At 33.6% G+C, this 71,434-nt stretch overlaps 6 protein-coding genes and 2 long non-coding RNA genes across 17 annotated transcripts; 4 read left to right on the top strand and 4 right to left on the bottom strand.

Moving 5' to 3' along the window:
- Positions 1 to 27,383: 27,383 nt before the first annotated feature.
- On the top strand, positions 27,384 to 30,689 carry LOC130981963 (nucleolar protein 56-like). 2 transcript variants are annotated; one of them, XM_057905745.1, is made up of 9 exons: positions 27,384 to 27,690; positions 27,987 to 28,046; positions 28,131 to 28,201; positions 28,333 to 28,490; positions 28,619 to 28,806; positions 28,884 to 29,136; positions 29,553 to 29,701; positions 29,791 to 29,925; positions 30,094 to 30,689. In XM_057905745.1, exons 1-9 carry the CDS (start codon positions 27,486 to 27,488, stop codon positions 30,411 to 30,413), a joined length of 1,539 nt encoding a protein of 512 aa, XP_057761728.1. In that variant the 5' UTR covers positions 27,384 to 27,485; the 3' UTR covers positions 30,414 to 30,689. The 2 variants fall into 2 exon arrangements, with proteins under 2 accessions (XP_057761728.1, XP_057761727.1); XM_057905744.1 differs by having other exon boundaries at positions 27,987 to 28,201.
- Positions 30,690 to 30,889: 200 nt separating this feature from the next.
- Positions 30,890 to 33,313, bottom strand: LOC130981964 (protein C2-DOMAIN ABA-RELATED 4-like). Its single transcript, XM_057905746.1, has 3 exons — positions 32,820 to 33,313; positions 32,164 to 32,259; positions 30,890 to 31,442 (listed from the first exon to the last, which is right to left on the bottom strand). The coding sequence occupies exons 1-3, from the start codon at positions 33,066 to 33,068 to the stop codon at positions 31,152 to 31,154; spliced, it is 636 nt and encodes a 211-aa protein (XP_057761729.1). The 5' UTR covers positions 33,069 to 33,313; the 3' UTR covers positions 30,890 to 31,151.
- A 1,804-nt stretch (positions 33,314 to 35,117) lies between these two features.
- On the bottom strand, positions 35,118 to 40,283 carry LOC130981962 (pentatricopeptide repeat-containing protein At1g62930, chloroplastic-like). 4 transcript variants are annotated; one of them, XM_057905742.1, is made up of 4 exons: positions 38,433 to 40,283; positions 36,754 to 37,067; positions 36,177 to 36,264; positions 35,118 to 35,490 (listed from the first exon to the last, which is right to left on the bottom strand). In XM_057905742.1, the coding sequence occupies exon 1, from the start codon at positions 40,223 to 40,225 to the stop codon at positions 38,522 to 38,524; it is 1,704 nt and encodes a 567-aa protein (XP_057761725.1). In that variant the 5' UTR covers positions 40,226 to 40,283; the 3' UTR covers positions 35,118 to 35,490; positions 36,177 to 36,264; positions 36,754 to 37,067; positions 38,433 to 38,521. The 4 variants fall into 4 exon arrangements, with proteins under 4 accessions (XP_057761725.1, XP_057761726.1, XP_057761723.1 ...); XM_057905743.1 differs by having other exon boundaries at positions 36,754 to 40,072; positions 40,191 to 40,281; XM_057905740.1 differs by having other exon boundaries at positions 36,754 to 40,283.
- A 7,673-nt stretch (positions 40,284 to 47,956) lies between these two features.
- LOC130979981 (uncharacterized) lies at positions 47,957 to 48,305 on the top strand. The gene is made up of 3 exons (XR_009086835.1): positions 47,957 to 48,008; positions 48,087 to 48,155; positions 48,231 to 48,305. It is a non-coding gene; the product is annotated as an uncharacterized LOC130979981 (long non-coding RNA).
- A 110-nt stretch (positions 48,306 to 48,415) lies between these two features.
- Positions 48,416 to 49,161, top strand: LOC130980041 (uncharacterized). Its single transcript, XR_009086860.1, has 3 exons — positions 48,416 to 48,432; positions 48,977 to 49,042; positions 49,126 to 49,161. It is a non-coding gene; the product is annotated as an uncharacterized LOC130980041 (long non-coding RNA).
- A 159-nt stretch (positions 49,162 to 49,320) lies between these two features.
- On the top strand, positions 49,321 to 51,461 carry LOC130981318 (uncharacterized). Its single transcript, XM_057904914.1, has 9 exons — positions 49,321 to 49,412; positions 49,497 to 49,980; positions 50,068 to 50,154; positions 50,279 to 50,407; positions 50,502 to 50,636; positions 50,772 to 50,894; positions 50,986 to 51,048; positions 51,134 to 51,303; positions 51,455 to 51,461. Exons 1-9 carry the CDS (start codon positions 49,321 to 49,323, stop codon positions 51,459 to 51,461), a joined length of 1,290 nt encoding a protein of 429 aa, XP_057760897.1.
- An 11,929-nt stretch (positions 51,462 to 63,390) lies between these two features.
- LOC130979987 (uncharacterized) lies at positions 63,391 to 64,083 on the bottom strand. The gene is made up of 2 exons (XM_057903573.1): positions 63,610 to 64,083; positions 63,391 to 63,523 (listed from the first exon to the last, which is right to left on the bottom strand). The coding sequence occupies exons 1-2, from the start codon at positions 63,928 to 63,930 to the stop codon at positions 63,407 to 63,409; spliced, it is 438 nt and encodes a 145-aa protein (XP_057759556.1). The 5' UTR covers positions 63,931 to 64,083; the 3' UTR covers positions 63,391 to 63,406.
- Positions 64,084 to 68,292: 4,209 nt separating this feature from the next.
- Positions 68,293 to 71,157, bottom strand: LOC130979655 (pentatricopeptide repeat-containing protein At1g62930, chloroplastic-like). Of its 6 annotated transcripts, none has more exons than XR_009086701.1 (3): positions 69,395 to 71,157; positions 68,882 to 68,928; positions 68,293 to 68,752 (listed from the first exon to the last, which is right to left on the bottom strand). XR_009086701.1 is itself a non-coding variant. In XM_057903143.1 (3 exons), the coding sequence occupies exons 1-2, from the start codon at positions 71,066 to 71,068 to the stop codon at positions 68,912 to 68,914; spliced, it is 1,587 nt and encodes a 528-aa protein (XP_057759126.1). In that variant the 5' UTR covers positions 71,069 to 71,157; the 3' UTR covers positions 68,293 to 68,752; positions 68,882 to 68,911. The 6 variants fall into 6 exon arrangements, 1 of the variants encoding a protein (XP_057759126.1); XR_009086702.1 differs by having other exon boundaries at positions 69,414 to 71,157; XR_009086704.1 differs by having other exon boundaries at positions 68,882 to 70,723; positions 71,071 to 71,157.
- Positions 71,158 to 71,434: the final 277 nt, after the last annotated feature.

Here is a 71,434-nt window from a genome sequence, read left to right as displayed (position 1 = left end):
GTTATTTTTTCCTTTTTCTAATAAATTGTAAGGATATTTTAGTTAAATGACAATATTATATGTATTTTGTATAAAAAAAAGTAAATACACATGAGAATAATATAATTCATGTATCGTATTTTTATTAATAGGATCATTTTGATCAATTAGTTAGCAATTAGCATGTTATTTAATATATTTTTTTGGGTATAATGTTATTTAACATATCTGAAGTAAAAATAAAAGGATCAAGCAAAAAGAGAAAAATCCCACTTGAATAGTAGTAACTACTAACCATGTTGGAAACAGGTTAGATGAATCAAACCACTTTCTATTATGAGACTATATATGGGGATATGAGTGATTAAATAACAATATATATATATATATATATATATATATATATATATATATATATATATTTAAAAATTTAAACAAGCTGTCTCAGTTACTTAAAGAGCTTTAATTTTTTTTTATAAAATTTTTTATCATATAATAAATTAGTATTATTAATAAAAGAGGAATAGTATATGCATTATTTTTCTGTACATATTTTTTTAGTATTAAAAATGATGAACAAGAAATGAAAAAAAATGTTTTCATATAATAAAAAATACAAAAGTGATACATATAAAAAATAATATAAATATTAAAAAAAAAGATGGGAAGGCGAGAATAAAAAAAAAAGAAAACAAATGAAAGAGGGTGAAGTAGTGAAGGCAAAAAGCATCACGTGGACCTAAATTGTCCTTTTTCTCAACACACCATATCTAATAGAATAGCTTTGCCACTTCCAAGAGCTTCGGGTTCATTTTGGTAGGTGAGAGCTAGATTACATCTTCAACATGCTATTGTATGTATTATTGTTGTTCTTATATTCTTCCTTCTTTTTTTTTTTCTTTCCGAGTGACACAGAAACCAACTTCTCATTCCATGTATCTGCACAAATAATCAACTTCAATTAAGTTTTTAGATAACCAATTATTGGGGGTGAAAAGTAGAGGAAAAACAAGGTACCACGATATGTATTATTGATTGTGATTTTTTTTAGGGGAACATAAATGAAAGGTGCATGTGAAGTTAATTTTGCAAAAAGTTTCTTGTATGTACCTCCAATTATAGTTAATTTTTGGAGTATGATTTTAATCAGTTACTAGCCAAAGATCAATTAATAAACCTATTACATACAATTTCCCTAAAAAAAAAAAAAAAAGTCCAAGACCTATTGATCTATCCCCCATATAATGCAATAATTCTTTTCGGTTTGAGAGTATATGGGCTATTTAGTTTGAGAATATATATTTTTGTTTATTTTTTATTTAAATTTTTTTGAAGAAAAAAATGATAAGAAGGATTTTTGCTATTTTTGTTTCATTTAATTTCCTTAAAAATATTAAAAACTAAAAATAAAAATGAAAATAGAAACCAAGGAGGCATGTTTTGGTTTTCATACAATTTTCAGTTTTCTTCTCTTGTTACTGAAGTATTTATATAATATTCACTTTCTTTTAACACTTTATAATTATCGACCTTTTATGTTTGCACTTTTATTCTCTGTTGAGTCAATAATTACATATTAAAATTGTCTATTACAACTAACTTTATCTATTACCAGTATTGTAAGTTTTGATTGAAAAGCATTATAATCAGCAAGCTAAAATTGTACAAAACACCAATAAGTGAGGAATATCTTCCCAATATCATATAATTATGGCAAGCTGCTGCACTAATTATCAAGTAGGAGAAGAATTTTTTTTTTCCTCCTTCAATATTAATGATCTTGATCATGAATTGTGCAAAGACTGCTTCAACTAAAAGAGGAAGTTATTCCCTCAATGAACTAAATATAGTTTAGGTGTGTGAAATTTGAATTGGTAATTCTAATCAAATGTGATTATAGTAAAAATTTTATTGTGATTTATAGTAGAGACTACTAAATGTAGGTTACATTTTATTTTGTGATTGAACTAAGATATTAGTGTCAATTTTTTTCTTTTTTTTTTTTGCATTATTGCCACGAAGCAAAACAAAAATAGAGGAAAAATTTTAAGATAGTGTTTGGTGTAGAGACAGAAACTGAAAGACTGAAACTGAGAGATAGAGACTAAGAGATAGAGATTGAAATAAATTTTAGTATTTTGTTTGGTGTAAAGTGGAAAATAGAAATTGAAATAAGATTGAAACTCTAATTTAATTTGCACAAAGGATAAAATTACAAGAGGGTATTTTAGGTGAAAAATGTTATTAAAGTTTCAATTTTCATCTCTAAAAATTTCAGTCCATTGTATCCCTACTTTTTAAAGGTACTGAAATACTAAAATTTTGGGAATAGAGATAGAAATTTTAGTACCAGTCTCTGAGTCAACAAACATGATATTGAGTCTCAGTCTTCCAGTCTCTATCATCGTATCTTAAAACAAATGCTAGCTAAATGACCTTGACAATTATCTCAAAAGACAACGAAACCTTCAATAAAAAAATACCTTTTTCGGTCTTTAATTTTTATTTTTATGAGACTAATTAACTCCTGTGTCAATATTGACAGAAGAACTAACCAATCTCATAAAATTAAATATCAAGAATCAAAAATAATATTTTTTTTAAAAAAATCTCATAATCTTTCAAATAAATTATTAGGAGTTGAATCAGTCATTCACTCCATAAAATAATCTATTGTTTTGCGAATTCAGTATAATTTACTTTATTTGTTATAAAAAATGCTTCTTTAATTCAACTCTCCTAAAACTTTCACTCTCTTATCTATTCTTTTCTTAATTTCTTATTATGTCCAATGACACCAAGATTTTAAAAAATAAAATAAATTCAAGGATAGAAATTAAGCAAATATAAAGAAATATTCCGGAAACATTTAAATTATTTCACGGCTTTTAAGACCGCTAAAAATATATATGAAAAAACAAGCAAATATATTGATGATATTCTTCGAGATTATTAAATTCTGAATAATTCATAAATCATTGGGGTGAAAAAAAAAACAGGGTCAGTGGTGTTATTAGGTGAAGAACCTTTGGCATGTTACTGTTGCCCCAACCCAAAAGATTTTCTTTATTTTGAATTCAGAAATCTGAAAAAGGAATTCAAAAAAGAATGTATTTAGGGTTCTGACTTCTGAAACTGTTCCACAATTGTTTACTCGAATCTATAAAGCAGTGAAAGTGTGAACCGAATTAAAATGCTCATTTTATTATGACACACACAACAGCAGTAAGTAGTACTAAATCTTTCTGCTTTTTTGAGCAGCTTGGCATGTTAATCAATTCAATATATAATTTTTTTTAATGTTTTACTTTTTAAAAGTAAAAATTAAAAGAAAAAAGAAATTAAAAAAGTAACCTTTAAATTAATAAATGCTTCAGGCATCAAATAATAATTTACTGAATAATTATTCAAAAAAAAAAATTACCTTTAAACACACATTTATTTCCTTGCTTTTCAATAAGAACTTGGGAATTGACTTTTTTCATTCAAATGTAGAAGTCTCTAAATATAGTAAATAAGTTAATTGAAAATAAATCTTAAAAAATTTTACCTAATCTAATACTTCTTATAATTAATAACAATTAATGAAAAATATCAGCAAAGCAAGTTCAATTAATTCTTGTTTCTTTCCTTTTATATGTCTTCTCTTCTCTTTTTAACTAGTTTTTATTATACTAATAAATTATTTGATTAATTTAATTAAACTTAATTATCTAAACACTAATAAAATAGGTTAAAGATTTAATTTGAACCTGATTATTACTACTTACATCACATATCTTTAACTAAGTGACATTTCTTTATTTTACAAGAAGTTAAATAGAAAGAAGCAGTTGTTTAATTTAATGATAATGTCTTAAGTACGAAAAGTAAGTTGAAGGAATATTGGTCTGGAGCAGCATATGCTGAGTTACCATCATTGTGTTTCATGGCCTTTCCCAAACAACATCATCATGGTAATTAAACTACTCATACACCCTAATATTAATTTCAGAATTACTTTAATACGCTCCTAAGGGTTAAATATCTTGGTCACATACTCACAAAATTTCACAACAATTCTACAACAACAATAATAACAATTATATGGGCTTTTTTTTAGATAAGGAGTACAGTAACGTGTCTAGTGTGTCTACCATTACAATAATGTCTTTGATTTAAATGGAAACATGTTGAGGTGTCCCATTTTATATACTATTAGGGTGTAAGTTACTGAACCAAACCGAAATTTACCGCAAAATCGAGCCGAAATTTACAAGAACTGAATAGAAAACCAAAAAAATCAGTTTTTTGGCTATTTTTTCCAAATTAAACCGATCAGTTCGGTTTAGTTTTCGGTTAGTTCGGTAAAAATCGAATCGAACCGAACCGAACTGAAGAAATAACTTAGTAATGCAATGTTTTATGTTTAGTGGTTAGAATGAATTGAAATTATATTGAATTTAAATGTAATGTTATTTCAGTTTATTGATTGTTTTAAACATCATTTTATTGAGATTAATTTTCTATTAGTTAGGATTTAAAAATCGAAAAAATTGACCAAACCAAACCGTTTTTAGTTCAGTTTGGTTGTTAGTTATACAGACAGCAAACTGATTGGTTGGTACTCTGTGAAAATTGAATACAACGATTTGATTAATTTTTGATCTAAAATCGAACCAAACCGAACCGATAACACCCCAAACTAATATATTGCACAAATTAAAGTGATTTATGCTAATAGATACGTATTGATTTTATTAATAAAAAAACATTATATATTATTCTTATTTTTCAATGGACTGTATCAATATGGCCCCTTATATAGTTGCTACTTGTTTGTTTGATAGTTGATTGTCAATGGTCAAATTTACATTTAGCCAATACAAGAATTAATCTTATTCATCTATCAAATCTCTCAAATGGCTGTTTTTTTGTAACAAGAATTACAACCAAACATATTTTGAAAAAAATAAAAAAATAAAGTTACACCCTTATTAGTTACTAGAAATGTTAGCAGAGCCACACATAATAAGGTAGTTAAAATTTTGATTTAATTCTTAAAATATTTTGAGATTAGAATTTTAAATAAGTTAATTGATTATGCTCATTTATAATATTATACTAGACGATTTTATGATAAAATAATGTTACGTACAATTTTATATTTTACATGGTTAAATTTTAATAATTTTATATAAAATATCAATTTTAATTACCTTAGTCATAATAAGTGCATGATCTAATAATATCAAAAAGGAAAAGTGTCATTGTCTCCTATCGTTTCATTTCAATATTACTTTCAAGCCAATTGCTGTTAGGATTGAAGAGGGAAAAATGAAGATGAAAGAACTAAAGTAATAGCAAGCACTCACATAATTATATCTATTTAAAAAAAAAAAAAGATTATTATTAACATTTTTAATATAATGATATATAGAAAGAAACATAATTAAATGAGCATTGATATAAAGCAGCACTAACTGTGAAAAGAGAATGTTACTGAAAAGCACACAACCTTTTATCTGTTTTTCTTGAGTAGAGTGATTCAAAGAGAACAAACAAAAGACAAAAAAGAATCAACATTAACAAAAAAGAGATTAATACCTAAGAAAAAGTATCAATACCTTTCATGGCTCTCGTGGCTAAAGTGTTTAGGATCAATCGTACTAAAATCATGAATTAATTCTTTATAAAAAAATATTATTTTATTGAGCTATAAGCCTATTTATTTAGTTCTTCTTGAACAATAATTTACAATTATAAAAGCTTAAAATCAAGTAAAATTTATTATTTTTTTAACACTTTTAGTTATTAGTTTAATTTTTGTAGTTTAATAATTTAACAATTATTTTTAATTTATATTTTTAAATATTATTGACTAATTACTGAAAAAAATAATAAATTTTACTAATAGTAGCATTTCTCATTTATAATTATTATGCTATATCATATATATCAACCATCTATCGATTACTAGTCAGCTATAGTAGCAACAAAAATTTAAGAGAATGCAGGAGGCATGATGAAAAAAGGAAAACGGGGAAAATAGTTTTTTTTTCCCCTTCACTTTTAGCATCGCAGGACAAAAATTAAAGCAGAGATTTCATGTTTTATCTTCTTTTACTTTACACTTTCATTTCTTTCATTGGCGAAACTGTATAGCCTGCGTTGCAAAAATAAACGGGCTAGGGCTCATTAGCGTGTATAGTAGTATCTTAAGACTAAGATATAGGTATAGATTAGTCCATAAAAAATAAAATATTTTTAAATTTATTTAATTAAATTAGTTTATTAAAAATTAAAATTTAATTATATTTATCTTTCAATCACTCCATTAATAATTTCAGTCAACAAATAACATTGTAAAACATTAATTAACAACATATATAATATTTGACATGTCTAATTGAATATTAAATAAATATATTTATGAAAATCTATTAATTTAGTTCTGTTCTCCAATTACATTATGGTGAATTCTATGGTGTAGAAAAAAAGATTCTTCTACACATGTATGTTTGTGTTGTCAAAAGGGTAGTGTGACAAATATTTAAAAAGATAGTAGTTAAAGAGACAAGATTTGACATGTTGCTGGTAAAATATAGTGTACTTTATCTTATGCAACATGTGAATGATGTATTGATTAAGTAAGCTAATTGTATTTATGTTAATTAATTATTAAAGATAATATTGGACTTTGTATAATTTTTTATCTTTGGACTTTTTGAATGTAAGCTCTCTCTCCTTAAAAATATTAACTTTACACACAAAAATTTATTAATATTTATTTATTTTAATATATACTTTTTTTCTTTTTGATGACTTAGATATATTCACCTTCACAAATATAAAAATGTATCTACATATTTTAACCAACAAAAAAAATACAACTTTAGGCTAATTTTTTTTTTTATATTGGAGGAGTGTGTGAGTTGTGCTTGATTATGGTGTATACAGGTGTTAGACACAGGTGTGGGACAGGGAGAAATCGGACTGTCCAAATTCTTTGTTAAAAAATTTGTTAACCACAAATCGGACCGTCCGATTAGTTTTTATGTTTTTTTTATTTAAAATCAAATCGGATCCTCCGTTTACACTTTTTGTTTTTTGTTTTGTTTTTTGTTTTTTAAACTGAAAACGGACCCTCCGTTTACAATTTTTTTTTTATTTTTTCTTTAAATAAAAACAGACCCTCCATTTTTAGATTTTTTTTAAAATCAAAACGGACCCTCCGAGTTTTATTAAAAAATATTTTTTTTAGATTTCCTCTAATCGGACCGTCCGAATTCCTTACTCTAAATCTCTCGGTCCGATTTCAGCCCCCTGACACCACATGCAGGGAAAACACTCCTATTCTCCATAATGCTGTATCACTCCACACCTTCCTCCATATTAAAAATAAAAAGTGACAACTTTACGTATTTACATACATTTAAATTAACGGTAATATTTATATATATTTAATTTAAATATTATATTAATATATCTGTCAATATTGCTTTAGGTACATATAGATATTTATAAAAAAATATTATTTAAACACCACATATTCTTGACATCTTATAAAAATAGTTTTTTATTAATTATTTATATTTAAATTATTTTTTAATTAATTAAACGAAAAATTCTATATTTAATTATTTAAAAAATATTGATGTCAAAACAACATTTATAATACTGCCATTTTTATGGTGTAGAAAGAGAGAACATATGTTTTGGGAGAGTTGGTTTTTTTTTTAAGAATGAAAATTATAACAAGAGACTTTATTTTTTGTTATAAAGGAAAATTAAAAATAAATTTAATTTTAATGCAGTGTTAATATAAAATAATTTTATATCTACATTTAATGAAGTAACACTATATTAACAAAAATAATTACGTTTTATATTGACGGTGTGAATTATCATCCGAAAGACCAAATATGATTATATGACTATATAAAATACATTTTACACTGTCAATATATCAAAATTAAACTCACTAAAAATATGTGCACCCAAAATTAAACATGGTAGACACCAAAAAAATATATAAGAAAACATAGTTATTTTTTTGGTATTTTTTTTTATGAGCAAAGGGGCATAAAGCCCAAGAAACAGAGAGATTACATAGAAATCATTCTAGCAAACTTAACCCCAGCTGCATCTGCCGTAAGAGTCGCAGAGAGGAACGTCAGAGGAGAAGATAAACAAGTGATTCCAATCTAATAGAGGTGAGCCTTCTTAGTAGGGGTGTAAGTTACCGAACCAGACCGAAAATTACCGCAAAACCGAACCGAATTTTACAACAACCGATTAGAAAACCAAAAAAATCGGTTTTTTTTTAAGTAAACTGATCGGTTCGGTTCGGTTTTCGGTTGGCTCGACAGAAACCGAATCGAAGAATAAGGGTTCAATGGTGTGTTTTTACTAAGTTGCCCTTTAACCTAGGTATAAAAGGGCAACTTCACACACAACCCTAGCTTTCTTCCTCTCTTTTACGCGAACGGTGAATCCAGAACCCTAGCTTTCTTCCTCTCTTCTTCTCTTCCACGGTTCCACACTTCCACCTCCGATTCCACCATGCTCGAGAGAAAGAGACCCTGAAGGAGAACCCTAGCTTCTCTTCCTCTCTTCTTCTCTTCAGTCATTGCCATCGCAGGGTTGCCGTCGCTGGGTCGCCGTCGCCGAGGAGCAATCCATTCACCGAGAAGCAGTCCTGTCACCGAGCAGCAGTCCAGTCGCCAAGCAAGACTCCAGTGGCCGTCGCAGTCCAACTCGAGCGCCGAGCAGCACTCCTGTCACCAAGCCATCTCCTGCAAAAAGCGACTCCACAATGTCTTCTTCGGAGGTTAGAAATTCTGAACAATTGTTTTTAGAGATTCTGTTTAGTGATATTGTACTTGATTTAACCTGAATAATTATTTTTACAAATTCTGTTTGTGGTTATGATTTTTAGAAATTCTGTTTGTGCCTTTGTGGTTATGTTTTTTAGAAATTCTGTTTGTATTGGCTGCATATCAAGAACTCACAGGATAATGCATCGCTTTATTTTTTATTTTAATTTTTTCCTGGATGAAAAATAAAGACATTCATTGAATACATTACTTGTGAAATAATATGAAGTTTGATGTTTATTTTTTGAAGTAGATTCTAAACCCATGTGATCTCTGCTTCACAAGCTGTCAAGCTTTAGAATTCAGCTTTAGTGGACTATGCATGAACTGGCTAAAAGTGGACTATGCATGAACTGGCTAACTTTCATTACTATTAAACTTCTCTGATCCAGTTGATAGTAATTTTAGGGATGAAATCATTGAGATAGGCATTGGATTAGCTTCACTCATTCCCAATTTTGATAGAAGGTCTATTATATATTTTCTTTGGGACAAACTGCACAGAATCTGTTCTATGAACTTCAATTCCAAGAAAATAAGATAAAGAACCAAGATCCTTTAATGTGAAGATTTTGTGCAATGACTGAATCATTAGAGTAATTTGTGTAGAGTAATTTTCTGTAATAATAATGTCATATACATAATAAGGTATATATAAAATAGAATTGGCTGGATAATGCATCGCTTTATTTTTTTATTTTAATTTTTTTCCTAGATGAAAAATAGAGACATTCATTGAATACATTGCTTGTGAAATAATAACTTGCCTTCTACTTGTTAGAATATGTTGTTTTTAAATTTAATGATGCTTGTTTTGGTGGACTGTTAGAGCTGTTAATGAATTTAAATTCTGTTGATTATATGGCAGTTAGTGAGTATTAAATGATGCAAATAAACTAGCTAGTTGTACTGTTATGAGCTGCTATGGTTTTGTTCTGCATATATATGGCTGCATATAATTAAAAATGCTAATTTTTCATAAGCTGCTTATGAGCTGTTGTGGTTTTGTTGCTGGAAACAAAACTTTTGGTGCTGTTCATGAATTAAAAATGCTAATTTTTCATTGTTCTATTTATATAAATGCAACCAACAAGCAATGAGGTGCCCAGTGAGCAGACGCCTGAAGTTGGGGGTGAAATTGTTGAATCCGCAGTTTAAAGTGACTGTTGCGGTTTAAAGTGTGTTTATTTTTGTTGTTTTGCTAGACATTTTTAATTGTTTTTATTTTATATTTAATTAAGTTGAATTTGTATTGGATTTGGATGTGATATACTCTTGTTATTCTAGTTTATTGAAGGTTTTAAACTTCATTTTATGATATTTTAAATTCTGTTTATTAGGTATAAAAAAATCGAAAAAACCGACCGAACTAAACCGCTGTTGGTTCGGTTTGATTCGGTTCGATTGTCCAGAAAGCAGCCAACCGAATGGTTGGTATCAACGTACAACCGATCAGGTCGGTTCGGTTGGTTTTCGGTCCAAAATCGAACCAAACCGAACCGATTACACCCCTACTTCTTAGCCAACAGATCCGCACAAAAATTTCTTTCTCTGTAGACATGGGAGACACGAACATCCCATGGATGAGCAAGAAGCAGCTTGATGGCACGCAATAAGGGGGTTCCTGCAGTTTTAGAGAGAGCCATGTTCTGAACAAAATTGGAAGCACAAAGGGAGTCCGTCTCAACGAGGAGCTTCCCAATGCCTAGCTCACGAGCCAGCTTAATCCCTGCGTACAAGCCCCATAATTCAGCCAAGGTGATAGAGCAATTCCCCCAAATTCATCATGAACCCTGCCATCATTCTGCCCTGACAATCTCTAATCAGACCACCACAACTTGCCATGCTTGCTGGGGGCATAACAGAGCCATCAACGTTCAGTTTAAACCAACCCTCAGTTGGGGGTTCTCACCCAATCATATCCTCTCTACTGGTACTCAGCGTTGAAACTCCTGCTTCAGAAATGGTGAGACAATCTTCGTAGTTCTTGGCCATGTAAATAACTTGATTGAGTAAAGTATTTGGGTTAGAGGAAAAATTTTGAAATATGAGCTCATTTCTGCTTTTCCATGCTAGGTTGCAGGTGGTGATAAGAATAATGGGCCAGCTGGTCCCATTTCTATTATGAGGACTCCACAAATTCTCTTTCAACCAGGCTTGGATATCTGTCTGAAAGAAATTTTGTTGAGAGTTCCTGTTTACCAAGCTCTTCCATGTTCTGCTGATGAAAGGGCAATCCCGCATCACATGGAGCAAGGTCTTAGAGTTATTTGGACATCTTGGGCAGTCTGCTACTTCAGTAAGTCTTCTTCTAGCTCTATTTTCATTAGTTAGGAGGGCATTTTTGGATAGGAGCCAAGTGAAGGCTCTCAGACGTTGGGGAAATTTGAGTTTCCATATTTTTTCAAAAGAAAAATCACTGCTAGGGTTGGATTGGTGTATTGCTAGATAGGTGAATTTAATTGAAAAAATACCTGTAGAAGAGGGCAACCAGCAAATCATATCTTCTCCCAAATCCCATTGGGGTACTTTAATTGATCTTATCATATCAATAGCTTCACTAGGTAGAATTTGGTTCAGAATGTCAAGCTTCCAGGTACCGTCTGAGTTTGCATAATCAGCCACTTTATTTGTCTTTAATGACGGAGTGGATATCTTCTAGAGCTAAATCACTGAGTTTGGAAATTCCTGCTATCCATTGATCTGTCCAGAAAGCCACCTTTTTACCATCGCCTATCCTCCAAATAAGGTGAGGTGTGAAGTCATTCCATATTTTAACGATACCTTGTCACGTATTAGAGCTACTATTCTTCTGTTTTATTTTAGGCAACAGAGCTTCCCCACAGCCATATTTTCTGCGAAGAACTTTCACCCAAAGAGATTCTTTGTTGTTAATAAGCATCCACACTAGCTTCATAAGGAAAAGCTTGTTGTTTTCTTTTGCTGTCCTAAAGCCCAGCCCCCCTTCGCTCTTGGGTTTGCAAATATTGTCCCAACTGATGGGATGAACCTTTCTCCTATTAACATTCAACCCCCAAATGAAACTGCGACAAATTTTATCAATTTTTTCACAAACAATCACTGGGATCTTCATGGTTTGCATTGCATAGCTAGGAATAGATGCAAGAGCTGAGTGTGCCAAAGTGCACCTACCTGCTAAAGATAGGGACTTACTATTCCAGCTGTTTAATCTTTTTTGCATTTTGTCCAAAATGAATTGGAAATGGTGCTGACTGCAGCGCTCATGAATGAGAGGAACACCTAGGTATTTACCTAAATTAGATGTTAGGGAGATACCTAAGTTGTTGCTCAAATCAACTTTCACAGAGTGATGAATGTTGTTGGAGAAGAAAACACAAAATTTATCATAGTTGATGCTTTGGCCTGAGCTGCTGCAAAAAATTTCCAAAGCCTCCTTGATAACACTAATTTGGCTATTGTCCACTTTGACAAAAAGGATCAGGTCATCTGCAAAACATAAATGAGACAAATTAGGACCATTTCTAGAAAGTCTAATAGGATCCCATTTTTTCTCATTCACTAGTTTAGTGATAAGCTGAGATAATCTTTCAATGCAAAAAACAAATAAATAAGGGGATAGAGGATCTACCTGACGTATCCCTCTTGAGGGGCTGAAAGTTTTCGAAGGAGATCCATTCCAAAGGACATTGAAAAAGGAGGTAGTGATACAGACACTAATAAAATTGATAATGTTAATAGGGATATTTGCATGTGTTAGAGTTTTCAAAATGAAATTCTAATTCAGCTTGTCATAGGCCTTTTTGAGATCTACTTTTATTGCCATAAAACTTTTTTTGCCTTTCTTGATTCTCATAGAGTGAACCACTTCCTAAGTGATGATGATATTGTCAGCACAAGCTCTTCCAGGAATAAAACTGAATTGAGTATTCGAGATGAGTTTTGTCATAAAAGGCTTTAATCTGGTAGCCAGCATTTTAGTTACTATTTTATAGCAGACGTTGCACAAACTTATGGGCCGAAAATAAACAAAAGTCTCAGGAGTATCAATTCTGGGAATTAGAGAAATAAGAGTTTGGTTGACACTGCTTATGCTGGATGGGTTAGTGAAGACCTCTTTAACCCAGCTACAAACAGTAGGTCCAACCTTATCCCAAGAGTGCTGAAAAAACTTTGGGGGTAGACCATCTGCTCCTGGAGCTTTCCAGCCACCCATATCAAAAACAGCAACTTTAATTTTTTCATCAGTAGGTTCTTTAGCAATAAGCTGCCTCTCTTCCTCAGATAGGGCTGGAAAGTTACCTGAGATAAGAAACGACGATAAAGGGTTAGAATTAGTGTCAACTGAAAAAAGATTTTTTAAAAAATCCACTCCTAGAGCTTTAAGAACATCCGGATTATCAGACCAATTTTCATTATCAATTTTTTTGGTATTATGTAGACGCTATCTTATTATTTTGTTTGTATTAAAATATCTATTTACAGTTATTTATAAGAAATAATTAAATTTTTTTTTCAAATACTAAAAAACAAAAAATCGGTTAATAATTAATATTCCAAAAAAAATCTAAAAAAATATTAAATACTCCAAATTATTATTAGAATATTTTAGATGCAACCTATTATTTATAATTAAATTATTAATCTTTTACAATAAATAAATTATGTTATTAAGTGAATATTTAATATTTGTTATTTTATTAAACAAAAAAATATATTTGAACAGATTTAATAAAACTATATGATTAATTTCTTTTTGAGACGATAGAGATGTATTGAAGAAGGATGATAATTTTTTCAATATATATTATACATTCATTAATTTAATTTAAAATAAATATTAATAAATTTTTGTGTATAAAAATTAAACTTTTAGATGATATTTATTATGTAAATAAAAGTAATTAATTAAATTTTCTTTTTCAAGTAAGATGAGTTGGAAGAAAAATTATTAGCTTAAATTTCTTTTTATATTAACTTTAGTTTAGATTTATTAGTTTAATTTTTTTTTCAGTTGTTACTGTGATATGGGGAGAGAAAGTGTACATTCAAAAAGTCTAAAGATGTAAAAGGGAGAGAGAGTGCACATTCAAAAAGTCTAAAGATGAAAAAAAAATCATACTAGGTCCATCCAATATTATCTTTAATAATTAATTAACATAAATACAATTAGCCTATTTAATCAATACAACATTCACATGCTATATATAAGATAAAGTATTTTACCAATATATCAAATCTTGTCTCTTTAACTACTCTCTTTCTAAATACTTGTCACACTACCTTTTTGACAACATAAACATACAAGTGTAGAATAATTTTTCTTTCTACACCATAAAATTTACCATTACATAAACTCTATTCCCAATATGATCTAACGACTAAATTATTGATTTTCAAAATATATTTGGTCAGCGTCCAATTAGATATGTTAGGCATCATATATATACTACCAATTAATATTTCACATTATCAATTATTGATAAAAATCATTAATTAATCAAATAACTGAAGAATAAATATGATTAATTAATAATTTTTAAAAGACTAATTTAATTAATAAAATCTTTTAAGAATAGAATTAAAAAATATTTTATCTTTCAAACACTGATTAACTATTAACCCCGTATATTTTGTTAGAACAAAATAATTTAAGTGAAAAATGTATACAATCTTATGATGCACGTAATATTAGTTGAACTTAGTGTAAAATTTATTAAAGTAATTCAATAGTATAAATTTAAACCATGATAAAATTCAGATGTATATATATCTTCTATTCACCGTAAAAAATACTAGTTTTATTAGTGCAAAATATATAATTATTTATGTGTGTTTTTTTTATTAATTAAAATTTTTGAAGAAATAAGTTCATGAATAGTATTATAGTTTTTATGATAAAAAAATTTAGAGTTTGATTTTGGTTTAAATCTCAAATAATTTTTCTTTAAAATATAAGACAAATAAAAAAGAAAAGGAAACATATATGCAAAAGAATTCATGTAAATAAATAAAAAAAAGACTTTGTCCTCAAGAGCATATTAAATATATAATTATTTATGTGTCTCTTTTTATCAATTTAAATTTAAAAAAAATTCATAACAAATAATAAATATTTTGTGATAATAATATTATTACTACTATTTTTTAATTAACTTTTTTGACAATTATACTTTTGCCATTATTATATGTTATAATGTTGTGTTATAAGGTTTTATTTAGTATTAAAAAGTTTTTTTTTTATCAAAGAGTGTTATATTTTTTACTAAAAGTTTTTAGTAACAAATCGTGAGATAACTAATTCTAATTGTCAGCTAAATATATTAGTAGCTAAATGTAAAATAAATTGTCACTAAAACTATTTCTTTTTGTAGTGATTATCTTAATTATTTATTATCATACACCAAGTTTAATTATTAGTTTAGCCTGATTCATTTGGGATATATAAATATATATATATATATATATATATTCATCTCCTAGAAAATGTTAACTAGAGCATGCGTTGAAGTCAATGATGGAGGCCATGAGCAATATATATATATTAGCATATATATAAAATGGTAAATAATGATAAACTAAAAATAACTTAATTATGGTAAATAATGGTGATTGGTATGTCAGTCTTACAAACCCTGTTAACTATATTCAAAAACCCCAAACACTATGCTTAGCCGCACGCACTGCAATAGGTTTTTGTGTTTCCTAAGAGCATGAAATGGAATGCATGCATTTGATTTATTTATTTTTTTTTACTGTTCTTCAGTATCTATGAACTTCTTTTGTCTTATTAACCCCTTGCATGAATGTGTAAACCACTTTACTTATTTTTTATCCAAAACAAAATTATCTTCTTTTCAAGATTTCGTGCCCTTTGAATATTTTAATTTGCTAACAAGATTTGGGAGGCTAACAAATCACATTAATATGATGACGGATAACGGATATATACTGCAATTGTAAACATGGAATTTAGCAAAAATTTGGGAATACTTCAATCTATGCAAACATATTATACTATATAATTAACATAGTAATAAGATAAATCAAAGAATGAGATTCATATGAATCTCGCTAAGGAGCCAATGGAACATTTGTACAATGTGTACAATGGATTACTTATTTGGCTCAATATGAGTTAAAAAATGAATATTTAAGATAAAATACTACTAATTTCTCAAACACAATATACCTATACTATCTAAAATAACCACTCAAGTATCAGAGATAATAAAGATCTGATATCCTACTGAATCGAATATTCTTATACCCTCATTATACATATTGTATATATTTATTTCATCGGCTCCCTATACTTCCTCGAATCGTATTCATTTAAGAGGTTGCGAGTCTATCTTTGGTTAAAAAAAAAGGAAATGAAGTCTTATGGTCAACAAATATATATGTATGCATATACCAAAAGTAAGCATGAAATTAAAATACATAGAACCCTATTATATGAAAATACTTTGTATATCTGCATGCGTGCTTATAATAGTGTGCAAACTAATTTTATACTTTCATTCAATAGATTAACAAATTATAAACTTTTATATTTTTCTAAGCAGTTGCAATAATATAATTAAGGTTTTAATATTCAAGAAATGACACATGTGATTGATCATTTAGGTTTTGAAGGAATTACTTTTAAAATAATGAATTTTAACAATTAGTTTTCAAATGATTACTTTTGATAGAAGTAATTTGTGTTGGATTAGGTATTTCGAAAGCAAAACAAGTTGTAAAAATAGAACTAAGAACTAATAAGAAAACAATTTAGTTGTTCACTGAAAAATCATGAGATGTAACAGGTGTATTTGCTGCAAACAAGAGCAAAACATGAAGCGGAGAAATAAATCGAATTGCTTGCTTTTCAAGGAATGTGAATATTTCAATTACATGTATCACTATATATATATACAGCCAGCAATCTAACGCACACAAACAAAACTATAACTAACATAATTACCCTCTAAGAGAAATATTAGGGACTATTAAAATTTATTATTTTTGTTATTATTTAGCTATCAATTTAAGTTTTTTAATATAATTTTTTAGTCTAATAATTCAATAACATATTTTATTCTATAGTTTTAAACAATAATAATTAATTAATGATAAAAAAACAATAAATTTTAATAACTTTTTAATATTCCTCAAATAATAGTATTATATACACTAATATCCTTAATACTCCTCTCTTCAAACTTATTAAACAATCGGATTATAAAAGATGAAGAACAATTAAAGAATTGTAACGCTAATGTAGAAAATAGAGAAACTAAACTGATATATATTTTTATTAATGTATAATTCAAATGTGTGTTATACACAAAGAAGGCACAGCCTTATATAGCAGAGATACACTAGGAAGGGTATGTACATGTATGCCTAATCTTATAAGAGAAAGAAAACCAAGACCATAACTAATTCTATTACTAACACTTCACACTTCTTTAATTCACACTTCTTTAATCAATTCTTGATTAAATTCAGTATGGTGTTTCACAATCCCTCCTCCCTCAAACTCATGACTTCCAAAGATTAAAGTTTGAGTTTGCTGCAAAATTTCTCAAAGAGTGCAAAGGAATTTGGTTTACTTAAGATGTCAGCCACTTAATAAGGTATAAGAATATATATGCACAACAATCAGTTTCTTCTTGGAGACCGTGTTTCTAATAAAATGTAGATCAACTTTAAAATGCTTAGAACGGCTATGTAGAATAGGATTTGCAACTAAAAGAATAACACTCAAGTTGTCACAAAATATTGTGCGAACAGCTGAAGAGGGCACTCTGAGTTCCATTAGAAGATTCTGCATCCAAGCAGCATTCGCAAGACACCTGAACTCTACTTCTATTAAAGACCTACTCACTATAACACCTTATCACACAGAACTTTACGATATAGTCGTAAAATAAAGGTGGTGAGACGCTACCACGTCTAAAAACAAACTACATATATATACATATATATTCAAAGGATATTTTAACTAAGAACCTTGAAAGAAAAGATAAGTAAAAGCAAAAATCGCGTTGTACTTGAAAACGATAAAGGTAGAAAGCTTGGTATAGAAAAAAATCAAAGAGACATAATATACATATAGAATGAAAATGATTATATATATCAAACTCTAATCTCAACCTACGAAATAAGGCCTGCTAGAAATATACATGTACAACCTCAAACGACTAACAACCGTAAACATAATTACAAAATATAGTACAAATTAATATACAAAAGTAGAGGATATATATATAAACTAAGTACAAAATACAACTCCTAAAATAAATTTTTGCTTCTAGGAGAGCATCCAGCACGCTCAATAAGGTGCATCACGTTCTATATCTGAAAAATAACAAATTTCTTAAACGAGTAAGAACCAAAAGGTTTTCAAGAGGGTAAAAGTTCCAAATAGAGATGATGTAAAATCACACATGTAGCAACCCTCAATTTTTAAAAAAAAAAATATAAATATAAATAAGTTATAATTTATTTTATAAAATTAGAATTCCTTATTTTAAAAAAAAATTATTTTTATTATTAGTAATTGAACTAATTTCATAATAATTTGAATTTAATCAAATCTATATTATTATTATTATTATTATTATTATTATTATTATTATTATTATAAACATTGGATATAATTTTCATGAATATTATATGTATTATAAGTTTATATAATTTTACTCCCTAGTATTATAAATTTACTGTTGTTATTATATTTATTATGTTACTATTATTATTACTATTATTACGTTTATTATTATTATTATTACATGATTATCATTACTATTACTAGTATTATTATTACTATTATTAATTATAAAACATAAAAGTAAAAGGCGGTTTATAATTTACATTAAGTTACATATATATTATTATCATCATTATATATATATATATATATATATATATATATATATATATATATATATATATATATATATATATATATATGGAAGAGCGTAAGAGAACGAAAAAAAAAAGAAAAAAAAGGAAGAGCGTAGCCGAGAGAGGAAAAAAAGAAAACTTAAACCCCACTAAACTTCTGGCTTTGATTTCTTGAAATCCGTAACTCCAATCAAAAATCTAATCCGGTAAGAGTATTCGTAATCTCCTCCTCTACACATTGGTACCATTTTTTATTAGTGGAAGTTGACAGTGACGTAACTCCTCTTTTCTTTGAATTTGGCCAACGGGAGTTTTAGGAGGTATAAACGATTCTGGACATTTTCTTCTTCAATAGCTCAGTCAAAAAGTTTCTCCGGAGCTTTGAATATTTTGATTCCGTACGAAGGTATGGTTTTGGTTTCTCGTAGTTAATGTTTAATGTCACGTGAAAACTTAGGCTAGAAGACCTTAAGATAGGGATGAACTGAGTGAATAATTGATGGTTTGTGTATATGGTATAAAATGTGAGGTTTAGCTGTTGTCAATAATTTGCTGTTGAAGTTGGTCGGTTTGAAAAAAGATTTAATATTGGTATTTGTTTGATTATGAAATAATTTGTTACAGAAAATGATTTGAGTGACTGAGAGGTGTTTGGTTTGATAGTTGGGACCCTTTAAGGGTGGCAGAAATTTGAGTCTTAGAGGAGATAATGCCAAAATTTCTTTAAGAATTGGAGTTTGATTTGAGGTAGTATTTTAAAAGGGAAAGAGATTATTATGTGGCTTGTATATTTGAGACTATTTGTTGACCCTCTGTCGCAAGATGTGACCGGGCACTTTAACTCCCCGGATTCCCCCATGGGCATGCATATAAATATGAATATTGAATATTATTGAGCTTGGAGTTTAACTCCATGGAATACTATATTATTGAGCTTGGAGTTTAACTCCATGGAGTGCTATACTATTGAGCTTGGAGTGTAACTCCATGGAATATTATATTTGAGCTTGGAGTTTGACTCCATGGAATATTATTGAGCTTGGGGATGCGCGCACAGAGGGACTGTCCAATGGTTAACTACCAGGACTTGTCGGGTTGGCTGTATAACCGACAGATGAGACTCATCAGCCATAGGACAGGCATACATCATATGCATTTGTTTGTTTGCTTGAGTGTGCATTGTTTTGGTTTGCTTAACTGTTTAATTCTGCTTATCCGCTACTTGCTCTACTTGCTGTAAATGCTTCTCTACCTGTGCTTTTCTTGCTTGAACTATATGTGTATGTTTTCTGAAAAATCCTTCTTGGCGAAGGTGTGAGGAGAGAGGATTGTTCCACCAATGATTCGGAGGATTAGAGGAGACAGAACGTGAATTATTAGGTTAAAGTTATATTCAGAATTAGAATACCTTAGACAACTTACCTAATTTCTGGTTTAGTTGAATTCTTAAGCTGAAATCTGAGTGTCGAAGTTCTAGGAATGCCTCTGGCTTTCCCGAGACCTTTTATATTAACTATGCGGGCACCTTTACCATACTGAGAACCTCCGGTTCTCATCCCATACTATGTTGTTGTTTTTCAGATGCAGGTCGAGAGACACCTCGTTGAGCGTTTGGGTATCCTCCTTACGAGCGAAGAACTGTCTTTTGGACTGTCATATTTTGTTTTAGGCTATGTATATATGTTTATAGAATCTCCGCATATATATTTTGTGTTTTGTCCCTCCTAGAGGTCGACTTGGAGATACAGGGGTTTATTTTGTGGTTTGAGTTTTATTTTGGGTGTATATATACATAATTATATACTCTGGTCGGCCTTAGCTTCGCAGGTCAAGTCTGGAGCTTGCTATCTGAGTTTTGGAACTCTGATATGTATATATATGTGTTCAGTTATAGTTTCGATTTTACCTGTCCGTTTTACGAATATCCATGCGAATGTGTCACGATTTTCTGTTTATCAATTTGTTTAGCTTGTTCTTCAAGGCTCTTAAGTATGATTTCACCCAACTATATCTATGTAGATATCATTTTCTTTTAGAGGTCGTAATACCTTGCCACCTCTGCTTTACGACTTAAGCGTAAGGCCCTGTGTGGTAGGGTGTTACAACACAAACCCAATAAATAATCCTAAACTCCAAACAATCAAGATCTAAGCCTAAAGTTATACTTAGGGCTGCACACGGATCGGATCGGATATAGCCTAAAATTTCGATCCGCACTGCTCCTATCGGATCGGATCAGATACGATATCTGCGTTTTTTCATGTCGTATCGGATATCGACTATATTCGTATAATTCATAAAATTGATTTAAGGCCCTATTTGGCTGTTTTTCAAAAAAAAAAATGTCTAGAAAATCTATTTTTCCACCTGTTTAAGCCTATTTACTACTAAAATATTATCAATAAAAGTTATCTTGAATAACAAAAAAAAAAACACAAGATCTAAGTTTAATTGTTCTAAGTTAAAGTACAGCATAAAAAATTAAAAATAATATATTATAAAATTCATGACAACACACTAAAATTCATAACATAACACTTGGTGGAACTAGGCTATTTATATGATGTGCGGATATGCGGATTTGTGGATCAGATCCGCGTGTATCACTACCAAATCCTCTATTTGATCCTATCATAGTGCAGATTGGATCTAATCCGATCCGATGGCTCTACAGATTGGATAATATCCGCAAAATTCGGATTGGATGCGGATAATTATCCGATCCATGTGCAACCCTAGTTATACTAATCCAAAACAGGATAATGTAAACTAAACCCTTCACTAACCAATGATCCATCAACCCAAGTTCCTTTAACGCTCAGGTCAGCCTGTCTCTTTTCAATCTAATACCACAGTATTTCAGTATTGATTTCAGTAGAAGCAAACACAATTAATAGGATGCAAACACAAGCGAAACAGTTATAACATATACAACAATTAAAAATTAAATAGAGATATACACATAGGCAAACCAAAAAAATGTATATTGTATACTAAAACAATTTTACATAAATGCATATGATGCATGCCTGTCCTAATGGCCATGAGCTCACGTGTCAGTTATACTTCAAAACCCGACACATCTGGTAGCTAACCCGGACATGGTCTTTCTTGTGTATTCTGGAATATAGTACCCGACACACTCTTGGGATATAGTATCGCCACACTCTCGGGATATAGTGCCCGTCACATTACTACACAACAAGAGAACCCACGAACAAGAGGGATTAGCCACCATCCTTAATATGGTATAACTCGGCTCAGTTTGCAAGTGAGATTTACCACCGTCCTTGCCATGTCCTAGTCAAAAGTAATCATCAGTTCAATACGCAAGCGGGAATAACCCCAGTCCTTGCTAGCACAAGTATTCACATCTTATTCAGTTCACAGTAAAGTCTTTAATCAGCAAGTACATTAGCCATAAGCCTTCATCAATATTCATTAACTTTGATCCACAATCTCATCAAAAATATCAATTTAATCTAATCCATATGTTCACACTCATTTCAGAACCTAAAACTAGCTATCGAACCTTAAACAAGGGTTATAGAGGTGAAAAAGCGAATTGGATAGGCAAAAATAATTGAAAACAACACTTCTTGAAAAACAGAACGGTCGTGCGTATGCATGCCTCGTGTGTACTCATGCCTCGTGCGTACGGATGAGCTCCCTTTTTGTGCGTATGCGCAGAACTCGCACGAAAAAGATTCAATTTTGGAATGCAAAGTTATGCGTATGCTTGGGTCGTGCATACGCATGACTTAGCTTTTGTGCATACACATGGTATACGCACAACCATTTCAATTCCATAACACCCCTCATGTGTATGCATACGCACGACCTCAATTTTCTGCAACTTTTGTAAATTCAGTTTTTAACCACAAACTTTAAACGCGTATAACTTTTTTGTTAAAAATATTTTTTCGTCCGTTATTCGAACGTCATAAACTAAACAGATCCAATTTTTATTTAAGGCAATTTTACAAAATTGAAGGTCCGAGAATTGAGTTATGACCCGTCAAAATTAGTTAAAAATCTGTTTTTACCAATATTACACAATTGCTCAATTTCCTCAATTCTCAATCCAACTCAATTCCAAACTAAACCACAACCTTTACTAAATATACTCAATCATGCATTTATCAATTCTCTACCCCTTTCTAACTATTTTAACACCAAATCAACCAATCAAACATTTGACACACACACACTGGTACAACCATAAATCCATTCACATCAATAATACATAGCACTCACATATCCATGTTCACAATCAACCAAGAATTAACCATCTCACACCACTTACCTCCACTTATCATATAGGAGACTCCTCACTCCATCACGGCCTCCGACCCATTATCCACATCAATTATTATTATAATAAGCAAAACCACAACTTCATATTCAATTCCATTCAAACAATCACATTTTTCATATCAAGCATTCAATTCACAAAATTACTCTAACACATAACCCATTATCAACATACATCATTCAATTCAATCATATCCTCGGATAATTAACTTAGACATTCATATAACTTTACATAATGCCTATCCAAAACTAAAACTCGTACCTTAATGTCGGCGGTTTTTTCCAACCTTAAATTTTCCTCACCAAATTGGAATCAAACTCCAACCAAAGCCTCCAAATTTGATCAATCCTCCACCAAATCACAAGCTCTGCACCAATCCATACCAAAATTAATTTCAAACAAGGCAAGTTAATCGACAAAATCTAGTCACAACAATAACTTGATATTCACACTAGGGTTCTTATTCAAAATTATAGATAACAAAGAGATTGAACTTTCTTACCTTGTACCACTCAATCTCGAGTCAAAATTCCGCTTGAGATTATACTTGAGTTTCTCCTAAAGTATCAAAATCACAAAATATTGACACTTATTTAACCAAAAACGTGAAATTGAAAGAAAGGAAGAAATGGACAAAGTATTCAGGGTTCCTTACCAAAATGTTCAAATAGAAATGAAGAGGATTTTGAGACAAACATGTGGTTACAAATAGCTCATCAATCAGAGCTCTGAATTGAAAGTTATGGAGGTTTTTGCGATGAAGTGAATAGTGCTGTGTTAGGACATTGGTTCTTGCCTCTCTTCTCTCTTCTTGTGCTGAGGGTGTGAAATGAAAGGGAATATTGATGTTAAAATGGCTAAGTAGCGGGTGGTTGTGTTTGGATTTGGGCTCAAGTCCTATTTTTGCGTGTATAGCTTAATTTTGGACTAAAATCTTTAAAATAAATATTTTAATTTATATTCTAAATATTTTTATCGTTCCAAATTATAAATTTTAATTTCTTAACCTTCTTAGACTCATAATTAATTTATTAACCAAATTTTATACTCATAGCCACTTGCTTCCTACTAGACCAAATAATTGGATTGTAGCCTAAGTAAATACAATATCCACTTATTGACCTTCTATCATCAAGGTTATTTGCCCAATGAGAATATGCATATGCCATTAAAGTAAAATCAGTACTCTTCGAAAAACATAATCCATGACTAGTAACATCTGATAGGTATCTTAAAATTCTTTTCACAACCACCCAATGTTGCTAAAGAGGGCGATGCATAAATTGGCTAACACGGCTAACTGCAAAAGAGATCTCAGAATGTGTTAATGTAGCATATTGTAGTCTCATAATAGACCTATAGAAAGTGGCATCTTCAAATAAATCTGAGCCTTGTGAGGTCAATTTAAGAGTAAATAACATAGGTATAGGCATGGACTTGCTGTGCAGCATACCAGCTCTACTTAACAGGTTCTTAATATATTTTTGTTGTGAAATATGGATGCTTGAATCAGACAATCTATTAAACTCAAGCCTAAGAAAAAAAATTCATGAAAATAAAACTATATGTAATTATATAAAGATTATATAATAATTATACAAAAATATTAATTATAATTATATAATTTTCATGTCATTTCACAATTTTTATTTTTGTAGAAATATATTTTTATTTATATTTAAAAATTAAAAATAATGTTTATTTTCTATTTCTATTTTTTAAGTGAATAAATAAAAAAATATTTATTTATAAGTGTGAAAAAATATAAAAAAAATATTTTCATGGATTGTATATAATATTTTAAATACAATACATGTTTACAAATATTTGGATTAAAAAAATTATATTATAAAATGATATATTTTTTAAAAATTAACTATTACAATGTTTTTTAATTTTTTAATGATAATCTAATTATTTTCAATTAATATAAAATAATTTATTTTATAATAATTAATCTTAATAAAAAAATATTTAGTATATATTTATATGTTTTATATTTATTAATTTTTAAAGCAAAGATTACACTTGTTATTTTTAAAATATTATATATTAAAATGTATTTATATATAGAGTAAAGTATCGTTTTTGTCCCCAACGTTTGGGGTAAATCCTATTTGTGTCCCTAACGTTTAAATCGTCCTATTTGTATCCCTAACGTTTGTAAAAGTGATTCAATGTTATCTTTCCGTCAATTATACATCATGAATGCTTTAGTTTGAGTTTTAAAAATCTCTTCTTGAAGTTAGAATACAAATGTCTGGGATAGAATCGATGATCCACTTCGAAAAATAGCTCATCAAAAGTTGAAACTAATTCCTACAACATTTACATAATTCACTTTTCTAGGGACATAATTGAATCTAAATACAAATAGTGCGCATAATATTAAAATCGAACACATCCAAGTGAGACCTAATTGAGAATGAATACATCTAAGTGAGAATAATTAAAAATATAATATGATTTGTTAGTATAATTGATAGTAGGATAACATTGAATCACTTTTATAAACGTTAGAGATACAAATAGGACGATTTAAACGTTAGGGACACAAATAGGATTTACTCCAAACATTAGGGACAAAAATAATACTTTACTCTTATATATATATACATTAAAGTCTATCAATACTCTTATTTTATAATATTTTTTAATAAAATCTAACTATTCATAAAAAATAGTGCATTAAATATGCACAAAATTATTGGGTTCAATTTAGACGTGCCCCTTCAAATTTATTAATATTTGCATTGTAATTAAAATATGCAATATTAATAAAAATAATGTGTTGCTTTAGACTGATTTTGTACTCGCTCAAATTTTTTTCCTTACACAATGATTACACCATTAATACAAATAATGAATGAATGTAAGAGTTGACATAGACAAAATAGGCATATCATTAATGTAATTTCCATTTTCCTGTGTTCTCCCAACAGTTCCCCAAATCATCATAGGAAGGAAACCGGAAGAGATTCAATGAGACAGAAAACAAGGAAGAGTGCGATAAATTCTGTTGGAGACATGTTTCTGCTGTGGTTTTGATGAACCATTATTCCATTAGATCATATAAGGAAACCAATTTTTGGGAAAAGAAAAAGGGCAACTAAGACAGTGAAGATAACGGGAATGGATCGTCTCTAATGAAAAAAAAATTGAATAATATCCAGTGTTTGATTTTATTATTTATTATTTTTTTTTCTTATTAATTTCTGATCTCATTTATAAAATTAAAAGTAAGAGATCACACTTTATTCTTTCAAATAAAAAAAAAAAAATAAAGAGGATTCATTTCTGTTACTACAAATCTCCTTGATACTATGACCAAAGTTTTAATTGAAATCGGATTGAATGTAGAGGTGATAAAAAGCATACAAATTTGTGTGGATCCACATAAGTAACTTGCAAACACAATATCCAATGTTGACTTTGCTTAAGATTTTGTTGACTATTATTCATATAGGCCTATAGGGTTCCACATCAAGTGAGACCATACCAAATGTAACAGACTAATAGTATTAGAATAAATGTAGAATTGTAGAAAACCAAATTAATGTACAAAGACAATTATACCAAGATCACATTTCTTAGTAGAGAGAAACCATGTAAAAAGACAAAAATTATTCGTTAGATAATATTTTTTCCCATACATTAATTCAAACTTAGGACATTTTTTTCCGCAGGTAAATATATTTTTTGGATCGTTTGACAGTAATTATTGAAAATTAACCAATAGCAACTAATTCTTACTCCATCAAAATTTATGATTTTTCTGAAAATAGAGGTGGTTGCAAATTTTTTATTTCTCGACTAATTCATCATAGATTTAACTTTCATTTTAAAATATTTACTACAGGTCAATAAATTACTACATATATAAAATCAAATTTGAATTCTCAATAGTTACTTAAAAGAAAAAGTGAGCTAATTAACCCAAGATAGTGAGAGCTGGTTACAAGATTTGCGGCAAATTGCATACTGATTGCCTTGAAAATTGATGGATAGCTTGTTTCTGGTCGGTTAATTTTTGGTGTAGCTTTTTAGATTTATTTATGGTTTTTTGCTCTTTGATGGATAGTTAAGGGTTCAGAATGTTTTGGATGATGGACCAATCATCAAATCGAATCCTTCTATGTTTTTTGGTGATGAATCGAATCCTTTAACTACCGAAACATTTTAGTGTATTTTTGGTCTTGCCTAAAGATTTTACTCTGAACAGCCAAGTACTACCATTCATTACCAAATTCGTTTCTCAGGGCCCAAAATCCATAATCTCCAAAAAGCTTATAAGCCCATTAAGGTCCAGCAGATCCAAATCAAAATTTAGGGTTTATCAAAAAAGGAAAAAACTTTCTCCACTAAAACCCTAGTCAGCAGCTCTCTTCAAAGTCGTCTTCCTCAGTAGTAGGGTTTCTTCCGTTCCTCTCTCTTTCTCGTTCTCCGAGTGTCTTTCAATGGCGCTGTTCCTTCTCTACGAATCCGCGTCGGGTTACGCGCTCTTCGAAGCTCATGGCCTCGACGAAATAGGGCAGAATACTGAAGCGGTTCGGAACTCCGTTTCTGATCTGAACCGGTTCGGGAAAGTGGTCAAGCTTCGTTCTTTCAACCCTTTTACTTCTGCACTCGATGCCCTAAAACAGTGCAACGCCATTTCTGAAGGTAAACAAAATAACCTTCCCCTTTTCTTAAAAGCTAAAATGAATGCTCTGCGAAGTTTTAAGTAATGCGGTGTTCATCTTCGAATAAAATGCTATAGTGGTTCAGCTTTGCTTCGCTGACTCACTGAGTTTTCATGCTCTTGCTTTGTATTGTGTTGGGTTTCATCAAAATCTAATTTTCCCTTCAGTGATCATAGAAGATTGATTATATAGAACTATTAATTAATTAATAGAGTAAGATTCTATGACGCTGTTGTTGTTATCATGCACATGTTCGTTGTTGTCTTTGGTGTTCAGGCTTGCTGACCGATGAGTTGAGAACTGTTTTGGAGACTAACTTACCTAAAGTCAAGGAAGGTAAGAAGTCAAAGTTTAGTTTAGGCGTGTCAGATCCTAAGATTGGTTCACAGATAGCTGAAGTGACTAAAATCCCTTGTCAAGGCAATGAGTTTGTCAGTGAGCTGCTTCGTGGCGTGCGGCTCCACTTTGATAAGTTTGTTGGTGATCTCAAGGTTAGCATTTGCTGTTGCTTCCCTTTGTTTGTGTGCTTTTGCATGCATGAGCTGGATATGCATTTCAATTGGAATATATTTTTCTTGGTATTTTTGTTCATATTATTTTTGTCCCTACTTGAATAATGCAGACAGGAGATTTGGAAAAGGCACAACTTGGTCTGGGGCACAGTTATAGTAGAGCAAAGGTGAAATTCAATGTTAATCGAGTCGACAATATGGTCATTCAAGCAATCTTCCTTCTCGATACACTTGATAAGGATATCAATTCATTCTCAATGAGAGTCAGGTAGTTTTGTGACAGTGAATCGGAAAATCTTAAATCTAGAGTTTTAGATATTAAAGTATTTCACTTCTTTTGATAGAATTAATAAACTTGAGGTGTAATTATTTCGGTCATTTGCCAATAATGTGTAGAGAATGGTACTCTTGGCATTTCCCTGAATTGGTGAAGATTGTAAATGATAATTATCTGTATGCAAAAGTTGCAAAGTTTATTGAGGATAAAGCAAAGTTGGCTGAGGACAAGATTCCAGAGTTGACTGACATTGTTGGAGATGAAGATAAAGCGAAGGAGATTGTGGAAGCTGCCAAGGCCTCCATGGGTAGAACTCTCATTTGTATAGCATATTTAACTTATGTTTCATTCTTTATCTAAATCTTCTTTTTTCGTTATTTTCAGGGCAGGACTTGTCCCCAGTGGACTTGATTAATGTCCACCAATTTGCACAGCGGGTAATGGACCTATCTGAGTATAGGCGGAAGCTGTATGATTACTTGGTTGCTAAAATGAATGACATTGCACCAAATTTGGCTTCTTTGATTGGTGAAGTTGTTGGTGCACGTTTAATTTCACATGCTGGTAGTCTCACAAATTTAGCCAAGTGTCCTTCTTCAACACTTCAAATTCTTGGTGCTGAGAAGGCATTGTTCAGGTTTTTATCTCTACTTGTTAGTTTCCTTCCAAGTTGGAACTGACTACTTGGTCATAGAAGAAGAATAAGGCCCTTTTTATGTTGTAAAACTGAACATAGTTTGTTGTTTACCATTGTTGTTTCTGGTACGGCTGGTTAGTCTCTTTCAATGGCGCAAGTTAAATTAGGGCATTGTGGCACAATCCCTTGTACTTCCTTTTTCATTTTCTTTTAAACTTGTACACGTTAAATTCAGTGTCAGATAGTTCTCCATAAATAAATCGTTGCATCACTGTTTAGGAAATAGTTCTCCCTCCATAAGTCCCCATATGCATTTTGATGTGTCAAGAAAGGGGCTAGTTTGAGTTTGGAATATCTTTGCTATGATTATTGTGTCACCATTACTTGTAAGTTAAAACATCTTTGCATGTTTTCAGGGCTCTAAAGACAAGAGGAAACACTCCCAAATATGGTTTGATATTCCACTCCTCTTTCATTGGTCGAGCATCGGCTAAAAACAAGGGCCGAATGGCTCGCTATCTTGCAAATAAATGTTCTATTGCATCACGGATTGACTGCTTTTCTGGTTTGTTATTCTAAGTGTTAATTATAGAAATATTATGCATTACATAACATCTTGCCGCATGTAAAAATTATATCATTACACTGATGCAGAAAGGGGAACTACTGCATTTGGGGAGAAGCTTCGCGAGCAAGTTGAGGAGCGACTTGATTTTTATGACAAGGGAGTTGCCCCTCGTAAGAACATAGATGTTATGAAGTCTGCCATTGAAAGTGCTGATAACAAAGGTGGGAGTGAGTGGATTATATGCATTTAGCAGTGATTATAGTTTCAAAATATAATGTGCCTATTTTTATGGGGTAAAAAAAAAAAAAACTAAAGCCATGTATATGTTGTATATAATACTTACTACTTTTATAATGGGAGATATTTGCTTATTCATTGTAATTTTACAGATATGGAGATGGAAACAGAAGAAGTGCCTGTTGAAGCTTCAGGCAAGAAAGCCAAGAAGAAGAAGCAAAATGCTGCAGATGAAGGTGATGACATGGCTGTAGAAACCACAAATGGTGATGCATTGGAAGATGAAAAATCAGAAAAGAAGAAGAAAAAGAAAGAAAAGAGGAAATTGGACCAAGAGGCTGAACAAAATGTTATCAATGGTGTTGCCGATGGAGAAGTTAAAAAGAAGAAAAAAAAGGATAAAAAGGATGAAAATGGGGAAATGGTGGAGGCTGCAAGTGAAACAAAGAAGAAGAAGAAATCAAAAAGTTAAGAAGATTGGTAAGCCATGGAGGGCAATTTTAACTGTTGAAATCTTATTTGTCATGTTACTGTTTTTGGAGAATGTTGAATTTCATTTGCTTATAACTTATGCCCTTTGGTGCCATGTTTGGACTTGCCTTCTTGGTGTTGATTAGCATAGAAATTTTGTCCCACCAATCTTTTAGCTTTGGCATCATTGTAGTAATTGGAGTATCTTCATCATATAATAGTTTTTACGTCATCTTTCAATTTTCGAAATGAAGATGGTGATTAATTAGGTTCTTAACACCAATTATTACATATATATTTTATTCCAGATCATATATTTGTTTATTTTTGAAAAATGATTAACACCTATTTTTGATTGTTTTCCTCTGATCAAGATGATTAGATAATTTCTTGTGAGAGTCGTAAGTCATAAAAACTTTCGTTTGTTGAAATATGTACTTCTAAACACATTTTTGGAGCACATAGTACTAATGATGATGATGATAATAATTGCCCAATCAAAACTTTATAGAACTAATTCATTGAGAACCAAGGGACTCCAAAATAACAAGTATCATAAAAAAGGGCTCTGTCTCAACTGTACAAATGCTACTACAAACCACACTAAAATATGCAGAGTTTGAATATATGTTCCTCAAAAGCCTTAGGTAAAGCCTCATCAGACATTAATGTCATATTAGGGAATTAAACTAGCCAGCTCATATGCATGGAGTTGCTAATAGACAACAATCCAACAAGATCATAAACCCTTGGACCCAGGAAGATCAATCCAATTTAACTGGATTTCCAGTTCACCACATTCCACGTTTCGCAGTCTAAGGATCATATCTTGAACAAGCTTACCGTTGATATAAGTGATGCGGCTCTCATCTGCGAGATAGTTATCCCGGCTTTGTTGTATTCTTTTGACCACAGTACCATTTGGCAGGCCTGTCACATTCATCTTCAAGGCTTCTATAAATGGTAAGATTTCAAACTCTGCATCTCCCATTTTGTCATCTTTGCTAAATGTATCGTGGTCATATATAGTCTGCAGTCAGAAAGGATAGACTCCGAATTAGCAATCCAATACACAAATCGATGTAGCGCAAAATCAGAGATAAACAACTACCAACAAAATCACTGCACATTTTTTGACCTTGTCACTGCAGAGATACTAGAAATTAATATCGAAAAAGTTCATAATTTTAGTTTGGTTTTGCGCTTTTCAACTGATTAAACAAAGCACGGCATCCATACTACATTCATACTACAACAGTTTAACATTAAGGGCATGTTTGGTTGGAGAGTAAAATGAGGCAGAAATTTTCGTGGATAAGTTTTATTATACATAGACCTTATCCATCAGAATTTCCCCCTAATTTAAGATTTGGTTTTAATTAGCATGTATGAGAAAATGAGAAAGAACAAAAGCTTTCAAAGTAATTGCAAAAATTTGGGGGTGGCCACTGCCCCTCTCATGACACAAAAGCCTCCTACTTCTGAAAGCAGATATGTATAGTTGATGAAATTTAGTGAGTTAAAGTAGAGCAATTCAGGAAATGTTCACATGTATCTGTGTGATGTGTAGACTCTGATCTCATCCTTACTTTTTTTTGTTGTCACATTTTTTGGCTCAAAATATACATTTCAACCAGCATAATTAAGGCAAGAACAACAGCATCAATTCTCAATATATATGTTGAACATGCCTTTGCATCCTCTAACTAGAGAGAAAATGTGGCATTAAGTAATTGAACAAATTCACTTACCAGTGAGACTGAAGCATGCGGATCTACAACAGAAAGCGTGAGGTCCTCATTCCACTCAGGATTAACATCCCTTTTAATCACACGAGTCTTGAGTTTCTGAAACCGAAAAACAACAAACACAGGTCATGATCATGAAAGTGCATAATTTGGCACCACTTTAATTTAATATCATAAAATGTTTGAATTTATATTGTTCCTATCACCCAAGCTATTATGCAAGTAAACATCGTTAAAACCATAGAATTAAAAGTTGAAAACAAAAAACAAAAAAAGAAACCCACCAATTTAAGCATGAAACAAAAGCCAAAATACGAAAAATTAGGAAATTTCATAAAACAGCTAGTAGAATTTGTGCCTAATATGTCATGTTCTTATATCACTAATTTGAAACCCACAAGGGTTCCTCCAAAATCAAGAACTTCCCATAGCTGGACAACATAAAAATAACAACTTTTTCATCAATTCCTTTTAAGAAAAAAAAAATCATCCTGGAATTAAAAACAAGGCCAAGCAAAGTGTACCGCAGTCAAGACATAGAGGAAAAAATACAAAAACAAAAACAAAAATAGAAACTCTTGTTGGTGAACGAATTGTAACAAAGCAAACTGAAATTAAAGGAAGCAAAAAAAGGAAAAAATTTATGATGATGACGGTACCTGTTTACCCATCTTGATGACAACATAGGGATCGCTACTACGAACATCACGAACGGCGAGGTTGACGCCACGCTTGATTCGAACCCTAAGAAGTCCCATAAGGTTCTCCATCAGAGACTTTGGTGGTGACTCCGGTGACGAAGATGTCGAATTCGAACTCGACCGTGAACGCAACTGAATATTCTGCTGCGAATTCGTACCAAAACGCCAATGCTTATGCGAATTTGACCGTGCATTTGTTTCCCCCATTTATCTTGTTCCCCTTTATAAATTTATATTATCAACTCCGCAAAATTGATAATTAAATACTAATTCTATTTAATATTAAAATATTATATTATATTATATTATACGGATACTATGTAATCTGAGTCTGGAACAGGAACACCGTGACCACCGCGAATCAAAAATTCAAAAATCACGAAAAGAAAATGCAACTCCACAATTATGTGATGATGAAGGGGTTTAAATTTAATCCTTAATTTGAATGAATCTGAGGTGGAATTGAAGAATATTCAAAAGAAAACTGTGCAAAAGAAAAAGTAAAAGAGAGAAGCGTGTGGGGCCAACCAGAGTTAGGGTTTGTCGTATATAGAAGTAGGAATCACGAGAATACAACGTAGTTCGGTCTTCTCACGTAACGTGTGTTTTGTCGGTTTTTTCAGTTACTACGACTTTATGATATGATAAGAGAGGATATATCTGTTTCTGATTCATTTTTCATTTTCAGTTTTCTCTCTGTTTGTGTGCTGTTTTTTGTTCTTTTTTTCCGCTATTTCTTTCAAGCGTTGTTTCAGATTTATTTTTCTGTGAAATGGATTTGTGGGCTCTGGTCTAGAAAGAAAAACGTCAGAGACAAAAAAAAAATATTTAATAAAGAACGAAAGAAAACTCTTCAAGACCAATTAAAAAGAGAGAGATTAACATTTAATTCATAGTAGCGCATATCGCTTAGGTAATTATGTTACTGAATGTATAATAGGGGAATACGTTTGGAAGGTATTTGGATTTTGGAGTATGAAAAATCAACGCTTAGAATTGTTACTTTATTGTTTTTGTGTCGAATGAATTACGGTAGAAACTGCAGCAAAGAACCTTCAACGGAATGTTGATGGTTATAGAGTTTAATTTTAATGTACTCACGATTTAAAATATTTTTTACAGTCTCGTAATTATATTTATTTTCTTAGATGATTTATATAGTCAATGTAAAAAAATTATTTTTATTGATGTAATATTATATAATTGAAACCAATGAGTTATAGTTCAAATAATATAGTTTTTTCATATTCATTTAAAATGTTGTGGGTTCGAGTCTCCTATCTTTAATAAAAAATATATATATATATATATATATATATATATATATATATATATATATATATATATATATATAATTAGACACTCGTATACTAAGAGTGGATCAAAATTAAAGTCTATTTATAAAATAAATATTGTTAGACTTTGGTTGTTAATAAGCCGCTAATTGGTTTTCACAGGCTACACCTTACAACTTACAAGCATTGAAAAGGAAGGAGGAAGTTTTATGTGCGACCGATCTCTGCTTGGGCCTAACCGAACCCATTAACGAATAATATATATATATTAGCATAATTTCTGACCCAAAAGAAAAATATTAGCATAATTACAAGGTGTTTGCTACGGATTTAAAAAAAAAATCTTATTTATATTTATATACATTTTTTAAATTAGTTATATTTTCGCATTTTAATATTTTTTTGGTTTCCCACGGTATCCCCCAACCCGGCGGGCTAAGGACTAATCCGCCGCAGTACTGAGCTCCATTTAAGGGTTTGCCGTTGGCCAATGGATTGCTGCATGCACAAGGCGGGATTCGAACCCCGACACTTGCTTAAGCGGACTAGTGAGCTAACCACTAGACCAACCCAACTTGGTTGCATTTCAATATTTAACTTGTCACTGCAAACAAGATAAAAAAAATTAAATTATATTATTTCTTTTCTTTAAACGAGATATGCGTACAATGACAATTAAATCAAGCTATTGGACAACTAAAAAAATGTTTATAATACATTTCGAATCGATTTAAAAAGTAAAATTGATATAATTTATTATAATTTAAATTTATTTGTTTTTATTTTTCAATCTAGTCTAATTTGATTCAATAACTGTGATTTGTATTATATTGATTTGAATATATTCTTTTAAGAAAAAACACCAAAGAGACTAGAAAACCCCTTTGAACTCACATGAAGTAACTTCATATAACATAACACACATCCCTTTTCCAAAGGGAAAAGCTTACCACAGGTACTTTCAATCATCATTGATAAATGAGGACCATCTAACTTGAATTTCAAAATATAAAAGAGAAAGAATAATTAAATTGAATCTGCGTGTAGTGAATTGGAGCCAACTAGTTGAAAAATAGGTTAATTACACACAGAATGTAAGCCAACCCCCCACTACCCTAATTTTTTAAATTTCAAAATTGAAAATAAAAGGAGATTGATTGAGTTGGCTTATATTGTAGTTGGTTTCTAGACTTTTTCTAATTACAATTAGTCCATCCCTCAAATATTTTGTACGGAAACATATATCCAGTGCAATAGCTTCCTCAATCTTTCTGCAGCCGAGGATGCCATTTTGTTGGTTGGTTCAAGTAACTGTACTATGGCACGTTGAAAATCTGCAAAGAAAAATGATCACCTATGATTTCAACAATGGCAAATTTTCATATATTACAGCAACAACTTAAAACAAAGAAAAAAGGAATATGATCATTATAAACTCATTGGCATCTAATACTCATACGGTACAGCCAAATATCGTTACAATTAATTTGAATGACTACATAGTTTTGAAAGTCCATGAGTGTTTTAGCAAATTAAAATGTCAGAAACTAAGAGGAAACTTTGAAATACTTGAGAGAGAAAAAAAACTAGAATTCAGATAAACAGGCACATCAGGTTCTTATCTCTAATTCTGCATTTCTATTTATAAATGATAAGATGTAGTTATCAGATCCAAATAAGGTGAAAACTCAGGTGAAGTCGATTTCACGTGAAGTTGATATCTGAGAGCCGTTGGGTGAAAATTTAGTCAAATCAGTCAAATCATCTAACGGCTCTCAGGTATCAACTTTACGTGAAGTCGACTTTACCTGAGTTTCCACCTCCAAATAAATATAGAATAACCGGAATGTGAAAAAGTTAGATGGAGCTTCTTCATATGAAGTGGATACATACTTTAAATATCAGAAAGCAAACAGTTTCTGTGTTTCATATATGTCAATCAATAGAAGTTCAATCAAAGCTTGGTTTTCGAAACCTGCAGATATTTGGACCTTGAATTTAAAAAAGAAAATTCACTTACTCTATATGACAAGAAAACTAATGATCTTGTTTTGTCCAAGTTAATCGCATTTGTACAATATGCCTCAGGCAAAGCTTTACATATGCAACTGCATGAACACAGAAAATGTGAATATGTTTGCAAACTAACTTTTGAGACGATCCAAAATACATTAGAATATTAGATGGCTACATCAGCAAGTAAGTTGCCGCACGGGTAAATGAAGAGATTCAAAGACAATAACAAGAGTACAGGGAAGCTTAACAAGTGATTCACTTTAAAGGATGAAATAAAAATAAAGTTAGCTTAGGAATAAATTAACATCAATGCACAAATAATAAAAATGGAAATAATAATATATCCAGACAAGACACATATGACGACCACTTTGGCACAAAAAGTGCCACAAAATAAGCAATGACAGAAAATATCTAAGTGTGGCTAAAGCAGAACCAAGAATCACCATTACATAAAGAAAGTAGATGCATAGATGATCAAGATCAAGAAGGTAACAAAACACATTAAGAAAAAGAAAAAAGAAAAAAAATAGAAAGAGATAAATACAACATTATGTGATGTCCAACAAGAAGGATCTCACCTACTTTTTTCCTTGCAGTAGGCCTCTAGATATCTTTTCACCACAAAGTTTCTTTGTTTTATCATTGTCTTCCATTTTTGACAAGAATGCCAATGCTTCTTCATACCATCCAATAAGCCTCTAGCAATCATTTCCTAAAGAAGTTTCTTTGCCATGTCATTCTCATCTTTTTCAAAAAAAGCAGGAATAACAGTTTCAAAAGTAACAATATTTGGTAAGCAACCATTGTCTTCCATTTCCGATAACAGGGCCAATGCTTCTTCAAACAAGCCCTCTTTGCAGAGCCCTTTGATCATAACAGTGTATGTTAGGCTCTGAAATATGACGTTTGAAATATTAGGGACCAAATTACGACTTAGCCCAAACGTTAGGGATTAAAATAATACTTTACCCCCACACAATAAATAGTACATGAAGAACCTAATTTCATTATAATGCTAAGATTGATTCCTCAAAGTTTATAGCAGCATCAACCATATTCTATCTAGTTTGAGATCAATTTATTTTATGTTTATTAGTGCAGTCTGAAGAGTGATTTTTGTGAAAGTAGCTATTATTCACTTCCATTTAAAACTGATTTTGAAGCATAAAATCCAATGGCGGGTTCAACTAGAAATCAAATAAGCTGAGAAAATATTAAATCAAGTGTCTCGCAATTATTTCAAACTGAAATCCAAGTATAAAGGAAAATTCTAGAGAACTTCAATATTGTCTTTGCCATGCTGCAACTTAACATGCTTGAGTGCACCTAGCAATCAGAAAGCATGGAACAAAGATGAAATCCATGTCAAGAATCCAAAATACTCAACCACCAATGCAAAATACTTAATCAGCACTTAAGCAGTAAGGCTACATAATAGTTCAACTTTTGATCCCAAAAGAAATTGTACTAACATTCAAAGATATTCTTCAAGAACAAATGCAATTTCAAACTGTACAACATTGTTTCACTTTTAATTCTTTATTCTAACCCCAGTCATCACTTCAGAGAAGATTTAGTAAAACCAAAGAAACAGGTGAAGAAACGATTGTACTTGGAATTAGAATCCCCAAATCTTTTATGACAGGTGTAGCTAATAACAGACAACAAAACTTCAAACCATGTTTTAATAATAAAACCCTTTCATCATGATTTTAAACAAGAATATAATAATCCCTATATAGGATTTTGCAACGAGAAATAATGAAATAATTCAACTAAGCATCAACTGCTGAGTAACATTATTATGAAAATGAACAAAGGTTTTGAGATACCATTAATTACAACTAAGTAACATTAATTATGAAAATCAACATAATGTACATATTTTCAATTAATTTCTAAGAATTACAGCTCAGTAACATCAATTATGAAAATGAACAAAGGTTTTAAGATAATTCAAATTTGAACCATATTAGCCAAATTCCTAGAAATTCCTTCTTGCACAGCCTTTTTTTTTTTTGAAACATCAAGTGTAATCATATACTTAGTATACAGGTTTCTTCAGCTGTGATCAGATTTTGAAAAATAACAAAATGTTGAAATTGTCAACAAAAAAAAAGTGGTACCATGCATTTAGTAGATGTATTTGTTTCAAAGATGGCAGTGAAAATCATATATCTACGTCATTAATCTTGCCACTGCATGTCTTTCAGAAGAATTCTAGGAAGATTCAGTCAAATAAAGCACAGTTGCTCACCAGACCAATCAAGAGCTCTTAATTACTATCAACAAATCTTAAGCACTAATCCACCAGTTACAACAGAAAATCTATTAATTTGAGTTGATTTATTCCTCCTCTTGCCTTTTCCATAAGCCTCTAGAGATCATTTCACGAAGATGTTTCAGCGCTTGATCATTTTCACCTTTTTCCAACAGAGCACGAATAGTTGTTTCATAAGTTACAGCATTTGGAGAGCAACCATGGTCTTCCATTTCAGACATTAAGGCCAATGCTTCATCAAGTAGGCCCTCTTTGCAGAGCCCGTTTATCATAATAGTGTATGTCCTCACGTCCGGACGATAACCCTTAATGGAAAGATCTTGAAAAATCTCTTTTGCATTTTGAAGTCTTCCACTTTTGCACAGGCCATCTATAAGTATGGTGTATGTATATATATCTGGATCAATGCCACTCTCTTTCATTTGATTGAATAACATAAGTGCCTTGTCATGTTGTTTGATATTGAACAAAGCATCCAGTAAAGAACTGTAAGTGACTATATCAGCAGGTTGACCTCGATCCTGCATCTTTTCAAGAAGCTCCAAGGCACAAGATATTCTCCTTGATTTTCCCAAGCCATCAACTAGAGTACTGTAAGTTACCGTGTCAGGAACCAAATTCTTGCGATGCATCTCTTCGAAGAGATTCAAGGCATCATCGATCATTTTACTCTTACAAAAGCCATTAATCATGATATTGTAACTCCGAACATTAGGAAACGCTCTACTCTCGGCCATCGTGTCGAATACATATTTTGCCTTATTTACCTGATTAACCAAACAATATCCGTCCATTAAGCTGTTATAAGTAACCACATTTGGTTTCACACCATGTTTTGTCATCACAGCCAACACATTCTTAGCATCTTTGATTTTTCCTTCCTTGCATAGCCCATCGATCAAAGTACTATAGGTATAAACATTAGGAGTAATGTTTTTAAGCATCATATGACTTAGTAAATCAACGGCTTCCTTATATTGACCCACAAGAGACAATCCAAAAATGAGAGGACTGTATGTGGTAACATCGGGAGAAATTCCCTTAGAAAGCATTTCAGAAAATAAATGAAAAGCCTGACTTACAAGTGTATCCTTGCAGAGGCTATCAATAATTGTGCTATACATGACGACATCAGGAGCAATCCCATAGCGTGGGATGTTTCTCAACACTTGAATAGCAGCTGATGTGTGTCCGGTCTTACAGAGCCCATTGATCAAGGTCCCATAAGTGACTTGATTAAAGTGAAATCCATGAGCCAGCACTCTGTCATGAAAGCGCACTGCTTTTTCAACATTACCACAGAGACAGAGACCTTTCAGGATTGTTGTTAATGTTACCGTATTAGGTTGATAATCCATTCTGAAAATCTTGGCCAATACAGAGAAAGAAAGCGTCATATGAGCCATGCCGCAACAACAATTGATTAAGATGTTCAAAGTAAATAAGTCGGGTGCGATTCCCCTGGCTTGCAATTGCTGAAAAAGGGAAAAGACGGCGTGGAAATGCTTCGTCTTGGAAAGGGATCCCAAAATCTTGTTAAACTGGATGATGGGAGGAATACGACGCATAGAGAGCATGCGAGTGAAGGAATCAACAGCTTCATCAAGTGATTGGGGCTGAGAGTGAGAGTGAGAGTGAGAGTGAGAGTGTAGGGATGAAGTTGAAGGGAAGCAAAGACGGAGAGCAGAGTGGGGAACAGAATAAGGAGAGCGCTTTGGGATTTGAAGAGCATACCTTAGTTTGATTGGTGAGGATGAGAACGATGACATGTTTGCAATCAAGATTCAAGAGGAATGTGCTGTATTGAAGAGTTCTTCACTTCTTGGACCTTTGCACTATGTTTGGTACGAGAAAGAAAAAAGTTTTTTTGGTTAATAGTTAAATTTGTTCTTCACTTATCTTTTAAATTAGTCTTTAAATTTTTTTTTTGTCATATGAGTCTTTAAATTAAAATATAAGTCAAATTATTCTCCATCAGTTAAATGATGACGTATCACGTTAAATGTCACATGACATGATGTTATGGTAAGTTAATGTTATGTGTTATAAGTCAAGTTGGTAACACCTAACAAGACACGTGTCACTTGACCTATAAAAAATTTTTTTATAATCAAAATAGTCCTTAAAAATATAGATGTAAGTCATTTTTATCCCTTAAATTTTAAAAATTAATCAAATTAGTCCTTATATAAATTTCTTTTATTTTTTTCAAAATATTAAATTTACAATATTTTTTATAATACTAATTTTAATATTATTTTTTAAATCTTAATAAACAAAATTCTCTTCACATAAAATAATAAAAATAATTAAATTATTATAAATTTATTTTATCATTTTTATTTTAAAATTTTATATTTTAATTTTTTTTAAAAATTTAATATTTTAAATCTTACTAAATAATATAGTAATTCTTTTAAAATTTAAATCTTTTAAATTTTTATAAATTATAATTTTTATTATTATTTAATTTATATGGTAAAACTCAATAATTAAAAAATCAATTTGTGAGATTACTTGTTAAATCTTAATATTTTAATATAATTTTTTTAAATGTTATATATAAGTCATTTTGGCAACTAAATCCAATCAAGTTGGCTTAATTACAATAAAAACTATACTCAAAATGAAATGTGTGACACACGTTCCAATGCTTCACTAGCGCACAATTCAAAGAATTTGCATTACATGTACAAGAAATAGATCTTTTCCATTTTTTCTAACACTTGAGAGAATAAAATGTGATCTCTCACCTTTAATTCTATAAGTGAGATCAAAATTAAATAGAAGAGAGAAAACAATGAAAGGTGAAATCCTTCACTAGACAACATCCAGTTTTTTTTTTCTACTGGAGAGGATCCATTCCCCAAATCTTTCTACACTTTCAGCACACAAATTTTTGTTAGAGAGCACACAAATTTCGAAGCATAGCACATAAATTTTTAAAGTGTAGCACACAAAAATTTGTATATAACACAAATTTATCAATACAGCACACAAATTTTTTCACATAACTTACAAATTTTTGAAACGCAGCACACAAAATTTTGTTGTACAAAAATTTAAGTGTGTGAATTCTTTGAGTTTTTTTACACATTTATTTTTTTTCTCTCTTCTTTTCATGGTGTATAAATCAATCACTATTCATTGCAAGTAAATATATTCCAAGTTCTATTTTCCAAAACACACACATACCATAAAAAGATACTCTCGACAAACTTATTGATATAGCACACAAATTTTTGCGCATAGACATAGTACACAAATTTTTGAAACGACACACAAATTTTTGCCACACCAAAATTTATGCATATATTCTTATATTGAGTTCTGCTACACATTTATTTTTCTCTCTCTTTTATTTCGTGGTGTGTAAACTAATTACCATTCATTGTAAGCCAATGTTACATTATAGGTTCTATTTCCCAAAAAAAAAAACACACACACACAAAAAGGTGTTGTTAACACTCTTTTTAAGTATGTCATCATGACTCACGGCTATTAACTCTGATGTGCAGTTCCAATATTTCTTGGTGGTTAGGGTCCACATAGAGTGTGGCACGATAATCTCCGAGTACACCCAACGCATCTCTTTTGTGTATGTTGTCTTTAGATGCAAGAGGTGCAAATCAACTTTAAATGCAATGGTTCTTGAAAAGTTCAGCGATTGCCTCGTCTTTTTTACAGTTGTCCATCAATACTACAAACACCATACCACATTATTACATGTGTAAATCAAATAAAGTGAAACAACATACACTCCTTCATTTTCACAGCACACAAGTAATCGAAGCTAATAACTTGGTAGCTCACACTAATTTGGCATATATCATTAAACAAATTTTGGTTTATCATAACACATAAATATTTAAGTGTAGCACACATTTTTATTCAACATAGCACACAAATTCGCACATATGGCACAAAAACTAAAATAATAAAATAACACTAATTGTTCAAACAACTCAATTAAAGAAAATTAAGATCATCATAATATATATAGGAAAAGTTTAGGGGGCCAGCAGTTTTATTGAATTTTGGCCAGCATGTAACCAGCAGAGGAAGGTGAGCCATTGGATGAAATTTCACACCAATCTCACACCATCAAATCATCATTGATGGCTAGTTGATGGTTAATAATCACAAAAATTGCTGGCCCCCTAGCATTGCTCATATATATATATATATATATATATATATACACACACACACAATAGCACACAAATATCGAGTATAGAAAAATAACACAAGTAATCGAAGTTAATAGTTTAGTAACTCACACTAATTTGTCAGAAATTATTAAACAAATTTTAGTTTATTATAGCATACAAATATTTAAGCATAAGACACATTTTTGTTCAGTATAATACATAAATTCACATCTATAGCACACAAATATTAAGCATAGAAACAATATAAAAATCATTCCTACATTTTCAATTTCACTCAATAAAAAAATATATCAAATTCACAAAAAAAAAAGAAATTAAACAACAAGAAAAAGACGTTGAAAAAAGAAGAAAGAAGGAACATAATAATAATAATAAGAACAACAACAATAATAATAACAAGACGTTGAAGAAGGAAGAAGAAGATGATGATGATGACGACAATGGTGGTAGCAGCAGCGATGATGACGGTGGTGGTGATAGTGGACGACAACGGTGACAGCGGCAGCATTGACGACAACGGTGGTGGTGGCGGCCGCAGCGACCATGACGATGTTGGAGGATGAGGAGGAGAAAGAGGAGGGTACGTGACTAAAGTTTAAATTTTAATAACTTGGTTAACTTGGTTAATGAAAACACTTTGACACTTAGCATTTTTCTATATTTATTTAGTGAAATCTAAAAGACTAAAATAACTGCTATATTTATTTAGTGAAATCCAAAATATTAAAACTAGTTATATACTAAAAGTTTTCATCTTTTAGATGTTACTAAATAAATATAGTAGTTATTTTAAAAAAAAATTATATTAAAATAGTAAGATTCAATAAGTGATCTTACAAATCAATTTTTTAATTATTGAGTTATATCTTATAAATTAAATAATAATAAAAAATATAATTTTAAAAAATTTAAAAGATTTAAATTTTAAAATAATTACCATATTATTTAGTGAGATTTAAAATATTAAAATTTTAGATATATAATCAATAATAATTTGATAAACTCTAAATAAAAAATTTTCACTATAAAAAATTTACAATTTGAAAATATAAAATTTTAAAATACAAATGATAAAATAATTTTATAATAATTTAATTATTTTTATTATTTTATGTAAAGAGAATTTTATTTTTTAAAGTCTAAAAAATAATATTAAAATTAGTACTATCAAAAAATATTTTAAATTTAATATTATGAAAAAAATAAAAAAAATTACATAAGGATTAACTTGATTAATTTTAAAATTTTAGGGATGAAAATGACTTACGTCTAGACTTTTAGGAATTATTTTTATTATAAATAGCTTTTTTACATGTCAAGTGACACGTGACGTGTTAGGTGTCACTGACCTGACACGTCAACCAATCATCTTGTGACACATAGCATTAACCTATCATGTCATCATGCCACATTGTACTTAACGTGACACATCATCATCTAACTAATGGGAAGGATCAATTTGACTTACATTTTATCTTTCAAGGATTAATATGACTAAAAAAATTTTTTGAAGACTAATTTAAAAAATAAATGATCTTTGAAGGACGAATTTGACTATTAACCCTATGTATATACCTTGGGCGGGTACACCCTAAACCCAATTCCGTTCTGCCTCGCTCGAACACTCGTCCCAAACGAAACCCGCCCCGCTTCGGATTGAGTTATTACTCATCCTGACCGGGTAGGAAGGGGTCGGGTATTCGTGGATTTTGGTATTCCTATCAAGTCTAATCATGTATTGATATTCTATTTATTAAAGATCAACAGTTAGTTAATGGATTGCTATGTACTTCAGGCGAGATTCAAACCTCTTAATACTTGTTTAATTGGACAAGTGAGATAATCACTCAACAAACTCAAATTGATTAAAACAAATACTAATTATTTTTAATATTAAAAATTTTTAGAGTTTAATTTTAATTATAATTTTATAAAATATTTATAATAATAGTTATTATATATATTTTTATTTAATTTTCTTTAGTAAAAATCTTTATATAATATTATGTATTATTTCATATAGAATATAAAAATATACACTAGTTAAATATAAAAATTTATTTTTATATAATAGAATAGACGGGTAATAACAGTGAAAAAAAATGTGATGTTAATTAGATTGGGAAGTATTTCATACTTAAATTAAAAGATCATGCGTTTAAGATTTAGACATTGCAATTTATATTTTTTTTAGAAAAAAATTTTAAATAACTCATGATACTTACTCTAAAAGATAACAAAATTTTTAACAAAAAAAAAACTCTTTTTAGCCATTTATCTATTTTTTTGAGGTTGGTTGGCTCTTTCATCAATATTTTTTTTTGAGTTAATAGAATATATTTAATATGTTAAATGGTTGATTTGTCCATTAAATAATAATTAAAATTGATTGACTTTTTTATTGGAGGCCTCGTTATCTTTTAGGGTTACTGGGCAAGTCGTCAAGAAGTTTTTTAAAAATTTTTTATTTTTTGTTACTTTTTTTTATATATACATTGCCTAAATTTACTTGTAAAAAATTGAGAAATTTAGTGATTTTTAAATTTTTTTTACTTACAAAAATTGAATGAAGAATATATTTTTTAAAATTTTTTCTTAGTTATTTAAAAAACGTTTTTAAGATATTATATTATTAAAAACATGTTAAGTTTTAGGTGTACACAATTTAAATTAACCATCATAAATCACATAAATTTATTATTATTAGAAGTACATATTCTATTTTATAATAGATAATAAAAAAGTAACATAATATTTTAACTAAAATAAATACAACAAATAAGAATATTTATGTCAACTAATTATGTAAATATAACATGAAAGATCAAAATTTTAACATTTTAGAATAACTAATAACAAACAGACAAGACTGGTAATAATAATTAGCAATGTCATTCTTATTAATATGTATATCCTATATTCAATTTCTATAAATAGATAATAAAATAAAAAATTATTAATATTTCTCAATTCTCACACAACAAATTTAGGAAATGTATATGGAAAAACAGGTCTGCTACACATACAAGCCTACAAGCATACAAGTTGGCCCAGCCCAAAGAGAAATCACGCGCACCAAAAGAGATAACATGGCGCGTCAAAGTCACGCGCTCAACACTCAAACGGTTACGTATGGCAGACTCTTCCACTTCTTCCACTTCTTCCATTTCTCAAGGCACTTCGAAAACAAGGAAACCCTCCCATTTTCGAGCGAAAATCAAAGTTCAAAATATACAAATCGTTCTTCGAAACCTCCATCAAAACACCATCAAACTCTCCGTGAAGAATCTGAAGAGAAAATAAAGCAACAATACTCAACGTAAGTTCATTAAGATTCCTGTATATTTTACTTTTCTTCTACGTCGTTCTTCTAGGGTTTACTATTATTCTTGCTTCTTTGTTACAATGTTCTAAGTTCTACGTCGTTCTTCTAAGTTCTACGTTGTTATTCTAAGTTCTCCTGTTATTGTTGTTGATTTTTGGGGGTTTATTCCGTAGATTCGGGGGTGTATACTGCTTAACCTTGTAATGTGGCTTGATATTGAAGCATGGTTGAGTGATCTGACTAATATCTATACGCATGTATCTGAATAATATCTATGGGTGTATCTCACTGTTATCAATGGGTGTATCTTGCTGATATCTTTGGGTGTATCTGAATCATATATATGGGTGTATCTTACTGTTATCAATGGGTGTATCTTATTGTTATTAATGGGTGTATCTGACTCATATATATATGGGTGTATCTTACTATTATCTTTGGGTGTATTGTTCGTTTCAGAGAAAATGGCAGCAAGAAACCAAACAAAAGACCTTAAGTGTGCCACACATCTCCTGAGTGATAAGTTCAGAAACATGACTGAGGAGAAGAAGGTAATTGTGAGGGATCTTGGATTCGGTGGGTTGATGCACATCCCACCACTAAGGGTGGATTACCAACTCTTAAGGGAGCTGGCAAACAACTTCAAACTTGGGGAGAACAGACTGAAGACAGGATATGGTTCTTTCCAAATAACACCAAGAAAAATAGGTCATGCACTTGGCATCAATGCAACAGGTAACTAGCTTAAAATTATAGGTGTATATTAAGTTGTTGCTTGGGTCTATATAAGTTGATGCTTGGGTGTTTTTGAACCGACTTGGATACTTTGTTGTCTTCCTTTTTGTAGGAGATCTATTTCCTGAGAAAGTTGAGTATAAGAAACTTTCTGATGATGACAAAATAATTTATAGAAGATTCCAGGGTAAGACCCTCAAAAGTCTTACTGATGAAATGATGGAAATTGGCGTTGGCAACGAAGAGGAACGCCTGATGTTCAAGAGGATATTCATCCTCTACATACAGATGGCGTTCCTTTTGCCAACGACGATAAAAAAAATATCGCCCGTGCACCTGGCCCCAATTTTTAAGATGGACGGCATATCAGAGAGAAACTGGGGGGGGGCATGTTTTGACCTTCATGGTCAAGGGCATCACAGACTACCAGGAGAAGAAGAAGAAATCAATTAATGGCTGCCTCTTCGCCCTCATGATAATCTACTTTCATCTTTCAAAAAACAAAGGCAAAAACAGGACTCAAAGACCACCAAAGCCCTGGATTGCCAACTGGACTAAGGAGCAGTTGGTGGAAAGAATGTCTGCAGAAAGACAGGAAATTTTGGTAAGTAAACATAATAAGTTGGGTGTATTTTATTTACCTGAATGCTGCTAACTAAAATATCTCATGTTTCAGGGGATTCTGAAGATCGCAGAGACAAGAGAAAAAATGAAAAAAAAAGAAAAAAAAGAAAAAAAACAAGAAATAAAAAAACAAAAAAAGGAAGGCGAGTCCAACTTCGTCTTCGGAGACAGAAACTACTGACAGTGACACTTCTACCTCTGAGTCTGAGGCTCAAGAAGACTCAGAGGATTCAGGAAGAAAACACCCCAGCAAAAAGGGGAAAAAGTAAGAACCATACTTGGGTGTAATTTCTTTTTCGAGTTGGGTGTATTTTGTTTGATCACGTTGGGTGTATGTAGTTTATTAAGCAGCGTGTGTTTCGTTTGCTGCGTTGGGTGTATATTTAATATTCAGTTGGGTGTATCTTGTGAATTCATTTGGGTGTATTTTTAGTATGTTCTAAATGATGATTGTTTGTCTTCCAGAATGGACTCCAGAAAAAAAAAGCAGAGGCAAGAGGAGTCAGATTCTGATTTAGAATCTGAATCTGAACCAAGTGATGAGTAATGTCCTGAAATTATTACTCCTTTCTTTTGGCTTCATTATAAAGATTTCGTGTATTAATTGAAGTGTCTATTATTAAATTATAGGATTGAAGAATCATCACCTGCGGAGAAGGAGAAGAAAAAGAAAAAAACAAAAACAACACCAAAAGAGTAAGCACTTCTTTCATTAATATTCTGTGATAAAATTAATTTTTTATTTCTGATTGGTATTCTTTTTTTTCCACCCAGAACACAACAAGAAAAGAAAAAAGTTGTTGTGGAGGATTCACCTCCTGAAGAAGATCAATACTTTGACGGGTACAGTACCTCGTAAGCTATATTACGGTCTATCATCGTAATTATTTTTGTTAACATCTTATTTTATGAATGTAGTGAGAGATATGAAATATCAAGTGACGAAATCGATGAATGGCTAAGGGGAAACGTTGATAAATCTGCTGCGGAGGGATATGTCTTGCGGGGCTGTGTATTTGAGATTTTTGTGTGTTTTGTTTGCTAATAATTGTATCTTGTTTCGCAGGGAGAACCTAGCTGACCTGCGATCGACAGAAGGTCACTATGTGTCCTCTGAAACGTAAGAATCTTTATTATTTAATAAAATCTTATTATCATGATTTGGATGTATTTTCTGGAAACATTTGGGTTTATTTTGTGGATCAAGTTGGGTGTATGTTGTTTACTAGGGATATTTCGTTTGTTTTGTTGGGTGTATATTGTCCATTCGGTTGGTTGTATCTTGTGCATTCATTTGGGTGTATTTTATACCTGTATCTTATTTTGTCTGAATAACATGAAATCTGTTTAGACTACCGGCTGTGAACTTGGGAAGTGATGATCCTTCCTCTCAAGGACGCACAGAACAGAGTAGCGTAAACCAGCCATCACAGAGCATGTAATTTCTCTTTCAAATAACCGTTACTTTTGTTCTTCTATTACCTTCTACTTCTAATTCTGTATATATATTTTTTTAGAAAAAAAAGCCCTTTATTATTTTATTCAGGAAAAAAAAGGCAGCAAAAAAAAGCAAAAACTGCAACTATGTAAGTTCTCAAAAAACAAAGCCTGTCTTCTTTTTGAATTGTTCGGGTGTATTTTTGACCTTTTTTGGGTTATTTTAGGTTGAGTCCGACTGACTCGAATATGATGGTTGTGAGGGAACAAACACCGTCGGAAGCGCTTGCAATGTGAGTTTTCCAAGAATATTTCAACCTTATAACCTTATTATTTTCAAAGGCGTTGTTAACCTTTCATTTTTCTTCTTGTTTAGAGTCCCGATCCAGGTTTTTGTGCCGGCATCCCAAACAACTCCTGAGACAGATTTTGAACCAACCCCTATGCTACAGATTGAAGGGACTACAGAAAAGTAAGAAATAGTATTGGGTGTATATTTGTTTAGGGTTTGGGTGTATATTTGCATACAGTTTGGGTGTATATTGTTCCTGATCAATTTTTTCTTTACGCCATGATTAATTTTGTGTTACTGTGCAGCACTCCTGAATCTCCCAAGCAACTTCAAGAAACCACACCCACGCTTCCCCCAGCTCCAACTAAAATGTAAATTCATCAGACTAAAATCAATCTTTGCTTATCATCTGTATATTATTATTCTTACTCTTATTCTTATACATCATGACACAGTCATCCAGCCGCAGAAGACGCTGCTGCCCTGTTGATGATGGCACGGACAGCAACCTATGTTCCTAAAACAGATTCAGGGATGCCATCATTTAGCCTTGGACTGACTGATTCAAGCCAGGAGGGGGCGTCAACGCAGGAGACAGAAAGGGAAAAATCTCCAGAAACTGCAAGTATGCTAGAACAATTAGACACTTTGGTCCAAAAATTAGCAAGCAATGCGGCGAAGGGAACAAACGAAAGTCCACAAATTCAGAGGGAGACTGGGGGAGAAAGTTCTGCAAAGTTTGAAACTCCAGGGGGAATAAATCAAATTACAGATGATATGAAACAAAAGTGCTACATCTGGGGGACGAGACTGAAGGAAGACGCAAATGGCAATACTGACGAGTATGAGGAGATTTGCAATCTGATTGGCAAAGGAGAATACATTTTGATCAGATCGCACCTTGCATCCCTCCAGGCAAAAAGTGATATAGAATCTCAGGTAATGTTAGACTAACATTAATGTTTTTACACCAAAGTAAACTGCAATGTTTATTAATGTAAAATTGATTTCGGCATATATTTCTAGATTGTATCTGCCATCTGCCTCATCCTAAACCAGAAAAATGAAAAGAGGTTTCAGGAACAAATATACTGCCTCCCCCCCGATATTGTGGTAAGTGTTACTTCTACGAACTTTGGGTGTATTTTCTGCATTGATTTGGGTGTATTTTTTGGGTTCGATTGGGTGTAAGTTGTGTATTTTCAATATTTCATTTCTTGTTTCGCAATTCTTGCAGAGCATGGCACTTTCGGATCACCCAAAGGGGGAATTCATATCCCCGAAAACGGAAAAGGAATTCAGGGTGGAAGCCTACCCGAGTTTCATTCACTTCATAGATAGAAAAAAATTAAGTTCGCATCCATATGTAAGTTTTCGTTTGCTAAATTTGTTAGTACGCTTATTTATTTAATTATATGCCAAATAAAATAACACACTGTTGAAATGTGGCAATCCTTCAGATTTTTGCTCCTGTTTGCCACTCGGGACATTGGTGGTTATGGCTAATAAATACAATAAAGCGGAAATGTCAAATACTTGACCCGCTACACAAAAAAGCTCTAAGCGATGAGAGAAAGGACATTAATAAATTCACTGTAAGTTGCCTCTGTCTTCTTTACTTTAATAGATAGGTCTATTTCAAAGGTTGTGTTGGGTGTATATTTCATATTCAGTTGGGTGTATCCTGTGCATTCATTCGGGTGTATTACTGATTTGTTTTGGTATTTAAGGGATATGTATTTTCAAGATTGATAACATATGCCGGCGGGAAACCTCTGGAGAAAGGCGAGAAGGAAAAGGAAATTAAAGCATCAGATGTTAAAATATCAGGGCAAAAAATAAGGTATAAATTTGTGAGTCTGAACATTAAACTTTCCTAAATGAGATTTGTAATTTATTTTCTTCGTTTTCAGCTATGACTGCGCTATCTACGTTATGAAGTAGCTTGAGTTAATTGAGCCGGAAAACATCAAAAAGGGGAAGTATGAATGGGATAATTGGCCACAGGTAACTGTCTTTAGAACTATATAACTCTGTATTACTTTACTGAATTAATATTGCTGTTTAAACAGAATATACTTTTTAATTGTAGGAGGAGGTGGACCACTATAGAGTGGAGTATGCTTCCTGGATACTATTCAGTGAGATGAATAAACAGAGAGATCGGGCAATTAGAGAGAGTAGTGCTATAAGGCTGTCGAAGCCATCCTCTGTATTATTGAGTCCATTTTGTCAGATTAATTCTGCTGATATAGAAACTGGGTAATCCAACTGCTGCGTAGTTTGTAATTTAAACAAATGATGTAAATATTTGCCAATTATCAACAACTTCTATTCCATGTATATTTTTTCCCATAGTTAAATTATCTGTGCTGGTAAACTATCTGTGATGTATTTAAAAACTGTATTACAGGTGGTGAACGCAAATTATAAACTGTTACACCCAACGCAAGTCTAATAATACACCCAAGATTGCGTAAACTATACACCCAACTGTCTGCGCTGTACTCAAAATGTATGAATTACATGTACTAAAATATGAAGAAAAACATCAAATGAAATATACACCCATAACCTGTGAATTTTTACAGCTTTTGTTCTATATGTATCTATATATGTGTGATGAGCGGATAATTTGTACGCTTTTTGGCATTGTTTTTAGCATGTTTTTAGTATGATCTAGTTAGTTTTTAGTATATTTTTATTAGTTTTTAGTTAAAATTCACTTTTCTGGACTCTACTATGAGTTTGTGTGTTTTTCTGTGATTTCAGGTATTTTCTGGCTGAAATTGAGGGACCTGAGCAAAAATCTGATTCAGAGACTGAAAAGGACTGCAGATGCTGTTGGATTCTGACCTCCCTGCACTCGAAGTGGATTTTCTGGAGCTACAGAAGTCCAATTGGCGCGATCTCAACGGCGTTGGAAAGTAGACATCCTGGGCTTTCCAGCAATATATGATAGTCCATACTTTGCCCAAGATTTGATGGCCCAATCCGGCGTTCAAAGTCACCTTCAGAATTCCCAGCGTTAAACGCCGGAACTGGCACCAAAGTGGGAGTTAAACGCCCAAACTGGCACAAAAGCTGGCGTTTAACTCCAAGAAGAGTCTCTACACGAAAATGCTTCATTGCTCAGCCCAAGCACACACCAAGTGGGCCCGGAAGTGGATTTTTATGTCATTTACTCATCTTTGTAATTCTTAAGCGACTAGTTCCCTATAAATAGGACCTTTTTTGCTATTGTATTGGGAATCTTTTGATCATGTTTTTATGATTGAACCCACTTTGGGAGGCTGGCCATTCGGCCATGCCTAGACCTTATTCTTATGTATTTTCAACGGTGGAGTTTCTACACACCATAGATTAAGGTGTGGAGCTCTGTTGTACCTCGAGTATTAATGCAATTACTATTGTTCTTCTATTCAATTCCGCTTGTTCTTGTTCTAAGATATCACTTGTTCTTCAACTTGATGAATGTGATGATCCGTGACACTCATCATCATTCTCACCTATGAACGTGTGCCTGACAACCACCTCCGTTCTACCTTAGATTGGGTGAATATCTCTTGGATTCCTGATACACAATGCATGGTTGATCGCCTGACAACCGAGCCAGCCATTCCGTGAGATCAGAGTCTTTGTGGTATAGGCTAGAACTGATGGCGGCATTCAAGAGAATCCGGAAGGTCTAACCTTGTCTGTGGTATTCTGAGTAGGATTCAATGATTGAATGACTGTGACGTGCTTCAAACTCCTGAGGGCGGGGCGTTAGTGACAGACGCAAAAGAATCACTGGATTCTATTCCGGCCTGATTGAGAACCGACAGATGGATAGCCGTGCCGTGACAGGGTGCGTTGAACATTTCCACTGAGAGGATGGGAGGTAGCCACTGACAACGGTGAAACCCTTGCATAAGCTTTCCATGGAAAGGAGTAAGAAGGATTGGATGAAGACAGTAGGAAAGCAGAGAGACGGAAGGGACAAAGCATCTCCATTCGCTTATCTGAAATTCTCACCAATGGAATACATAAGTATCTCTATCTTTATCTTTATGTTTTATTCATATATCATTCATAACCATTTGAGTCTGCCTGACTAAGATTTACAAGGTGACCATAGCTTGCTTCATACCAACAATCTCCGTGGGATCGACCCTTACTCACGTAAGGTTTATTACTTGGACGACCCAGTGCACTTGCTGGTTAGTTGTGCGGAGTTGTGATGAAGAGTTGAGATTGCAATGAGCGTACTGACAAACCCCATTTTGAGGGTTTATCTTGTGCTAATTTCAAAAGGGTTTATCAATGATTTCACACACTTTCTGCATGAAAATATAAGGATTTGCATTTTTTTCCTAGTTTTGCCTCATGAAGGAAAACATGCTTATTTTGCACTAAAATAGATACATTTCTAATCTCTCCTTGATGCCATTCGATGCCGTGACTTGTGCGCTAAGTGGTTTCAGGACATAGAGTAGGAATGGACAGGAAAAGATAAGGAAGAAGGGTGCAAAGGAAGGAAGCATGAGAATTGAGCATTGGAGATTTCCGCATGGGCGCGTGCGCGCACCTGACGTGCCCGCGCAGATGAGAGCAACGTGAAGCCGAGACTAAGAGCCAAGCCACGAGCCGGCTGGAGTAGCGGCTGAGCCAGGATCCTCATGGACGCGCACGCGTGCGTTCCGCCTCCGCGCACACTCCAAAACCGCATCCATGGCGCGCACGCGTACCTTGCGCGTACGCGCCGATGTTCGAGTATGATATTTTTAGAAGTCACGTGACCTAGGCGTGGAGTTGGTTAGAGATCCTTACTTTTGAGGAGTGCTTTGGCGGGAAAAGGCATAAGAGGACCAAGGGGGCAAAGGTTGAGGAGACTTAGTTCATATTTTCTAGTTTTTGAGATTTTTTGGAGTTAGTTACATTGTTAGAGAGAGAAACTCCAACTTCTCTCTAGGATTCATCAACTTCTCTCAAGTTCTTACTAGGGTTCTTCTTCATCAAAATTCTGGATTTTTACTCATTCCTTGGTGAGATCCATTGCAACTTTCATTTCACTTTGTTCATGTAATAGGTTTTCTCTTCCAATTTCAAGTTGTAGTTGTAATTGCTAAAGTTCCTTGGATCTAGGATTCAACTCTATGAATTTAGGATTTCATTGATATTTTGAGATTTTGATCCTCATTGTTGCTAATTCCTTGTATTGCAATATCTTCAATTCTACTTTTCTCCTCATTTTACTATGACCTTCCTTCTTGCTCACTACATGTTTGATAAAATGCCAATACTAGCTATGGAGTAGAATTTTTGCACTTGGCATAGGGTTTGGTCATTGGAAGAAATTGAATAGCTATCTCAATAGTTGATTGAGAGTTGGGGATTGCTAATTGACTTGGAGTGCACTAAAGCTAGATTCCCATAAGGTGAGGCTAGGACTTGTGACTCAAGTTGATTGTTCTCATTTGATTTTCCTCTATACTTAGGGGATGACTAAATGGAGCAAGGCCTAATTGTTATCAACATTGAGTGAACTATAATGATAAAGATTTCTAATGCCAACCCTAAGTCAAGTCCTTTTGATAATTGATTGTTTGTTCCTCATTACTTGCTAAGACCTTCGAAGAACTCAAACAAAGCTTACTAAATCAATAAGATGCATACTTTGGCAATTCCAAGGGAGAACGACTCGGGAGATCAATACTCTCGGATATAGGTTGTAGATTTGTTTGATGATGGATTTCGCGTTGGTTTAGACTATACTACGATTGATCACTTGATAAATTCTATACCAACAAAAAATTCATTTGTCACGTACCATGTTGATGGCGCCATTGATGATCACAATTTCGTGCACCAAGTTTTTGGCGCCGTTGCCGGGGATTGTTTGAGTTTGGACAACTGACGGTTCATCTTGTTACTTAGATTAGGTATTTTTCTTCAGAGTTCTTAAGAATGAATTCTAGTGTTTCAAGGTGATGTTCTTATCATCACCAAAGCTGATTGATCTTCATCAATTTAGCTCTTGAATGCAATGTTCTGCTGAAGCTTGGCTAGCCATGTCTAACTTCTTTAGACTGAAGCTTTAGACTAACACTGCATGATTCCTGGAATTCTCATTAAGAATTTTGATATCTTTATTTTCTGTTCCACTTAATTTTCGAAAAAATCAAAAAAAAAATTATTGTTTGAGTCTAGAGTCTCATTTTAAGTTTGGTGTCAATTGCATGATTTTGCTCTTTTTGCATTCATTCATGTGTCTTAAGTGATCTTCAAGATGTTCTTGATGATTTCATTGCTCTGATCTTTGAATTCTATTGACTTGAGTGTTTTGTGTTTCTCATATGCATTCTCATCTTGTTAGTGTCAGTAGTATACAAACTGCTAAGTTTGGTGTCTTGCATGCATTGTTATTTGATTTTAGTTGCATTTTGATTATTCCTTATTATAAAAAAATCCAAAAATATTTTTAATTTGTGTCTTTTCAAGTCAATAATACAGAGGATTAAAGATTCAGAACATACAGCAGAGGAATTATACAGAAAAAGCTGGGTGTTCAAAACGCCCAGTGAAGAAGGCAGACTGGCGTTTAAACGCCAGCCAGGGTACCTGGCTGGGCGTTTAACGCCCAAACGGGTAGAGCTTTGGGCGTTAAACACCAGAATGTGCACCATTCTAGACGTTTAACGCCAGGATGGCACAAGAGGGAAGATTTTGTTTTTAATGCAAATTTTTTTCAAGTTTTCAAAGTTTTTCAAAATTAAATCTTTTTCAAATCATATATTCTCAATCATATGTTTTCAAAATCAATTTCTTTCCCTTTTCAAAGATATTTGCTAACAATTAATGATTTGATTCAACATTTCAAGTATGTTGCCTTTTCTGTTGAGAAAGGTTTAATGTTTGAATCATATCTTTTCTTGTTAGCCAAGTTATTAATTTTTAAAATCAAATCTTTTTAAAATTTTTTTCAAATCATATCTTTTCAATCATATCTTTTTAATCACATCTTTTTCAAAGAAGTTTTCAATCATACCTTTTTGAATGCTAATTTCAAAATCTTTTTCAAAAATTATTTGATTTCTTTCCCACTCTTGGTTTTCGAAAATCAATTAAAGTTTTTCAAAATGTTTTTAAAACCCTTTTAATTAATTTTCGAAAAACCTCTCCCCATCTTCTCACATCCTTCTATTTATGGAGTATCACTCCTCCTCAATGCACAATTCGAACTCTATCTCACTAAGTTCGAATTCTTCTACCTCTTTCTTCTATTTTTCTTTTCCTCTGACACCTCAAGGAATCTCTATACTGTGACATAGAGGATTCCATATTTTCTTGTTCTCTTCTCTTTCATATGAACAGGAACAAAGACAAAGGCATTCTTGTTGAAGCTGATCCTGAACCTGAAAGGACCTTGAAGCGAAAGCTAAGAGAAGCTAAGGCACAACTCTCTGTAGAGGACCTAACAGAAATCTTCAAAGAAGAAGAACCCATGGCAGCCGAAAACAACAACAATGCCAACAATGCAAGGAAGGTGCTTGGTGACTTTACTGCACCTACTCCCGACTTCTATGGGAGAAGCATCTCTATCCCTGCCATTGGAGCAAACGACTTTGAGCTTAAGCCTCAATTAGTTTCTCTAATGCAACAGAATTGCAAGTTCCATGGACTTCCATTGGAAGATCCTCATCAGTTCTTAGCTGAATTCTTGCAAATCTGTGACACTGTCAAGACTAATGGGGTTGACCCTGAGGTCTACAGACTGATGCTATTCCCTTTTGCTGTAAGAGACAGAGCTAGGACATGGTTGGATTCACAACCTAAAGAAAGCCTGAACTCTTGGGAAAAGCTAGTCAATGCCTTCTTGGCAAAGTTCTTTCCACCTCAAAAATTGAGTAAGCTTAGAGTGGAAGTCCAAACCTTCAGACAGAAGGAAGGAGAATCCCTCTATGAAGCTTGGGAAAGATACAAACAACTGATCAGAAAGTGTCCCTCTGACATGCTTTCTGAATGGAGCATCATAGGTATTTTCTATGATGGTCTCTCTGAACTATCCAAGATGTCCTTGGATAGCTCTGCTGGAGGATCTCTTCATCTGAAGAAGACGCCTACAGAAGTTCAAGAACTAATTGAAATGATTGCAAATAACCAATTCATGTACACTTCTGAAAGGAATCCTGTGAACAATGGGACAAATCAGAAGAAAAGAGTTCTTGAGATTGATACTCTGAATGCCATATTGGCTCAGAACAAGATATTGACTCAGCAAGTCAATTTGATTTCTCAAAGTCTGTCTGGAATGCAAAATGCACCTGGCAGTACTAAGGATGCTTCATCTGAAGAGAAAGCTTATGATCCTGAGAACCCTTCAATGGAAGAGGTGAATTACATGGGAGAACCCTATGGAAACACCTATAATTCTTCATGGAGAAATCATCCAAATTTCTCATGGAAGGATCAACAGAGACCTCAACAAGGTTTCAACAACAATAATGGTGGAAGAAACAGGTTTAGCAATGGCAAGCCTTTTCCATCATCTTCTCAGCAACAGACAGAGAGTTCTAAGCAGAGCCACTCTGACTTAGCAACCATGGTCTCTGATCTAATCAAAACCACTCAAAGTTTCATGACTGAAACAAGGTCCTCCATTAGAAATTTGGAGGCACAAGTGGGACAGCTGAGCAAGAAAATTATTGAACTCCCTCATAGTACTCTTCCAAGCAATACAGAAGAAAATCCAAAAGGAGAGTGCAAGGCCATCAACATGGCCGAATGTGGAGGGGAGGAAGAGGCAGTGAACGCCACTGAGGAAGACCTCAATGGACGTCCACTGGCCTCCACTGAGTTCCCCAATGAGGAACCATGGGAATCTAAGGCTCAAAATGAGACCATAGAGATTCCATTGGACTTACTTCTGCCTTTCATGAGCTCTGATGAGTATTCCTCCTCTGAAGAGGATGAGTATGTCACTGAAGAGTAAGTTGCTAAATACCTTGGAGCAATCATGAAGCTAAATGACAAGTTATTTGGAAATGAGACTTGGGAGAACGAACCTCCTTTGCTCACCAAAGAACTGGATGACTTGTCTAGGCAGAAATTACCTCAAAAGAGACAAGACCCTGGGAAGTTTTCACTACCTTGTACCACAGGCACCATGACCTTCAAGAAGGCTCTGTGTGACTTAGGGTCAAGTGTAAACCTCATGCCTCTCTCTGTAATGGAGAAACTAGGGATCTTTGAGGTACAAGCTGCAAGAATCTCACTAGAGATGGCAGACAACTCAAGAAAACAAGCTTATGGACTTGTGGAGGATGTTTTGGTGAAGATTGAAGACCATTACATCCCTACTGATTTCATAGTCCTAGAGACTGGGAAGTGCATGGATGAATCCATCATCCTTGGCAGACCCTTCCTTGCCACAGCAAAGGCTGTGATTGATGTTGATAGAGGTGAACTGATCATTCAAGTGAATGAAGAATTCTTTGAGTTTAAGGCTCAAGGATATCCCTCTGTCACCATGGAGAGGAAGCATGAAGAGCTTCTCTCAAAGCAGAGTCAAACAGAGCCCCCACAGTCAAACTCTAAGTTTGGTGTTGGGAGGCCACAACCAAACTCTAAGTTTGGTGTTGAAACCCCACATTCAAACTCTAAGTTTGGTGTTGGGAGGTTCCAACATTGCTCTGAGTATCTGTGAGGCTCCATGAGAGCCCTCTGTCAAGCTACTGACATTAAAGAAGCGCTTGTTGGGAGGCAACCCAATGTTATATTTTATCTATTTTCCTTTGTTATTTTATATTTTCTGTAGGTTGATGATCATGAGAAGTCACAAGATCAATTGAAAAAGCAAAAACAGAATGAAAAACAGGAAGAAAAACAGCACACCCTGGAGGAAGAACCTACTGGCGTTTAAACGCCAGTAAGGCTAGTAGGTGGGCGTTTAACGCCCAGTCTGGCACCATTCTGGGCGTTTAACGCCAGAAAGGGGCACCAGACTGGCGTTAAACGCCAGGAAAGGGCAAGAACCTGGCGTTAAACACCAGAAATGGGCACCAGCCCGGCGTTTAACGCCAGAATTGGCTCAAAACGCATTTTTGCATGCCATTTGGTGCAGGGATGACTTTTCCTTGACACCTCAGGATCTGTGGACCCCACAGGATCCCCACCAACCCCACCACCCTCTCTCTTCTTCACCTATTCACCAATCACCTCAATACCTCTTCCCCAAAAACCCTTCACCTATCAAATCCCATTCTTCTCTTCACCACTCACATCCATCCTTCATGAAACCCCACCTACCTCACCATTCAAATTCAAACCACTTTCCCTCCCAAACCCACCCATAATGGCCGAACCCTACCCCTCCCCTCTCCCCTATATAAACCCTTCTTCACTCCTTCATTTTCACACACCCTAAACACTACTTCTTTCCCCTTTGGCCGAAACATAAGCCTCCTCCATCTCCTCCATTTTCTTCTTCTTCTACTCTCTTCTTTCTTCTTTTGCTCGAGGACGAGCAAACCTTTTAAGTTTGGTGTGGTAAAAGCATTGCTTTTTGTTTTTCCATAACCATTTATGGCATCCAAGGCCAGAGAAACCTCTAGAAAGAGGAAAGGGAAGGCAAAAGCTTCCACCTCCGAGTCATGGGAGATGGAGAGATTCATCTCAAGGGTGCATCAAGACCACTTCAATGAAGTCGTGGCCTTGAAGAAAGTGATCCCCGAGGTCCCTTTCAAACTCAAAAAGAGTGAATATCCGGAGATCCGACTTGAGATTCAAAGAAGAGGTTGGGAAGTTCTTACCAACCCCATTCAACAAGTCAGAATCTTGATGGTTCAAGAGTTCTATGCCAATGCATGGATCACCAAGAACCATGATCAAAGTGTGAACCCGGACCCAAAGAATTGGCTTACAATGGTTCGGGGGAAATACTTAGATTTTAGTCTGGAAAATGTGAGGTTGGCATTCAACTTGCCCATGATGCAAGGAGATGAACATCCTTACACAAGAAGGGTCAACTTTGATCAAAGGTTGGACCAAGTCCTCACTGACATTTGTGAAGAGGGCGCCCAATGGAAGAGAGATTCAAGAGGGAAGCCGGTTCAATTGAGAAGGCATGACCTCAAGCCCGTGGCTAGGGGATGGTTGGAGTTTATCCAACGCTCAATCATTCCCCACTAGCAACCGGTCTGAAGTTACTCTAGACCGGGCCATCATGATTCATAGCATCATGATTGGAGAAGAAGTAGAAGTTCATGAGGTTATAGCCCAAGAACTCTATAAGGTGGCGGACAAGTCCTCTACCTTGGCAAGGTTAGCCTTTCCTCATCTCATTTGTCACCTCTGTTATTCAGTAGGAGTTGACATAGAAGGAGACATCTTCATTGATGAGGACAAGCCCATCACTAAGAAAAGGATGGAGCAAACAAGAGACCCTACTCATCATGAAATCCCTGAGATACCTCAAGGGATGCACTTTCCTCCACAAAACTATTGGGAGCAAATTAACACTTCCCTAGGAGAATTGAGTTCCAACATGGGACAACTAAGGGTGGAGCACCAAGAACATTCTATCCTCCTCCATGAAATTAGAGAAGATCAAAGAATCATGAGAGAGGAGCAACAAAGACAAGGAAGAGACATTGAGGAGCTCAAGCACTCCATAAGATCTTCAAGAGGAAGAACAAGCCGCCATCACTAAGGTGGACCCATTCTTTAATCTCCTTGTTCTTTATTTTCTTGTTTTCCGAATTTTCATGCTTATGTTTATCCATTTTTGTGTCTTATGATCATTAGTGTCTTAGTGTCTATGCCTTAAAGTTATGAATGTCCTATGAATCCATCACCTTTCTTAAATGAACAATGTTCTTAATTGAAAAAGAGAAGAATTGCATGAACTTTGAATTTTATAACAGATTAATTATTTTGATGTGGTGGGCAAGTCTTTTGTTTTCTGAATGTATGCTTAAACAGTGCATATGTCTTTTGAATTTGTGGTTCATGAATGTTGGCTCTTGAAAGAATGATGAAAAAGGAGACATGTTACTGAGGATCTGAAAAATCATAAAAATGATTCTTGAAGCAAGAAAAAGCAGTGAATACAAAAAAAAAGAAAAAAAAGAAGAGAAAAGAAGGAGAAAAACGAAAAAAAAAGAGAGAAAGAAAAAGAAAGAAATAAAGTTGTGATCCAAGGCAAAAAGAGTGTGCTTAAGAACCCTGGACACCTCTAATTGGGGACTTTAGCAAAGCTGAGTCACAATCTGAAAAGGTTCACCCAATTATGTGTCTGTGGCATGAATGTATCCGGTGGTAATACTGGAAGACAGAGTGCTTTGGGCCACGGCCAAGACTCATTAAGTAGCTGTGTTCAAGAATCATCATACTTAACTAGGAGAATCAATAACACTATCTGGATTCTGAGTTCCTAAAGAAGCCAATCATTCTGAATTTCAAAGGATAAAGTGAGATGCCAAAACTATTCAGAGGCAAAAAGCTAAAAGCCCCGCTCATCTAATTAATACTGATCTTCATAGATATTTTTGGAGTTCATTGCATATTCTCTTCTTTTTATCTTATTTGATTTTCAGTTGCTTGGGGACAAGCAACAATTTAAGTTTGGTGTTGTGATGAGCGGATAATTTGTACGCTTTTTGGCATTGTTTTTAGCATGTTTTTAGTATGATCTAGTTAGTTTTTAGTATATTTTTATTAGTTTTTAGTTAAAATTCACTTTTTTGGACTCTACTATGAGTTTGTGTGTTTTTCTGTGATTTCAGGTATTTTCTGGCTGAAATTGAGGAACCTGAGCAAAAATCTGATTCAGAGACTGAAAAGGACTGCAGATGCTGTTGGATTCTGACCTCCCTGCACTCGAAGTAGATTTTCTGGAGCTACAGAAGCCCAATTGGCGCGCTCTCAACGGCGTTGGAAAGTAGACATCCTGGGCTTTCCAGCAATATATGATAGTCCATACTTTGCCCAAGATTTGATGGCCCAATCCGGTGTTCAAAGTCACCTTCAGAATTCTCAGCGTTAAACGCCGGAACTGGCACCAAAGTGGGAGTTAAACGCCCAAACTGGCACAAAAGCTGGCGTTTAACTCCAAGAAGAGTCTCTACACGAAAATGCTTCATTGCTCAGCCCAAGCACACACCAAGTGGGCCCGGAAGTGGATTTTTATGTCATTTACTCATCTTTGTAATTCTTAAGCGACTAGTTCCCTATAAATAGGACCTTTTTTGCTATTGTATTGGGAATCTTTTGATCATGTTTTTATGATTGAACCCACTTTGGGAGGCTGGCCATTTGGCCATGCCTAGACCTTATTCTTATGTATTTTCAACGGTGGAGTTTCTACACACCATAGATTAAGGTGTGGAGCTCTGCTGTACCTCGAGTATTAATGCAATTACTATTGTTCTTCTATTCAATTCCGCTTGTTCTTGTTCTAAGATATCACTTGTTCTTCAACTTGATGAATGTGATGATCCGTGACACTCATCATCATTCTCACCTATGAACGTGTGCCTGACAACCACCTTCGTTCTACCTTAGATTGGGTGAATATCTCTTGGATTCCTGATACACGATGCATGGTTGATCGCCTGACAACCGAGCCAGCCATTCTGTGAGATCAGAGTCTTCGTGGTATAGGCTAGAACTGATGGCGGCATTCAAGAGAATCCGGAAGGTCTAACCTTGTCTGTGGTATTCTGAGTAGGATTCAATGATTGAATGACTGTGACGTGCTTCAAACTCCTGAGGGCGGGGCGTTAGTGACAGACGCAAAAGAATCACTGGATTCTATTCCGGCCTGATTGAGAACCGACAGATGGATAGCCGTGCCGTGACAGGGTGCGTTGAACATTTCCACTGAGAGGATGGGAGGTAGCCACTGACAACGGTGAAACCCTTGCATAAGCTTGCCATGGAAAGGAGTAAGAAGGATTGGATGAAGACAGTAGGAAAGCAGAGAGACGGAAGGGACAAAGCATCTCCATTCGCTTATCTGAAATTCTCACCAATGGAATACATAAGTATCTCTATCTTTATCTTTATGTTTTATTCATATATCATTCATAACCATTTGAGTCTGCCTGACTAAGATTTACAAGGTGACCATAGCTTGCTTCATACCAACAATCTCCGTGGGATCGACCCTTACTCGCATAAGGTTTATTACTTGGACGACCCAGTGCACTTACTGGTTAGTTGTGCGGAGTTGTGATGAAGAGTTGAGATTGCAATGAGTGTACCATGTTGATGGCGCCACTGATGATCACAATTTCGTGCACCAATGTGTCTATATGTAAATTGTGAATTAACAAAAATACACCCAAAAGAAACAGAGCTTTTACACCCATATTCTATAAAACTATACACCCAAAGAGTTATCCCCTGCCGCTGGTACCCTGAGCTGATAATTCATAACGTGTCCTTGATATTGGTTGGAATTTGAATGCGCCGCTGATGCAGCATCAAACACGTTTATCTGAATATAACACTCACATATTAGCTAAACTATTAACGACAAAAATAAACTCAATTGCCACAAATTTAAAGAACATTTCCTTGTACCTCGCTTAAAACTTTCGTCTTCTTCTTCTTTGTGGCATTTGCAATCTGTTTCTCTAGCTTTGAACCTAGCCTGTTTTTTGGACGTCCTCTTGTTCGAATCCTTGGCGGGCTTTGAAGCTCGTTAACAGATTCCAAGTTGGCGTCTTCGTGGGATAAAGAAGATCTCCCCTTCCTTTTGGCTTTTAATGCTTCCATCTCGGCCATGACGTTATCGTACGTATGGTGTAGAATTGCAGTCAGCTCCTCCGATTCGGAGGCAAATTCGCAAATATTTTGCGAATGAAAAACCAATTGGTCGAACCTCTTGCTTCTTGGCTCCATTAGTGGCTCGTCGTGGCTGCTCTTGATGTGTGTGTGTCGCCTATTTACCTTCTTGCTCCATCGTTCCAGTATATATCTAGGGGACACTTGGCTTACTTGTTCGAAGCTTAACACGCTTAGTGCGTGACGGCACAGTATCCCTCTCGACTCGAATAATAAGCATTGGCATTTTACCTCAGCTGCGACTGAGTCGTAGGTAACAGCGAACTTGTTGAATATTGAGCTGGAAACTTGTTCTCCGACTTCGTATATTGAATAGCCTAGAGCGGAATTCTTTAATCTGGTGATGCAATTCGCCTTTCCTCTGAATTGCGCTTGGACTTCCCTAAACTTTGCATGAGTGTACGCATCTTGAAACTGAGCTTCAATGGAGGATTTGGTTGCACACGGTATGACCATATGAAAATCTGCAGCGTCTGATTCTCTCTCTGCTTGCTCCCTGCTTCCGAGGCAATTATCGTATTGTTTGACGAACTGAATAAGCGAGCTGTTCCGGGTGATGTACTTGTTAAAAAATGAATGCATGCTCTCGCTCCTTTGTGTGCTTCTCATCCCTGCCCAGAAGTGGTGATCCAGATAGATAGGAACCCATATGTGACGGTCTTCGTACAGATCTGCATAATACACCCAAACACAAACTGTAAAATACACCCGAGAGAACATACAATTTACACCTCTGCTGCAGATTTTAAAAACACATTACCTGAAAGCCACTTGTTGTCCGCAATACCAAAATTTAGCAGAAAATCGTTCCAATTCCTATCGAATGAGTCTTTGCTATGAGAGTTTCAAACAACATGGCTCATTTCTTGTTTGATATCCGCATGTCCCTTGTACCCGTTTAATTTGCTTGGAATCTTCTTCATGATGTGCCAAATACACCAGCGGTGAACTGTTGTTGGCATACAGGCCTCTAAAGCCCTTTTCATTGATGCGCACTGATCGGTGAGAAACCCTTTCGGAGTGTTTCCTCCCATGCAACGAAGCCAGCATTGAAATAACCATTTGAATGATTTAATTTCTTCGTTCTTCATCAAAGAGCATCCGAGAAGTGTTGACTGACCGTGGTGATTCACCCCGACAAAAGAACCACAGACCAAATTATACCTGAAATAAATTACCATGGTCCAGAATGCAAAATCATTAGGTACACCCTAACAAATGCTTCGAATACACCCAATGAAACAGCCAATATACACCTCTGCTGCGGATTCGTAAAAATAAATTAATTTAGCATCATAAACAGGGACAGTTTGTTACCTGTTTGTATTGTAGGTGGTGTCGAATGAAATGACGTCTCCGAAATACTCAAAGGCGGCTCTGCTTCTGGCATCGGCCCAAAAAGCCAGCTTAATCGATTGATCCTCCTCAAGTTCGAGCTCAAAAAAGAAATTCGGATTCTTCTCTTTCATTCTTAAGAAATATTTCTCAAATTCCTTTGCATCTTCTTGTTCGGAAACATTCCGCACTTCCCTGGTAATGTAATTCCTCACGTCCTTTTCGATAAAGTTTAACTCGCGGTGACCCCCGGCAGCAGCAACAAATGATTGGTAGGTTTTGCTTGGTCTGATACCGGCCTCCTCGTTATTCTCTATCGTACGACGAATGGACATGCTTAGTTCCCTGTGCTGTTTGAGCATCTCTGCTTTGCTTGGACAGCAGGGGTGTGAATGATCCAGCACAACCTTTGAAATGATCCAAGCACCGACATCCTTCAATGTGTGTATATAAATTCTTGCAGGACAGTTTAGACCGGCTGTCGGATTGGTCTTCTCGGTCGGAGATATTTTAGATTTCCATTTTTCCTCTCTGCTACATGTAATCAGTTGATTCTTAATCTCGTTTCCCTTCCTATTTGTGCACCGAACTCTTGTAGAGAAACCTGCAGCCTTGGCGTAGTCCCTGTAAAATTTTCCAGCATCTTCAAGGGTGGTAAAGGTCATTCCGACCTTCGGAACAAGCTCGTCATCAACAACCGAGAGAGGCTGCACAATACACCGTGTCAGACTATAAATACACCCATAGATATGATTCAAATACACCCAATTATGTCTAATATGATACACCCGAGCCGCAACAACTCAACTACAGAATGACCTTTAAAGCCATAAACTGTAAATACTCAGGCTGCAGAATACACCATGTCAAAAACTAAAAACACACCCAATCGTGTCTGATATAATACACCTGAACAACAACAACTCAATTAAAATAACAAAAAATCAGTAAAGTGTAGATACACCCACACTTCTAGCTAAAATACACCCAAAGAAGAATTGATCTACACCCGAGCGTCTGCTATAAATTCCAGGTAATTAGTCACAACTAATACATTGAATGGACAGATTCATGTTAACGTGTTACTTTCACAGTCAATGTTCAGCAATTTTTCAACTACACAATGCTATACCAATTACTGAAAGAAAAATCATACTAATCTTATGTAAATCAAACCTCAGAAAATTCGTTAAATTCAAACTCATAATCCACTTCGCCTGGATTCAGCTGACAATCAGAGGTTGAATGATCCATTATCTTCAAAACGAGTTCAAACTTTGATTTCAGAAAACAACAAATCAAAATAGAAAACGAAGGTCGAGTTGCAGAGAGAGAAAAAGGTAACGTAAACGAAGAACATACCAGTGAGAAAAGGATAGCAAAAGAACGATGGAGAAGAAGGAGGGAAGACGCGCGAGAAGAAGAACAACCAAATCTCAAAATATCGAAAACGAAGAAGGAAACAAATATTTTAAATTTGGTAGTTAGATATACGCGGGATGTTATATAGCGCGTGTAATCAACGTACGTGGAGCAGCGCGTATTTGTTTAATGTACTTGTAGAGCATACAAGCCCTAATGGCTTGTATGCAGAGCTTTTCCGATGGAAAAAATAATAAAAAGTAGAGAAAAAAATTTAAATAACTCTTTATAATTATCTCGAAAGATAACAAAATCTTAACAAAAAAAAAAACTGTCAATCTTAGCTAGCACTTAACAGATAAATTAGCTGATTTATGTAATTATGTATCACATACTAACTCAAAAAAATGATTATTCACAAAAAAAAGCTAACTAATTTTTTAGAATTAAAGATCAAGGGTTGAAAATGATATTTTTTTTGATAACCTTATAATTTTTAAAAAAAAAATTGTTAACAATCTGATAGATATCCACCCTATTTTTTAGAGATTATATATGATAAAAAATATTAAAATAAAATTATATACCAAATCTCTCTCATATCTCAATTATATATATGTTAGAAGTAGATATCCAAATTCATGTTTCTCTATTTGAAAACATATTTCTGCTAAAAAAGATATTCTAAAAATTGGATCGAACTGGTCAGTTGGACCAAGTTAATGGGGGAATTGGCCCTTTGTTTAGTCCGCTTTCTAAAATCCTGTTTGCTCTGAATCAATAAAGAAACCAATCTCCATTGTAGAAACTGGAAAGAAAGAACTTGTAAAACTCAAAGATGTGTTCTACAATTATAGCTCCTTGTCAGTGGGAGATGGAAGATCAATTTTTCTTTGGAGGGATAAGTGGCTAAAGGGACAGTCCCCTCTGATGCAAAGTATTAATGCTCAAATTGAAGAAGATATTATTAATATGAAGCTATTATTAAAGGGGATTGGAATTACAATTTCTTGATGAAGAAACGCTGAAGAAAATTAGTGTGGGAGATGAAATTGACCAAGTGTGGAATATAATTTGGAAATGGAAGGGACCACAGAGAATTAAATGTTTTATATGGCTGCCATAACTGTATGGGATGGGTGTCACCGAAACTATTTCACATGTCTTAAGGGATTGCCCTGTGGCCTCTAGGATTTTTGCAATCTTTTTTCGGAGCTCCCTTTAATGCTTGGATCAGATGGAACCTTACCGCGGAACTTGGAACCACCAAACAGGAAAATCGGGAAACTCAATTCCTAGTAACCTGTTGGTGGTTATGGAGACGGAGGAACCAAGAAATTTTCTCACCTCCTTTCCAAAGACCAAGACAGCCAATACACTTTTTATGGTCACAGATTCAAGCTGTTCAAAAAGCTTTTGAATTGCAAGGAAAAATACAATAAAGAGCTGCCAAAACAGAAATCCACATAGCTTGGGAGAGCCCAAGAGAAGGATGGTTAAAAATAAACATTGATGGAGCTGCTATATAGGAAACTCCAACAATGCAGGATGTGGGGGTTTAATCCGAAATCACCAGGGACTGTGAATTGCGGGATTTAAAGCAAATTTAGGCCAATGTCATTATTCATCTTGTAACATAATATGCGCATACAACATATATCTTTGTAAGATCAGTATGACAAAAAGAAGTGAATAAAATTAATTAAAATCAGATTGATCACATCATTGTTTATTAACACAATATTTTAACTGTAATGAGATTCAAACTTAAAAGCTCGAGTATACCACCAAAATTTCTCATTTTATTGTAAAGTTGATAGGTTTATCATTTTTCTTAACATGATTTTATGGGAACATGCAATTGATGATGAAGTGTTCCAAATTTTGTGAGCATTAACCTGTGCAAATGTTTCTTGCTACTCTTTGGGGTGCTTGGAGATTGCACAAGAGGCTGGTGTTTGATCAAAATCCTTTGACTTTGAAGTTTGAATCGCAGTTCCTTTATATACATGCTTTAAGACAGGTCCGTTTGACTGCTATTGACTATCTCCTTCTACTTGGCAGGATGGCTGCCCTTTGTCGACGAAACTGCTATGCGGGTGGTCCATGATTATCCCCCTGGCTGATGTGCAACCCTTCCTAGCTGGGGCTTGGGGAGAGAAATTGTTCTGCCTCTTCTTTCCTTCGTTCCATATATGCCAAATTGCCAATAATAGTAGTTCAATCAAGTTTGGTTTTGTTACCCACGGATATTTATACCTTGAATTAAAAGCAAAATTTATTTACTCTATATAACAAGAAAATCAGTTACCTTCTTTGTCATGTTAATTGCTTTGGTACATTATGCCTCGGGTATAACTGCATGAACACAGAAAAATGAGAAGATGTTTGCAAAATAACATTTGAGATTTCATCTAAAGCTACATCAGCCAGTCTGTGCTGCATGGGAGTTTACTTTAAATGTGGGGGAAATGAAAAGATAGAAAGACAATAAGAGTGAAGGGAAGCTTCACAACTAACACGTGATTCCCTTTCAATGATGAACTCAGAACCATTTCAGCTCAGTGCTAAATTAACATCAATGCATTTATATAATTACAAAAAAGAAAAAAGGAAATAATGATAGATGCTCACAAGAAACGTATGACAACCATCTAGTCACTGAAAATGCCATAAAATAAGTAATGACAAAGAAAACGCATAGGGTGGATAAAGCAGAATAAAGAGTAACAATCATGTCAAGATCCAAAAGCATTAATATGTAATGGATATATGATCCTGAAGAAGGTAACAAAACAAAAGTTAAAAAGAAAGAGATACAAACAACATTTGTGATGTCTAACAAGAAGAATCTCATCTGATTTTATCCTTGCAACAGGCCTCTAGATATCATTTCACGAAGAAATTTCACTGCTTTATCATTTTCACCGTTTTCAAATAGAGCACGAATGATTGTTTCAGAAGTCACAGCATCTGGTAAGCAACCATTGTCTTCCATTTTTGTCATGAGTGCCAATGCTTCGTGAAGCAGACCCTCTTTGCAAAGCCCATTGATCATAATGGTGTATGTCCGCACATTTGGACGACAGCCTTTAATGAAAAGATCTTGAAATATCTCTTTTGCATTTTGAAGTCTTCCACTTTTGCACAGGCCATCTATAAGTATGCTGTATGTATATATATCTGGATCAATGCCACTCTCTTTCATTTGCTCGAATAACATAAATGCCTTGTCAACTCGTTTGATATTGAACATCCCATCCAACAAGGAACTGTAAGTGACTACATTAATGGGTTGACCTCTTTCATGCATCTCGACAAGAAGCTCCAAAGCACAAGAGATTCTCTTTGATTTGCTCAAGCCATCAATAAGAGTGTTGTAAGTTACCGTGTTTGGAACCAAGTACTTATGACGCATTTCTTCAAAGAGATTCAAGGCTTCATCGACCATTTTACTTTTGCACAAGCCATTAATCATGATACTGTAACTTCGAACATTAAGTGACACTCTGCTTTGAGCCATAGTGTTGAATACAAATTTTGCCTTATTTACCTCATTAACCAGACAATGCCCATCCATTAAGCTGTTATAAGTGACCACATTTGGTTTCACACCATGTTTTGTCATCAAGCCCAACACATTCTTAGCATCTTTGATCTTTCCTTCCTTGCATAGCCCATCGATCAAAGTACTATAGGTATAAACATCTGGAGTAATGTTTATGAGAATCATATCATTTAGCAAAAGAATGGCTTCCTTGAGTTGACCCGCAAGGCACAATCCATAAATTAGAGTGTTGTAAGTGATAACATTGGGAGAAATTCCCTTAGCAAGCATTTCAGAATATAAATGAAAAGCATCACTTACAAGCGCAACCTTGCAGAGGCTATCAATAATTGCGCTGTACATTACGACATTAGGAACAATTCCATGCCGTGGGATCTTTCTCAACACTTGAATAGCAGCTGATGTGTGCCCGTTCTTACAGAGCCCATTGATCAAGGTCCCATAAGTGACTTGGTCGAAGTGAAATCCATAAGCCAGCGCTGTGGCATGAAAGTGCAGTGCTTTTTGAACATTACCAGAGAGACAGAGGCCTTTCAGGATTGTTGTCAAGGTTACGGCATCAGGCTGAAAACCCATCCTGAAAATCTTGGCGAAAGCAGAGAAAGCAAGCGTCATACGACTCATGCCGCAACAACAATTGATTAAGATGTTCAAAGTAAACAAGTTGGGAGCGATTCCCCTGGCTTGCAATTGCTGAAAAAGGGAAATGGCGGTGGGGAAATGGTTGGTCTTGGCAAGAGATCCCAAAATCTTGGTGAATTGGATGATGGATGGAGGACGACGCATAGAGAGCATGCGAGTAAAGGAATCAACAGCTTCATCAAGTGATTGGGACTGAGAGGGAGAGTGTAGGGATGAAGTTGAACGGAAATAAAGACGGAGAGCGGAGTGGAGCGGAGTGGGGAACAGAATTTGGGAATTGAAAAGCATACCTTAATTTGATTGGTGAGGAAGAGAACAATGACAACATTCTTTTCTTGCAATCAAGTGGAGTATCGTAAAAGGGAATGCTTTGAATTGAAGAGTGCTTCCACTTGAGAGAGTGAGAGTGATATCAAGCTTATTTGATTTGTTTAATTTGCCAAAACTAAAGAATTAGTAAGTTTTACCTCAATGTTACACAATTCACTCACATAAAAAAGAAAAGGAAAAGTATATAGAAACAAAAGCTTATCGGCCAAAAACTAAACAAAACTATATTAATTTATATTAATAATTAATTTTAAATTTATAAAATTCAAAATTTATAAAATTCAAAATTAAACCTAATTAAAATCTATAAAAACCTTTATCTCC

Source organism: Arachis stenosperma, chromosome 5 (assembly GCF_014773155.1).
Source record: "Arachis stenosperma cultivar V10309 chromosome 5, arast.V10309.gnm1.PFL2, whole genome shotgun sequence".
Classification (NCBI taxonomy): domain Eukaryota; kingdom Viridiplantae; phylum Streptophyta; class Magnoliopsida; order Fabales; family Fabaceae; genus Arachis; species Arachis stenosperma.
The sequence above is the reverse complement of the archived record's forward strand: the minus strand, read 5'-3'. Positions and strand labels throughout refer to the sequence as shown.

Coding starts and splice junctions, on each gene's coding strand:
- LOC130981963 (XM_057905744.1), top strand. CDS start 27,486: ATGGCGCTGTTCCTTCTCTACGAATCCGCGTCGGGTTACGCGCTCTTC. Junction 27,691..27,986: donor GTGCAACGCCATTTCTGAAG/GTAAACAAAATA, acceptor TTTGGTGTTCAG/GCTTGCTGACCGATGAGTTG. Junction 29,926..30,093: donor TGAAAGTGCTGATAACAAAG/GTGGGAGTGAGT, acceptor GTAATTTTACAG/ATATGGAGATGGAAACAGAA.
- LOC130981964 (XM_057905746.1), bottom strand. CDS start 33,068: ATGGGGGAAACAAATGCACGGTCAAATTCGCATAAGCATTGGCGTTTT. Junction 32,260..32,819: donor TCATCAAGATGGGTAAACAG/GTACCGTCATCA, acceptor TTTCGGTTTCAG/AAACTCAAGACTCGTGTGAT. Junction 31,443..32,163: donor CGCATGCTTCAGTCTCACTG/GTAAGTGAATTT, acceptor TTCTGACTGCAG/ACTATATATGACCACGATAC.
- LOC130981962 (XM_057905740.1), bottom strand. CDS start 40,225: ATGTCATCGTTCTCATCCTCACCAATCAAACTAAGGTATGCTCTTCAA.
- LOC130981318 (XM_057904914.1), top strand. CDS start 49,321: ATGATTAATTTTGTGTTACTGTGCAGCACTCCTGAATCTCCCAAGCAA. Junction 49,981..50,067: donor AAAGTGATATAGAATCTCAG/GTAATGTTAGAC, acceptor ATATATTTCTAG/ATTGTATCTGCCATCTGCCT. Junction 50,155..50,278: donor GCCTCCCCCCCGATATTGTG/GTAAGTGTTACT, acceptor CAATTCTTGCAG/AGCATGGCACTTTCGGATCA.
- LOC130979987 (XM_057903573.1), bottom strand. CDS start 63,930: ATGGAGCCAAGAAGCAAGAGGTTCGACCAATTGGTTTTTCATTCGCAA. Junction 63,524..63,609: donor AGACGAAAGTTTTAAGCGAG/GTACAAGGAAAT, acceptor TGTTATATTCAG/ATAAACGTGTTTGATGCTGC.
- LOC130979655 (XM_057903143.1), bottom strand. CDS start 71,068: ATGCTTTTCAATTCCCAAATTCTGTTCCCCACTCCGCTCCACTCCGCT.